This window comes from Apium graveolens, chromosome 10, assembly GCF_009905375.1.
Source record: "Apium graveolens cultivar Ventura chromosome 10, ASM990537v1, whole genome shotgun sequence".
In the NCBI taxonomy this organism is placed as follows: Eukaryota; Viridiplantae; Streptophyta; class Magnoliopsida; order Apiales; family Apiaceae; genus Apium; species Apium graveolens.
The window spans coordinates 178,115,463-178,187,551 of NC_133656.1; the positions used below are offsets into that span (position 1 = coordinate 178,115,463).

The window sequence follows — 72,089 nt, forward strand, 5'->3', positions numbered from 1 at the left end:
TTCTCACACCAGCAGTAGGATCACCAATAATTGCTTCTCTAGTATGACTTCTATCCCACTTTCTTGTGTGAGTTTGTTGACTTGTGCCTTCATCATTTTCTTCATCATTGGTATGACTTGTAGATCCTTCTTCTCTTTCTCCCCTGAGTTTGTGCTATCAAATTCAGGTGTTTGAGATGAGCTTCCATTCCCATAATTTTCATGTTCAGTAGTCTCTTCATTCATCATCTGTTGTGTAGTAGCTTCATCTTCTTCATCAGAATCACTGTTAATGTTAAGGTTTTCAAATGCAAGGGCTTCAGCTTCATTATCATGAAGACATTCCAAGTCTGGACACTTGTCATCATCAAAAGTCATATACGTGCTTTCCATAATATTCTTTTAATCACTCATATAGACCTTGTAGGCAGTTCTCTCCAATGAATATCCCAGAAAAATTGCTTCAAAAACCTTTGAGTCAAATTTTCCCACATATTCAGAGTTGTCTTTTAAAATGTAGCACTTCCTTCCAAACACATGAAGATGCTTTACAGTAGGCTTTCTCTTAGACATGACTGAGTAAGGTGATTTTCCATGGGCCTTGTTAATAAGATATCTGTTTTGAGTATAACATGCAGTGTTAACAGCTTCCTCCCAGAAACTTGTTGGCACCTTGGCATCTTGCAGCATTGTTCTAGCAGCTTCAACTAATGTTCTGTTCTTTCTTTCAACTACTCCATTTTGTTGAGGTGTTCTAGCAGCTGAGAATTCTTGAATAATGCCTTTGCTTTTGCAGAATTCACTCAATGTTGCATTCATGAATTCTGTTCCATTATCACTTCTCAATCTCTTTACACAATTATGATCTTCAGTCTATTTTTCTATCTTCTTGATGTGCTCAATTATGATGTGTGGAGTATCATCTTTAGAGTGCATGAACTCTACCCAAGTGTATCTTGAGAAATCATCCACCATCACAAGTGCATAAGTTCCTTGAAATTGATAAGACATTTATTGGCCCAAACAAGTCCATGTGAATAAGTTGCAATGGTGCACTTATAGGATTCATATTTTTTGTCTTGTGACTTGATCTTTTCATTTTTCCTTTCTGAAAGGCTTCAAAAACTCCAACTTGAGCAAACTCCAGATTAGGCATGTCCCTTACTAACTCCTTTTTGACCAAGGTGTTAATTGCCTTGAAATTCAAGTGAGATTTTTTATGCCAAAGCTGGCTTTATTCTTCTGATGTCTTGGTGTAGAAGCAATAAGTTCCATTCTTATTTGCTGAGTCCAAGTCTGCAATAAATAATCTTCCTTTTCTTGCTCCTTTGAGAGCAATTTCACCAGTTTTTTTAATGATAAAAGTGCATTCTTCTTTGTTGAATAAAACTTCAAAACCTTTGTTTGCAAATTGGCTAATACTGAGAAGATTCACTTCAAGACCAGCTACCAGTGCTACATCATCAATGATAATATTTCCAGAAACAATCTTGTCATATCCCATTGTGAATCCTTTGCTATTGTCTCTAAAGGTCACCAAAGGGCAAGCCTTCTCTTTAAACTGTGATAGCAGGGCCTTATCACCTGTCATATGTCTGGAACATCCACTATCTATGATCCATATGCTCTTCTTCATTTTTCCCTGCACACAATGAGTTTTAAGTGTGTTTAGCAACCCAAGCAGTGTTGGGCACTTTCTTCTTGTTAACTGGTTTAGCAGAAGTAAAATGAGTTGTTTCAGATAAAATAGAATTCATTGACTGTTGTGTATTTTCCCTATCTGCTGTAGACCCAAATTTTGTTTCTTTAAGGTCTACTCTCAGCTTGTGGTAACTTTTCATTACTTTTAAGTTACAAGGGATGCAATCAAACTTGTCACAGAAAGAGTAGGGATCATTTGCTTCTGCTTCATTGTATTTGCAGGCTCCTTCAATTGGCTTGCTAACAACCTTTTTACAAAGGTGAATTAGGTGATTCACAGAGCCACATTTCTCACATTTCTTTCTTGGAGCATCTGCAACATAAGAAAAATTGTTGCTTTTGTTTATCCCAATTTTCCCATTTCTATTTTTCTTCTTCTTTCTTGCATCTTCAGTTTTGGTTTCTTTGACAGGTGTCTTGTAACCTTGGTTGTCCATGAGCTTCTCTTCAGCTTTAGAAGATTGAGTTGCTTCTGCATTTTTCTTCTCATTATCTTCATCAGTAATTTCTTGTTTGATAATCAACTCTTCTTCACTGAATTTAACTTCACATGCCTTGAACATAGGTGAACCAACCTTTTTCAGCATTGCTTGAACATTTTCATTTTCTGTTGCTTTTTCTTTGTCACCTATATTTGTCTTATTGCTATTCAAGGCATCATAATCAAGACCAATATCAATATTTGCACATGGCTTATTTTTCTCATGATATTGTCCAACTAACTCATGCATTCTTGAAGGACTTCAGCTTCATTTCATTCTTTTCCAGCTTCTCCCTTAACACTGCATCAATCTCACTTACACACTTGAGCTTGTTCTTCAGATATGCATTCGCTTGTCTTACAGCTTCAAGCTCTACCCGCAACAATTCATCTTATTGTTTCTCATTTTCAAGCTTCTCATTTATCTTTGTCAGTCTGCTAATCTCTTCATTAGCAGCAACCATACTTGTATGAATATGAAACATTTATGTGCTCATCTTTTCTACAGTTTCCTTATATTGACTCACATTTAAATCAATGGTAGTGAGAGTTGGTACCTGTGATTTTGATGAGGATGACTCTCCTTGCTCCAAGGCCATTAGTGCATAATTTCCAACTTTCTCATCTTCATCGTTATCAGAGTCATCCCAACTTTTTCCCTCTACAATATAAGCTTTACTTTGTTGTTTCTTCAGAAGAGCTTCATACTTTGCTTCCAGTTCAAGATAAGCTTTGTCTTTCTTTGCTTTCTTGGGTTTCCTGCATTTTATAGCAAAATGGCCTAGTTCATCACAATTGTAGCACCTTATCTTTGATCTGTCAACAGATCCAGTTTTGTAACCATTTTTTCTATCAGATGTGTACTTCCCTTTTTCTTTCCAGCTGTTGTCTTTGTTGAATGATTGTCCTTTACCCTTAAATAATCTTGGCTTCTTTACTCTAATATTAGAGAACTTTCTTGTCAGATAGGCCATTGACAGATCAAGCTCATCATGTTCATCCAGGGTGTAGAACTCATCTTCTTCCAATTCCAGAATGACATGTTCTTATGAATCATTGGTTCTTTGCTCACTTGTTGAGGCAACTAGAGTCTGGGATCTTGGCTCATCATTAGTGGTCTAGCTTTCATTGACAATTAGAGAACTTGAACTATCTACAACATGCCCTTGACCAGCTCTTAATGATTTCCTTTAAATCATCTCTAATTTATATGTTTTTAAGATTTCATACAGAACTTCCAGAGTTATTTTGCTTAAGTCTCTCCCTTCTCTGATTGCTGAAATTTACTATTCCAAATGATCAGGAAGTGTAAGCAAAAATTTCAGGTATACTTCTTCAGCTTCATAGTATTTGTCATGGAGCTACAAGTCATTTATCAGCTTATTAAACCTTTCAAACACATCAGTGATACTTTCTTTTGGCTTAGCCATGAAACCCTCATACTGTGATACCAGTATCCTTCTTTTATTGGATCTAACTTCCTTAGTTCCTTCACAGAGTATTTCAATCTTTTCCCAGATCTGCTTAGCAGTGTCAAAGTTGACAATATTATTGTACATTACATTGTCAAGTGACTCTATCAATATCAGCTGCAAGGCACTATCTAGGGAGACTTTTTCTTTCTCAGGCTCAGTGTACTCAGAAGGATCTTTTGGAGCATAATGAGCTGGAATGACTGTTAAGGCGAAAACACGCGCTAATATTCACCCAAGTATACGCGTTCGCAAGTAATATAGAATACTTTCTAGTTCGTTCCCACAGAGACTCAGACTAATTATGTTCAATTAAACTCACTCATCAATGTATGATTACTTCTCAATGTTAAGACAACAACACTTAGATTTGATTAACTAATTATGAACTATAATTAACTACTAGAATTAAACACTTAATTAACACTTAGAATTAACAATATTAAAACACTCATGAGATCACAACTTCATTACTACTTCCTTCAGTAGTCATTGTTACTACCCTTAGCATGCAACGGCGATGATATTAATCGAATAACACGAAACTGATAAAAGCCAACTTTCATTGTACTAATACCATTCTACCAAACATCCACAATTAAGATAGAAGTTGAATAGGCATCAATTATGTTGAGTCCCTATATGTCTGTAGAAATTGACAACATAATGATTTAAGAATTAGTTATTCCTTTTGATTACACAGGGCGAATAAAACGGTTAGAGTTACCCACTAATCATGCAGACTCGTAAATGAACCTATGCTAGCATGGCAAGTTCTAAATCTCGAGATCCACCGTCGCTTCACAAGAGATTAACACCCTATCTTATATGTTCGCGACGCACATAAGACGAATACGCACAACCAATACTAGATATCATAAAAGCATCGCACACTAAGGTATTAAACAACTAACTAAAAAAGTACATAGTAAATCCGTTACGACCCCATGATCACGATTAGCCCATGTTAGCACTCATCGTCATCATGGGTTCATATGAAAACATGATAAATAAACACAAAAGAATAATAACTAAACTATTTATATTAAACCATAGTACGTCACAAGATTAAATAGGTTCAAAGCAAAGAAAACTAGCATCCAACGTTACAACGAAATAAAGAATCACAAGAAAATATGCTTCCTCTTTGTTGCGATGTGCTAAAACGGTCTTCTTCCTTATCTCCTTCGCTCCTTGATTAATACAACGATCCAAAACACCTGAAACGTCTCTGAAATCTACTTATATAGGAGTCCCATAAAACCCAGATTACTCAGAAGTTGGAAGCCAAACAGAATTCGAAGTCTAAAATATTAAATCTGAAATTATGACCCTGCGCGGCCGCTCAGCACAGCTGAGCGGGCGCTCAGCTTCCTGCGCGGCCGCTCAGCATAGCTGAGCGGGTGCTCAGACCCCTTCTAGAAAAATGGTCTGTTTGCTCCGTTTCTTCGCTGTAATCTGCTCCTCTCTTCCCACTTGCAATGCTAGACACATGCCAAGGCCTATTATTGATGAATTCTCCCCCGAAATGCAACTAATACCCTGAAATGCACAAACACTAGAAAAACGCATCAAATACACAAAATACTTGATTTCAAGATACCAATTTAAGCTATTATAAGACGTTCTAAGTGGTATAAAATGCCACTTATCACACCCCCAAACTTAAATCGATGATTGTCCTCAAGCGTCACAGACTCAAAAACAAACTAAAAACATGCATGAATGCAATCTATATGAAATGCAGCGATCCCCCTTACTACGACCAAACCAACCAACTCACGACATCTCAACAAATGCAATTAGGCGAATAAAGATCAATCGAATCATACAAACTAACATACAGCCAGAAACGTGGTGTGTTCAGATGTTTAACAAATATGCTTCGCAACTAGATTAATTATCATGACTCAACTATCATCTAGGCAATCGCATGATTATACAAAGAATAAAAATTCTAGGCACAAAGTGACTTATAACACTTCGAGAATCCTGGAGCTTATTATGGAATCATGCTTTTTATTTATAACAACAAATGCTTATTTGACCATGCAATGAGTGAGGTCCACAAAAGACTTATACAATGGTATCCATGTAGCGAGCGTTAGGTTAGTGGATCCCAGACTATAAAAGTCTTAGGTCACTAGGCACAAGTCCCCTAAGAACTTAATAACTCGAATACCAAAGAGCCCACTCGTGATCAATTATGCATTAACTCTTTATTATTATTTTTTTTCTCTTTTATATATATATATATATTTTTTTTTTTTAAATTCTGAGCAAGTGCATTTCGCTCCATCCTGCTCAACCCTAGACTACTCGCATACACATACGAGCTGGCTACTAGCCAATTGACGCCTAGCCACAATTAGCAACGAATTCCATTTTTTACTCCATATTTTTTCCTTTTCATGCCTTTTATCACTAAGAACCTATTATAAAATTCTAAGCATAATAAATAGATTAACCTCGAAAACCGTCGAACCATAACAACAATCTAGTCCTTAAGCATTCTCTAAGACTTAGTGAAATTACAAGTGTTTCTAACATGCATATCAACCTACACGATTCAACATTACTTTAATGCTATCACTACACTCGCATCAACATCACAAATTAGTCGGCAAATCAGCGCAAAAGGGATCATGGCAAATGCATGAGCTACATGACATGATAAACAAATAAAGCTATAAATAATAAAAAAACTCTATATGGCAAAAATTATGCAATTATATGAACTAACTATCATGAATATGCAACTATATGACACACACACAAAATATTCCTTAACTACCACCCCCAAACTTAAAATCTTCACTGTCCCCAGTGAAGGTAGTAGAAAGGAACACAGGGTATACCTACTCGAAGAGATCATCATCATCATCACCCTCAGTGGGTGGTATATCAGGAGGCGGATATGTAGAGTCCTCACTAAAAACTGGCCACTGGATGTCAGCTCCAAGGCCTCGAAAAGCGGTCCCTAGCGCAAGGGTGAGCTCCTGAGCAAACCTGCTCTGCGTCTCGTACATAGCATCCATCCTCCGTGACAGCCTCCTATACTGGGCATCAGCCATCCCAGCACCCTCCTGAGCTCTAGAAGAACCGGCCTCATCACGCCTTGGCCTCGCCATAGTAGCACCTCATGCTGGACGCCCTCCTGGAAGATGATAACCCTGCCCATGCTCCTCGGGCTCACCACCGGTCTACTCCTGCATCGCATTCAGAGTCCCGGAATCAATAGGAGCGGCCGGCAACTGCAACTGCTCATGATACGGCCACTGAACTCTCACCGCTCGGCAAAGCTTAGTAACCGTGGATGCATAAGGGATGTTCATATGCTTAGCTCCCTAAAAAACTTCAGAATTCCTTGGTAGATGAACTCACCAAGGTCCACATAGTACTCCTCATTCAAAATTCCTCACAACAACTATGCTCTCTCAACTGTGACCTCACGTGCATGCGAAGAAGGCAGAATATTAGCAGAAATAAACGCATTCCATGCACGGGCGTACCTGTTCATCGCGATCACTGGAAAGTGACGATACTCATTAGTTCCGGTCTTGAAAGTCCATACTGTGCCCGGCCTACAGAGAGTAGCACAAATCAAATCCAAGTCAAAATCCCCAGCAGTCTTCTCGTTTCAGCTCTCCTCCGTGGGCTTCCTCTGTCTCTGCCCAATCACATGGCGAATCGCCGCTGGGTGATAATCAACCATCATCCCCCGGACCACAGAATACCCATTCTTCTCGGCCTTCACGTTCCCATAGAACTCGCGAACCACACTCATCGGCACTGCTTCAGGCGACTCACAAAAAGCTATCCACCCCTTCTCAGCAATCATAGGCAACAACTCACCATCTCTCCCCGATGGTAAAAAGCCCCTCTCCTTCAGAATCGGCTTCCACAGAAGTCTAGTGTACTCCTCCTCAGCAGCCCTATCAATCAAACGAGACCTCGCAGCAGTACCCCTCGAAGAATCAGCAGTAGGGACAGTGCTGCTGCTATCAATAGTCCTTGCTCTCTTGGGTGCCATCGAATCTGAATAAAAGTGCTTGAGATTTATGTTTTTGTGTTGGGAGAGAGTTGAAGTGTAGAAAGAGTATGGGAGATATATGGGATAGGTGTATGTATATATAGGGTATGGATTAGGGTAGAATTTGATTAGGATTGGGTTTAAGGGTTAAAATCATGGGATAATGGGGAAATAGGTCGTGGGTTTATGGGATGTATTTTGTTTTTTTATTTTTCTGATTTTTTTTTGGATTTTTATGGAACTAAAATTTTTTCTCCCAGCCGACCCCTGAGCGATCGCTCAGCAGAGCTGAGCGGTCGCTCAGGAGGCTACTGGAAAAAAAATTTATGGCCCAATTTTTCTGATTTTTTTGTGGTTTTGGATAGGTTATTAACTTCTAAGGGTTCCTGTAATACCAAATCATGGGTTGCCTCCCACGAAGCGCTTCTTTTTTGTCATTAGCTTGACGTTGCGTACCTTCCTCAAGTTGACAATAAAACGGCACTAACCACTTCTCGGTTTGTCGTGTCCCCATAGTAGTGCTTCAAACGCTGACCATTAACCTTGAATGCTTGGTCCAGATCATTCTCAAAAATCTCCACCGCTCCATGTGGAAACACAGTTTTGACAATAAAAGGTCCAGACCATCTTGATTTTAACTTCCCAGGAAAAAGTCAGAGACGAGAGTTGAATAAGAGAACTTGTTGCCCCGGTACGAATAACTTAGGATGTAGCTTCCTATCGTGCCACTTTTTCACCTTTTCCTTGTACATTTTGTTGTTCTCGTACGCTTGCAGTCGAAATTTATCAAGTTCATTAAGCTGAAGCATTCGCTTCTTTCCAGCTGCATCTAGATCCAGGTTCAACTTTTTCAACGCCCAATAGGCCTTATTTTTAAGCTCCGCAGGTAAATGACATCCCTTACCATACACCAGTTGAAACGGGAACATACCAAGTGGAGTTTTGTATGCTGTTCTGTAAGCCCAAACAGCTTCATCGAGCTTTAAAACCAATCCTTCCTTGACGGACAAATAACCTTCTCTAGAATGCGCTTGATCTCTCTGTTAGATACTTCCGCTTGACCATTTGTTTGCGGATGATAGGCAGTAGCAACTCGATGATTCACGTTATAACGCTGCATCATAGAAGTGAACTTACGGTTGCAGAAATGCGACCCTTCATCACTTATGATTACTCGAGGCGTTCCAAACCTTGTGAAAATCTGCTTATGAAGAAAATTTAACACTGCCTTTGCATCATTTGTCGGTAGAGCTTTGACTTCTACCCATTTTGAGACATAATCGACTGCCGGCAAAATGTACTGATTGTTGGACGAGACAAAAGGCCCCATGAAATCGATTCCCCAAACAACAAAGACCTCAACTCAAGCATCACATTTAACGGCATCTCATCCTTTCTCGTCAAATTTCCCACTCTTTGGCAACGATCACACCTTAAAATAAATTGATGAGCATCCTTAAACAAGGTAGGCCAGAAAAAACCTGCTTGCAGAATACGAGCTGCCAACTTTTCACCACCATAGTGTCCTCCATAAACTGTGGAGTGGCAGTCTCGTAATATCCCCTCCGTCTCACAGAATGGGATACATCTCCTGATGATCTGGTCAGCTCCCTGTCTAAACAAATACGGTTCATCCCACATATACCACTTCACCTCATGCATAAACTTCTTCTTTTGAGTTGTGGTCAAATTAGGAGGCATTATATTGCTGACAAGATAATTCATAATATCTGCAAACTATGGCTCTTCCTCCTAAACTGCGAACAACTGCTCATCCGGAAAAGATTCGTTGATCAATATCTTATCATGTGAAGTAGACTCGGGATTCTCCAATCTAGAGAGATGGTCAGCTACTTGATTATGAGTACCTTTTCGATCCTTAATCTCTAACTCAAATTCCTGTAGTAAGGGCACCCAATGAATGAGTCTCGGCTTCGAATCCTTCTTGGAAACCAAATAGCGAATGGCCGCATGATCAGTGAATACTGTCACTTTTGTCCCAAGCAGATAAGATCAAAATTTTTCGAAACCAAAGACTATAGCCAAGAGCTCCTTCTCAGTAGTGGTGTAGTTCATTTGGGCCCTATTTAAGGTCTTGCTAGCATAGTAGACCACATGAAAGAGATTATTCTTGTGCTGCCCAAGAACTGCGCCTACCGCATAATCACTCGCATCACACATCATCTCAAAAGGCTCTGTCCAATCCGGTGCTATAATAACTGGTGCAGTGATCAAACTCTTCTTAAGAGTCTCGAATGCCATCAAACATTCATCATCAAATTTGAAAGACACATCCTTCTCAAGCAAGTTGCACAGCGACTTAGATATCTTCGAAAAGTCCTTGATGAAACGCCGATAAAAACCCGCATGACCAAGAAAACTACGAATTCCTTTCACATAAATAGGTGGTGGAAGATTTTCAATGACTCCCACCTTGGCTTTGTCCCCCTCAAGACCCTTGCTAGAGACCTTATGCCCAAGAATAATGCCTTCACGCACCATAAAATGACATTTTTCCCAATTGAGCACCAAATTAGTTTCCACACACCTTTTGAGTACGGCACGAAGATTATTCAAACATTCATCATACGAATGTCCAAAGACGGAGAAGTCGTCCATGAACACCTCGACATTATTGCCAATCATGTCAGAGAATATAGCCATCATACATCTCTGAAAAGTGGCCGATGTGCCATATAACCCAAACGAAACTCTGCGAAAAGCAAACGTGCCAAATGGACAAGTGAAGGTAGTCTTTTCTTGATCCTCTGGTGCAATACAAATCTGATTATACCCCGAGTAGCCATTCAGAAGATAATAATACTCATGACCAGCCAACCTGTCAAGCATCTGATCAATAAACGGAAGAGGGAAGTGATCCTTCCTCATGGCCTTGTTCAACTTTCGGTAGTCTATGCATACTCTCCATCCTGTGATTGTTCGAGTGGGGATGAGCTCGTTCTTCTCATTTGCTACCACAGTAATACCTCCTTTCTTAGGCACACATTGCACGGGGCTTACCCAAGAACTGTCAGAGATAGGATAAATGATTCCTGCATCCAGCCACTTCAGAATTTCTTTCTTCACCACCTCTTTCATGATAGGATTAAGTCTGCGCTGTTGCTCAACAATTGGCTTACTACCCTCCTCGAGTAGAATCTTATGCATGCAATATGAAGGGCTGATCCCCCTGATGTCTGCTATGGTCCATCCAATAGCCGATTTGAATTCTCTCAAAATCCTTAAGAGTTTTTCCTCCTCACTACCTGAAAGGTCAGATGCAATAATAACAGGTAATATAGATGCATCACCTAAAAAAGCATACCTCAAGTGGTCAGGGAATGGCTTAAGCTCCAAGGTGGGTGCTTCCTCAATTGATGGTTTGAGCTTTCCTTCAGTATTTTTGAGGTCAGAAGTACCAAGAGATTCGGCATGTCCAGCTTTCGCCTCCAGGGAGAAGCATTAAGATATTGTAATTGCTCATTGCCATCCTCATCATCACTGCCAAAATCCCCCACTAAGGCCTTTTCTAATGCATCAGACATTAGCATATGATCGAGTTCTGAAGTAACCGCAGAATCAATCAAATCCACTTTTAAGCACTCCTCATCTTCTGTAGGGAATTTCATTGCTTTGAATATATTGAAGGTCACATCCTGATCCTACACCCTCATTGTAAGTTCACCTTTCTACACATCTATCAAGGTACGGCCAGTAGCCAAGAAAGGTCTTCCCAAGATTATGGGAATCTTCTTATCTTCCTCGAAATCCAGAATAACAAAGTCTGCAGGAAAGAAGAGCTTATCCACCTTGACTAGCACATCCTCCACTATGCCTCTTGGGTAAGTAATAGAACGATTAGCCAATTGTAGAGACATGTAGGTGGGCTTTGGATAAGGCAAATCCAACTTTTTAAAGATCGACAACGGTATTAGATTAATGTTTGCTCCCAAATCGCAAAGACATTTGTCAAAAGACAACTTGCCAATGGTGCAAGGAATGGTGAAGCTACCTGGATCTTTAAGCTTTGGAGGTAACTTTTGCTGCAGCACAGCACTGCATTCTTCCGTTAGAGCAACGGTCTCAAGGTCATCCAGTTTCACCTTCCTTGAAAGAATTCTCTTCATAAACTTTGCATAACTAGGCATTTGCTCCAGAGCCTCAGCGAAAGGTATATTGATGTGAAGTTTCTTGAACACCTCCAAAAACTTACCGAACTGCTTATCCAGCTTTTGTTGTTGCAATCTCTTAGGGAAAGGTGGTGGAGGATAGAGCTGTTTCTCCCCTGTATTACCCTCAGGCAGAGTGTGTTCAACAGTAGTCTTCCTTGGTTCTGCCGCTTTCTCCTTTTGCTTAACTTCTTCATCTCCAACTTCAGCTTCTCCTTCTTTTTCCTTTTCAGCATCAGCAACTTTCCCAGACCTTAAGGTAATAGCCTTGACTTGCTCTTTAGCTTCCTTCCTGCCTGGAACTTCCATGTCACTGGGAAGTATGCCAGGTTGGCGATTGAGCACTGCATTGGCTATTTGACCGATTTGATTTTCCAAGGTCTTGATCGACACCGCCTGACTCTTGCATAACAGCTTAAGTTCCTCAAAATCAGCACTAGTGGGTGCAGCTGCACCTCCCTATTGAGGATATGATTACCTTTGAGCATACTGCTGTGGTTGCTGGAATCCAGGTGGATTGAACTGTTTACTCACACCTTGCTGATATGGTGGCTGAATAGCATTCTGATTATTACCCAGCTGAAATTTGGATGATTTCTGTTGTTAGGATGATAAGTAGCTGTCACAGGCTGCTGTTGTCGCTGATAATTGTTCACATACTGAACAGATTCGTTAACAAGATAACACTGATCCGTAGCATGAGAACCTGCACAAAGCTCACAGACCATAGCTATTTGATTGACTCCATAGGTAGCGAGAGAATCGACCTTCATAGACAACGCTTGGAGTTGCGCTGCAATAGCGGTGGCTGGAATCATCCTTTGAGTTGGGTTTTGATGCTCATTTGCAGCCATATTCTCAATAAGATTATAAGCCTCAGTATAGCTTTTGTCCCACAAGGTGCCTCCAGCTGTTGCATCGAGCATGGGCCGAGATTGGGCCCCTAAACCATTATAGAAACTAGTGATCACCATCCAATCGGGCATTCCATGATGTGGACATTTTCTCAACATTTCCTTATAGCGTTCCCAAGCTTCACACATAGATTCTGTAGGTTGCTGCACAAACTGAGTAAGAGCACTCCTCATAGCAGCAGCCTTGGCCATTGGATAAAACTTCACCAGAAACTTTTGCGCAAGATCTTGCCAAGTAGTGATGGACCCAGCTGGTTCAGAATGTAACCAGTCCTTAGCTTTATCTCTCAGTGAGAATGGGAAAAGCCTCAGCTTGATAGCATCATCAGTCACACCATTATATGTAACACCCCCAGATCCGGGGTCGGGGACCCGGGTCGTCACGAGTTCCACTTCCCTTAACAACACCCAATCTTATTAAACAATCAACTACTCTTTACTGTGACCCCACAATATACACACACACACACCACAAGTTATAGTCTCAGAGATGAATACCCAAAAATAATCACAAGTCGTTTTATTCCACAATTAAGTCAATACACCTTAAAAAGGTTTCTGAATAAATTTACATTTCTTTGCCATTATTACAATTCATAATATACATAAGTCTAGTACATTACTAGTTGAAAACTTAGCCTATTGGTAATTTCTACCTCAGCTACAGCGGCCTGAACGCTTCCGGAAAGCTGCGGAACGTTTCCTATCCGCTTGCGAATTGGGAGCTTGGTCCTGTTCATCTTATCTATCTGATGTTGTGTGATGAAAGAAGAAAGCAAGGGTGAGCAGCAAGCCCACCAAAATAATATGTATAATGATTAACAATATATGAGCTTTCTCATAGTACTCATGAAAGTCTTGGTCAAAAGAAATGAACCAAGTTTGATATCTTAATGCGATGAAGTCGCAAAATATTCAGTATATATACATATATACTTTTCAAAATATTGGAAGTCCTCTTCCATGCATAATATACACAAAGTCCCAGTGTATAACTGTATAAAAAAAATATCGTTGCAAGGTGATCTCATATATCTAACCTTGTCTCAACGTTTTTTTTTCTGAAAATCTTTGCCATGCATAAGATAATCATTTACTAGATATAAGTTTAAAAGATGAAGTTACAAGATACTCCAATATACTTATATCCTTTCCAAATACTACTTGAACTACCACCGTTCAAGTTATAATTAGTTCAAAAGTTCATCACATAGATGAGACTACAAGATAATACTTGAACAGATTCAACCTTTAAAATATCATCAAAATAAAATGAAGTTACGAGATACTTCATTTGATGCAAACATCATTTTGAAAACTTCACCCTGCCAACACTCAACAATCGCCTAACCGTAGCCTTTCTATCGAAATGCTCTGGGTAGTGTTGCAGAAATATCCAATTGGATGATGAACTCATTACGGGAGTTTGCCGCGCCAGGAAGACCACTTACGATGATCAGTCGTAGTAGTGCAACCCCACCATTTTCTACATGTAGAGGAGAACCTGTCGGATTTACTTGTCAACCGAACACTGAACTCCTAAGGAATGGACCGCCTTAGCGGAACTTCCAGGCCATTTGGGCCAATATAATAAGGCTGGGCCGGCGCTACTCGGCCACTTACGCCACTCCTAGTTCAGATGAAATCCATGACTCTGAAACGTAAAGCTCGTCCCCACTTTCCCCAAGTAGAAACTTGTTGATACGGCTCCACCAAGAAGTCGTATCTATTTGGAAAGGAGAACTCACCGATATTTCCCAGGCGATGCCTGTTAATGGATTAACTTGTTCCAAGAATTTTACTTCCCGAGTGTTGGGTAAGTAATCAATTCATTTATCAAAACAGCAACCTCGTTACGAATATAAAACACACCACAGAGCCGGATCCCTCAGGTTTTGAGCGAGTATTTAAATCCCCTTCGAAAGGAGGATCTTAAAAAAATGAGTTTTGGGATCCGCTCTAACTTTTAAAAATCATTTTGAAGACTCACAAAACATTTTTAAGAATGTTTGGAGTGAAGCTGATTTAATGAAGTAAATCAGTCCCCAGAATATTTAGAAAATGTCTGAATATTATTATTTAAATAATATTCTCATAAAGATAATCCTTATAAAAATAATCGAAGTAGAAGTATTAAAACTTATACTTGAAATGGATATTAAATAACCAAAGATATACTTATATAAAAGTACTATCTTTATTTGAATAATCGAAAATAAGTTTGATTATTTACACCTTATTCTTTAATAAAATAAAGAATATATCTCAGCAAATAATCGGAGTCATAGATCCTCAAATGAATATTCAAAAATATTCAATAAATAATATAAACTGAGTCATAAGCCCTCGAATGAATATTCAAATAATATTCAATAAATAATATAAAGAGTCATAAGCCCTCGAATGAATATTCAAATAATATTCAGATAAATAAATAAAAGGGTCATAAGCCCTCGAATGAATATTCAAATAATATTCAATAAATAAAATAAAGTTAAAGTTATCGAATAAACCTTATTCGATTAATAGTTTGGAAAACTATAACCATATATATATATATAAATATATATATATATATATATCCATATCCATATATACAAAATCTACTCGGGATCCTCGACTCCCGGTTTTAGAAAATATTTTCACCTTTGGGTCCCTATACTAAGGGTATATGCAAGTTACCGCTATCCTCTAGCATAGGTATTATCAACTGAACCAACAGATATATAACTCAAGAATATGAGACAGGCATGCATATATATATACCATATCAGCATGCTTCAATATATCGCAACATTTGCTAATTAACCAATATGCATTTATCGCAAGATCATGCATATACAAATGTATACATCACAACAACAGTAAAACGGATAGAATACTTGCCTGAGCGACTTGGGGTGATAAAAGGCTCGGGACGAGTCTGGTAACCTATAAACAACAAGTAAGTTGGAATTAAACCAAAATCACTTGTAAATCTATACTTTAACTAACTTAGACTCTAACGCTTGTTTTGCGCTCACTGATTCGCTTAAGTCACTCGGGTACCCTCGGCTCCACCATTTTTAATAATTTAACCTTTACGAATTTTAAAGAGATTCCTTCGCGAGTGTCTTACCAACTGCCTAAAACACTTACCATAAATGTTTCATACATTAATTAACCCTTTTTGGTCTTTAACCTATGTTTCAAAGTAAGGCGAGGGGAAAAGTTTCGTTCGCGAAACGCCGTTACTTGAAACGGTCGTTTCTCCTAAACCGTGCATCGGAATCGAACGAACTACATATCAAAACGAAGCTCGTAACATGAGCTATCTAAACATGGCAGTGGTCATATTCTAGCAGGGGGTTCTCGGGTCCTAATGCTATGCACAAAAACAGTCCAAAGAAAATCGGACGTTACGACGGCTATGTTTACGCGATTTCCCAATTTTTAACCATTCAAAACCAACCACAAACCAACCTCAAATCCAACATACAACCAACACCCATCCTTATCACATCATAACAATCCCAACCAATTCAATTTAATCATTCATACTTATGCCTAAACTTAACTTTAATCATACTTAAGTTCTTTTAAATCAAAACCACAACAATTACCATTCCATTTCACTACCATTCCAAATCCCAAACTCTAAATCACAACAACAAGCTACAATATCATCCTACTAATCATAATCATCTTATAATATATAGGAACCTAGGGTTTGGAGATGGTATACCTTCCTTGAAGTGGTGGGATGAGCTAGGAAGCCTTAAGAAGCTTTGAGAAGTCTTAGGAAAGCTTGGATCTTCAAGAAAAACAAGAAAACTTCAAGTTAAAAAACTTGAAAACACTATTCATAGTCTTCTTCTTTGATTAAATGAAGAAGATTGAGAAGGAATTAATGGCTTAAACTCATGATATAGTCCTAACTAAGCATGAAGATGATTAGGGAATTATCTTACCAATTTAGTAAGCTTGGATCTTGAGTTTTTGAAAATTCTTGCCTAATGAATAGTAAAAAGCCGAGAGCTTCAAGAACAAAGCCTTGGTTGCTTTTTGATTTTTGATGAAAATGATTTTTGCTTGGCTTGGTTGCTTGGTTTTTGTGCTTGCTTTAGTCAATTACCTTCTTGCCCTTGAATTTGTGTGGTTACAAAGCCACCACACCTCCTTCATTCCCATGTCATACCTATGTCATCCTCATGATGTCATCCTCCCTTCCTTGTCCTCTTTCTATTGGTTGGATGACATCATTCCCACTAATCCCTTTGATTAACTTCCTAATCGTTTGCCTAATGACCGCTGATCTGTTATACAGTTCGCTTAACTTTCGTTCTCGTTTATCGTTTGAAGGATCATACCCGGGATCTTATTACTTAGGTTCCCTTAACCTTTCTCAATACATTATATTCCTTTTTATGATCCTCTATTATAATCCTTTAATTTAAATCCTTTTTATCCTGTTACCTTATACTCAATTCTCTCCGTATCTTGTGGATTTCCGGGAAAAACCAAAGTGTTCAGAATTGGATTCTGACGATCTTTACATACACTTATATACTTCATAGAGTACTAATAATATCCCAGAATATCCATAACAGAACCCCTACATAGTGTGGCATGAAAAGTTTTCTCATTCAGCAAAAACACTATTCATAAGGGTTTCAAAAATTTCCAAAAATTGGGGTTATTACAGTCTCCCCTCCTTAAAAGGATTCCGTCCCGGAATCAGATAGAAAACAAATGGGGATACTTTCTTAGCATTACACTTTCTAACTCTCGAGTCAATTTTCCCACATTGTGGTTCTACCACCAAACTCTGCCTAGTTTGATAATCCTTCTCCTAAGCACTTGTTCCTTTTCACTCTATAACCCTTCCTGGTTGCTCCATATAGGTTACGTCGGGTTGCATATCTATGCGCTCATATGCCTCTATTTATCTGGCATCTGAATTACACCTCCTTAACATTGATACGTGAAACACGTTACGACCTGCTACATGTTCGGGGTTAGGGCTAGCTCATATGCTAACTTCCCAAACGTCTTAATATATCCAAGGGTCCAACAAATTGTAGACTTAGCTTTCCTTTCTTTCCGAACCTCATCAATCCTTTCCAAGGGATACCTATAACATTACTAGGTCCCCTATTTCATACTCTTTATCCTTTCGTGTCAAATCAACATACTTATCATGTCCATCTTGGGCTACTACCAGCCGTCCTCTGATTAGATCTATCATATCCTTGGTCCTTTGGACTACTGCGGGTCCGAGCATCTTGCGCTCTACAACTTCATCCTAACATAAGGGAGATCGACATTGTCTTCCCTCAAGGATCTCATAAGGCGACACCTCGATACTGACATATGATCTATTGTCGTAAGAAAACTCAACCCGTGTTAAGTGATCATTCCAATTTCTTTCAAGTCTATTGCACCGACTCTCATTATTGCTTTTAGCATTAGAGCTTCTGCTTCTCAATACCCATTCTTTTCCAGTTCGTAATCGCTACTACCTTCCGTTCCTAATATTATACTGGTTATACTTTTGCTCGCTAGCATTCTATAACCTTTTAATAACCACGTCAACCTTAGTATCACGAATGTGTTTCCATTCCGCATACTACCACCACTTTATTACTCCTTTTTCAGTTGTTTCTATTTTCCAAAATTTGATCAATCAAATAGAAGTAAAGGAATTTGTTGAGAGATCACTATGATCATGAATACTTGTTATATCGCATAGTTAGTACAGAAGGTGGCCAGCCTTTAGTACTTGACAAGCAATTAAACAACATGTGGTATCCTACTAGGCTTCTATCACAAAGATAGATAGTCATTCGGCAATACCTCCCCTTCTGGAAGGGTTGTTCTTCTCAGCTTACATGAAATAAAAAGAAGAGAAAAGAGCAAACTGAAGAGAATTGTATATATATGTAAAAAAAATATTGCCATAAAATATCTGGCTTGGAATCTACCTCTGAACTATAGAGGTTTATCATAGGAGAACAAAACATATATGTATTTATATCAACATCGAGTATTATTGCATCGCATTTCACATGCTTAAATATTTACTATTCCATCCATCATTCTATGGACCCATGCACTTCCTCTAGCTTGTACACAATTACCTTTGAAACTCCCTCGATATCGAAAATCAAACCTGGGATCTCATTCTAGACATCATCGTTACTAGAATTCTATGCTTGCATCGCAATCTTCCTCGTATAATAATACGGCTCTCTATTGATAAGAAAGAATAAATATTCAATAGGTAGATTACTCTACTTAATTAGTCTATCAATGATAACTTATACACTACCACGACCCGATTAGTGGTACTCAATCTCAACACCCATTCCAATACAACTCTCACGGTTGTAATCAGCTCATTACTCGCAGAATCATTGCTGTCTTACTATGGTCCACCACTGACCTACTGTAGTCATTCATTTTCCATGAAGTCTTAATAGCTAACCATACGGAGTCTATCCATGTCGTATCAAATCATTCTAAGGAGGTAACATAATCACCACTCCTGATTCATGAAGAACACTCCTGATCCTGACATACATACATGACATGAAGCAAATAAAAGTGCAGAAGAGTTTCAATCGAAGCAACGATAGCAGGTTAATACCATTCTTAATCATACGCCCTAAATAGAAGAATTAACTCAAGGGTTCATCTAGTCCTTTTTGAAACATGGTTCTGGCTTATCTCAAGATAGGACCTTATAAGATAGATAGCCCGTTCATGGCGATTACACGAATTAAACCTTTACCAACTACTATTACGGTTGGGTATTGCACAGTCATCAGAAGGAATGTCAATCTTCCAAACCATAATACAACCTTCACAGTTTTAACCATCATCACTGTATTCTTTTGGCACACGCGCCTATAATTATCCACTTACCTTTAAAGTGTCGGCCACCTCTTTGGCCTTTCCTGATAGTAAAATTTCCTTACAGTCAATGTCATTTTAACCACCTCCAAATAAATTTTCTACCTTATTTCCGATCACTGCTTGAGTGAAGATGTTTTCCTTAAAATCAGATGGGAAAAAATATCACCATTTTTCCATAAGTTATTGCCTCATTCTTTAGAGGCTAATCACTGTCAAGACTGACTCTCAATCATACTTAGAACATTTTTTTTTCTTAAGTCCTAATTGCCCTGAACAATTTCGACCATTACTGGTTCGATCCATACTTTCTCGTGGTTTAGCACGTGCCTCACTTGGCAACATTATAATTACGTCATATTTCCTTTATCAACATTTCTATTCTTGAGAATTTTGAATATTACCTTTTTCCTTGTAAAACCTCTAAGGTTATCCTTCAATCGTTCCTCCTGTATTCCCTAGATACAGGGCATATCACAATACCATTTACTAATACTAGAACCATTGTCTATATTCTTCTGAAAAATTTCTCCACTGATTCTTAAAGGTTGTTGTTACCTTAACCCTTTCCCAATCATACTGTCAAAACTCATACTGTCCCTATTAAGGGTGACATGCCAACCTTTATGCAGTCCCCTAGGATTCATTTTAAGTTACCAATGTTCTATCCTTAATTCCACCTTTAAAAGGTACCTGCGTCCTTCCATGGATAAATCAAGTCATATATCCTTGATAGATTATCTTATTCATCATTCCCACCTCGATAGTCTATACCTAACTTCATAATAGCATCCTTATTCAAATTGAGGTCAATCCATATGGCCTCCAAAAGATAACAATGGTCATCCGCTTTTCTTTCCTGATTTGGTAATGATAACATGGATGTTCTGGAAGATATTGGTCATGTTCAACGTGAACTTCTTCTTAATAATTCCTTATTTACTTTTGTTGTTTATCTCAACAGTCACCTCAATGTTGGGATACCTCCCATACCTGGCGTCTCCCTTTCTGGGTATCGAGCCACCGGTCTTACATTTCACATTATTGAAGGTCACTTCCTTCATCCAATTTTTCCTGATTTCTTACTTTCTTGTCTCCTCAGTCTATCCGTGTCTCAATATTTATCCTTCGAACTATCTCAAGGTTTCCTCGAATCCTCCCAACTTAAAGGGGGTACAATATATGTATCTCTTATGCCTTCAACCATCAATTTTAACTCATGGTGGATCATCATCCTGACGATTACATACTTTTCTATTTCTATTGCTATGAGTCTTTAGGGTTTCCTCATACCCAACTCCCTTATCATTCCTCAAACTCTATTGCCTTTATATTCCTTTCCACTTCAGTTTCTTTTTTTTATTTTCCTTTCTCTTATCATTATTTCACAAACCAATCACAATATAAGCATTGATTTCAAACATCCCGTCATTCTGGATTCGTGTCCTCAGAACGAATCTTGACAACTTTTACAACTTAGATTCATAATTTATCATACTTGTCTGCCTTTGTTCTGGCTCTAAAGCTTTTACACTATCTCCTTATCTTTGGGAATTACTTTCCCGAAAACAATTGACTGGACTTAAATCAGTTTATTCTAACCTCTGGCTCCGTGCCTTTCTTGGTCTTTCACCAACGGGTGGTCTCTCTCTTAGGAGGGTAAGTGACAAAAATGGTCTTTGGTGGTTCATCAATCATTTTGAATCTCAAATGATTCCTATATTTCCTTTAGCCAGGTTCTTGCCTCGGCTGGGTCAGCCTGTTTCTTGGAACTCTGAGAGCTTAGCGATTTAAAGGTCATGAAAGAATTTCACACCACATTGTTTCCTCAAGGTGGTGGTTGGGAATAAAATATAAGTTCTATTTAGACAGGTTCATGAATTTCTGTATAGGAGTACCGTCTCGGGTCTCCTTATCTCGCTCGACTTTTGCTTTCTTAGTCTAAATATTTCTTCCTACTCCCCATAATTGGAGTCATCTTTTAATTTAAAATCTTCATTTTCCACTTTATTATATTCCGGGTTCTTTATATCTTAATTGCAACCTCCCTGATTATCACGTTCCAGGTTTGCCCTTAATCTTTTTCCTTGTGGGGGCATATTACTTGGAAAATTTTGAGAATCTCCGGATATTTATCTTACTTACTTTGCTTAAGTCTTCCCCTTCGTTTAGTCCTTGCACAATTGCAAATCATGAATTCTTAAGTTCGATAAACTTCATGACACTCTCTTAAGTGTTAATAGAGCAATTAATAATGTGATTTATCATAAACAAACTGACCTGAACTGAAATTAACGAATATATACATAACCATTTGTTCGAGGGTACAACAACTGAACATATTACAGAGGGTTACATCATTTGAACTTATCGCTCCTATCCCAAAAGTACTACCGTAGATAGTCATCTCATCATTAAAACTAATCATTCATAACTTAGGCTAATCCTCCAAAAGCGGTGCTACATGAAACCCTTGTTTGATTGCTCTGGCTCTACACACTACCATGGATTAAGAGATGCGAGCACGCACGACATCCCTAACCTGCTCCATCACAGAGGTGATGAGGTCTAAGATAGTCGCAAGTAGAGCCGGATCGACCTGACCCTCAAGATGGCCTCTAGCTGTAACACGGGTGGTAGCCTCAATCCTTTCCATGCTATACGCTAATCCTGCCGGAAGTATCCCGCCCTCAATCCTTGGTGCAGTAAGTCGATCCAACAGATCACTCCTAACATTACGGGCCTCAGACAGGCCACCCAAAGTCATATAATAATTGGCGATAAGAGAAGCCTGAGTGGTAGCATCTAGCAGTCCATGGGGTGCGGGTGGTGCAAACCCAGGAGATCCAAATGGATAACCAAGCACGGTATCAGGTGACAATGGTTCAGGGGATAAAGGTGGCATTTCCTCAGTATGTGCTGGGCTCTGTACAGGGGATGGGACAGGAATTGGTGGAACCTCATGGATGTCTACAGGAGCCTCTGGAAGAGGGTCTGATACTGGTATAATTGGGGTCGTGAAAGGCCCCACTCCTTCTGCCCTCATTAACCTTTGTGCCCTTGGTAACTCTTCATCCTCTAGTGCCACCCTCGCGGCCATTCTTGCTCTGGTAGTCGCCCTGACTACGGTCATCAGTTCCTCAGCGGTCCTCTCTTCATTCTCATCAGGATCCTCCATGAGATCCTCCTCAGCCACAATCCTTTCCGGAATAACATCCTCAACCGCAACATTCTCTATCTGAACCTCATCCGGTCCCTCATTAGGGTACTCCATCGGATTCACAATTTGATCTCCAACTTGTAATAAAACATCCACATGTTGATGCTCCTGAACCTCAAGGTTCGGTGCTCTGCTGCCCTATACGAGAACGAACTATGTTACTATCATGATACTTATAAGGGTTCGCGTAAGGGTTTTATCTGTCAGTGCTACGTTAGGTAGCCCGACTATGAACTTGGCAAGAGTTCTTATTATCTTAGTGAACTTATTATCTTAACGTCCCATCATCTCTGAGGTTTATAACGCTTAGCTCTGATACCATTTCTGTAACACCCCCAGATCCGGGGTCGGGGACCCGGGTCGTCACGAGTTCCACTTCCCTTAACAACACCCAATCTTATTAAAAAATCAACTACTCTTTACTGTGACCCCACAATATACACACACACACCACAAGTTATAGTCTCAGAGATGAATACCCAAAAATAATCACAAGTCGTTTTATTCCACAATTAAGTCAATACACCTTAAAAAGGTTTCTGAATAAATTTACATTTCTTTGCCATTATTACAATTCATAATATACATAAGTCTAGTACATTACTAGTTGAAAACTTAGCCTATTGGTAATTTCTACCTCAGCTACAGCGGCCTGAACGCTTCCGGAAAGCTGCGGAACGTTTCCTATCCGCTTGCGAATTGGGAGCTTGGTCCTGTTCATCTTATCTATCTGATGTTGTGTGATGAAAGAAGAAAGCAAGGGTGAGCAGCAAGCCCACCAAAATAATATGTATAATGATTAACAATATATGAGCTTTCTCATAGTACTCATGAAAGTCTTGGTCAAAAGAAATGAACCAAGTTTGATATCTTAATGCGATGAAGTCGCAAAATATTCAGTATATATACATATATACTTTTCAAAATATTGGAAGTCCTCTTCCATGCATAATATACACAAAGTCCCAGTGTATAACTGTATAAAAAAAAATATCGTTGCAAGGTGATCTCATATATCTAACCTTGTCTCAACGTTTTTTTTTCTGAAAATCTTTGCCATGCATAAGATAATCATTTACTAGATATAAGTTTAAAAGATGAAGTTACAAGATACTCCAATATACTTATATCCTTTCCAAATACTACTTGAACTACCACCGTTCAAGTTATAATTAGTTCAAAAGTTCATCACATAGATGAGACTACAAGATAATACTTGAACAGATTCAACCTTTAAAATATCATCAAAATAAAATGAAGTTACGAGATACTTCATTTGATGCAAACATCATTTTGAAAACTTGACCCTGCCAACACTCAACAATCGCCCAACCGTAGCCTTTCTATCGAAATGCTCTGGGTAGTGTTGCAGAAATATCCAATTGGATGATGAACTCATTACGGGAGTTTGCCGCGCCAGGAAGACCACTTACGATGATCAGTCGTAGTAGTGCAACCCCACCATTTTCTACATGTAGAGGAGAACCTGTCGGATTTACTTGTCAACCGAACACTGAACTCCTAAGGAATGGACCGCCTTAGCGGAACTTCCAGGCCATTTGGGCCAATATAATAAGGCTGGGCCGGCGCTACTCGGCCACTTACGCCACTCCTAGTTCAGATGAAATCCATGACTCTGAAACGTAAAGCTCGTCCCCACTTTCCCCGAGTAGAAACTTGTTGATACGGCTCCACCAAGAAGTCGTATCTATTTGGAAAGGAGAACTCACCGATATTTCCCAGGCGATGCCTGTTAATGGATTAACTTGTTCCAAGAATTTTACTTCCCGAGTGTTGGGTAAGTAATCAATTCATTTATCAAAACAGCAACCTCGTTACGAATATAAAACACACCACAGAGCCGGATCCCTCAGGTTTTGAGCGAGTATTTAAATCCCCTTCGAAAGGAGGATCTTAAAAAAATGAGTTTTGGGATCCGCTCTAACTTTTAAAAATCATTTTGAAGACTCGCAAAACATTTTTAAGAATGTTTGGAGTGAAGCTGATTTAATGAAGTAAATCAGTCCCCAGAATATTTAGAAAATGTCTGAATATTATTATTTAAATAATATTCTCATAAAGATAATCCTTATAAAAATAATCGAAGTAGAAGTATTAAAACTTATACTTGAAATGGATATTAAATAACCAAAGATATACTTATATAAAAGTACTATCTTTATTTGAATAATCGAAAATAAGTTTGATTATTTACACCTTATTCTTTAATAAAATAAAGAATATATCTCAGCAAATAATCGGAGTCATAGATCCTCAAATGAATATTCAAAAATATTCAATAAATAATATAAACTGAGTCATAAGCCCTCGAATGAATATTCAAATAATATTCAATAAATAATATAAAGAGTCATAAGCCCTCGAATGAATATTCAAATAATATTCAGATAAATAAATAAAAGGGTCATAAGCCCTCGAATGAATATTCAAATAATATTCAATAAATAAAATAAAGTTAAAGTTATCGAATAAACCTTATTCGATTAATAGTTTGGAAAACTATAACCATATATATATATATAAATATATATATATATATATCCATATCCATATATACAAAATCTACTCGGGATCCTCGACTCCCGGTTTTAGAAAATATTTTCACCTTTGGGTCCCTATACTAAGGGTATATGCAAGTTACCGCTATCCTCTAGCATAGGTATTATCAACTGAACCAACAGATATATAACTCAAGAATATGAGACAGGCATGCATATATATATACCATATCAGCATGCTTCAATATATCGCAACATTTGCTAATTAACCAATATGCATTTATCGCAAGATCATGCATATACAAATGTATACATCACAACAACAGTATAACGGATAGAATACTTGCCTGAGCGACTTGGGGTGATAAAAGGCTCGGGACGAGTCTGGTAACCTATAAACAACAAGTAAGTTGGAATTAAACCAAAATCACTTGTAAATCTATACTTTAACTAACTTAGACTCTAACGCTTGTTTTGCGCTCACTGATTCGCTTAAGTCACTCGGGTACCCTCGGCTCCACCATTTTTAATAATTTAACCTTTACGAATTTTAAAGCGATTCCTTCGCGAGTGTCTTACCAACTGCCTAAAACACTTACCATAAATGTTTCATACATTAATTAACCCTTTTTGGTCTTTAACCTATGTTTCAAAGTAAGGCGAGGGGAAAAGTTTCATTCGCGAAACGCCGTTACTTGAAACGGTCGTTTCTCCTAAACCGTGCATCGGAATCGAACGAACTACATATCAAAACGAAGCTCGTAACATGAGCTATCTAAACATGGCAGTGGTCATATTCTAGCAGGGGGTTCTCGGGTCCTAATGCTATGCACAAAAACAGTCCAAAGAAAATCGGACGTTACGACGGCTATGTTTACGCGATTTCCCAATTTTTAACCATTCAAAACCAACCACAAACCAACCTCAAATCCAACATACAACCAACACCCATCCTTATCACATCATAACAATCCCAACCAATTCAATTTAATCATTCATACTTATGCCTAAACTTAACTTTAATCATACTTAAGTTCTTTTAAATCAAAACCACAACAATTACGATTCCATTTCACTACCATTCCAAATCCCAAACTCTAAATCACAACAACAAGCTACAATATCATCCTACTAATCATAATCATCTTATAATATATAGGAACCTAGGGTTTGGAGATGGTATACCTTCCTTGAAGTGGTGGGATGAGCTAGGAAGCCTTAAGAAGCTTTGAGAAGTCTTAGGAAAGCTTGGATCTTCAAGAAAAACAAGAAAACTTCAAGTTAAAAAACTTGAAAACACTATTCATAGTCTTCTTCTTTGATTAAATGAAGAAGATTGAGAAGGAATTAATGGCTTAAACTCATGATATAGTCCTAACTAAGCATGAAGATGATTAGGGAATTATCTTACCAATTTAGGAAGCTTGGATCTTGAGTTTTTGAAAATTCTTGCCTAATGAATAGTAAAAAGCCGAGAGCTTCAAGAACAAAGCCTTGGTTGCTTTTTGATTTTTGATGAAAATGATTTTTGCTTGGCTTGGTTGCTTGGTTTTTGTGCTTGCTTTAGTCAATTACCTTCTTGCCCTTGAATTTGTGTGGTTACAAAGCCACCACACCTCCTTCCTTCCCATGTCATGCCTATGTCATCCTCATGATGTCATCCTCCCTTCCTTGTCCTCTTTCTATTGGTTGGATGACATCATTCCCACTAATCCCTTTGATTAACTTCCTAATCGTTTGCCTAATGACCGCTGATCTGTTATACAGTTCGCTTAACTTTCATTCTCGTTTATCGTTTGAAGGATCATACCCGGGATCTTATTACTTAGGTTCCCTTAACCTTTCTCAATACATTATATTCCTTTTTATGATCCTCTATTATAATCCTTTAATTTAAATCCTTTTTATCCTGTTACCTTATACTCAATTCTCTCCGTATCTTGTGGATTTCCGGGAAAAACCAAAATGTTCGGAATTGGATTCTGACGATCTTTACATACACTTATATACTTCATAGAGTACTAATAATATCCCAGAATATCCATAACAGAACCCCTACATAGTGTGGCATGAAAAGTTTTCTCATTCAGCAAAAACACTATTCATAAGGGTTTCAAAAATTTCCAAAAATTGGGGTTATTACATTATATTTGAAAGTACTGCAGATCTGGACAAAATTTCTTATGTGCATGTTGGGGTCTTCAGTCGCAGCTCCTCCGAAAGAAACAGAGTTCTGCACCATCTGAATAGTGCCCGACTTGATTTCAAAGGTGTTAGCTTGGATAGCCGGATGAAGAATGCTTGACTGAATGTCATCAATTTTAGGCCGAGAAAAGTCCATAAGAGCTGGATCTGCCAGAACAATACGATCACCCATGATTACTGGCTCTTTCTGCTCACTTCCTGAATCCGAATCTTCAAATTCTATCTTCTCCGGAATATCAAGAACTTCGTCTGTCTCCTCAGTTGTATTTAAAGTCCTCTTGCGAGTACGAGAACGAGTTTGCATAAACGCTCGCTAAAGTACCTGAAACACAACCGGAAACAATAAGTAACATGTCTTAATCACTGAGTCCTAACGACCAATGATGTAAGTACATAAACTAAACAAATACGCCGAGTCCCCGGCAGTGGCGCCAAAAACTTGTTAAGGCAAAAACACGCGCTAATATTCACGCAAGTATACGCGTTCACAAGTAATATAGAATACTTTCTAGTTTGTTCCCACAGAGACTCAGACTAATTATGTTCAATTAAACTCACTCATCAATGTATGATTACTTCTCAATGTTAGGACAACAACACTTAGATTTGATTAACTAATTATGAACTATAATTAACTACTAGAATTAAACACTTAATTAACACTTAGAATTAACAATATTAAAACACTCATGAGATCACAACTTCATTACTACTTCCTTCAGTAGTCATTGTTATTACCCTTAGTATGCAACATCAATGATATTAATCGAATAACACGAAACTGATAAAAGCCAACTTTCATTGTACTAATACCATTCTACCAAACATCCACAATTAAGATAGAAGTTGAATAGGCATCAATTATGTTGAGTCCCTATATGTCTACAGAAATTGACAACATAATGATTTAAGAACAAGTTATTCCTTTTAATTACACAGGGTGAATAAAACGGTTAGAGTTACCCACTAATCATGCAGACTCGTACATGAACCTATGCTAGCATGGCAAGTTCTAAATCTCGAGATCCACCGTCGATTCACAAGAGATTAACACCCTATCTTATATGTTCGCGATGCACATAAGACGAATACGCACAACCAATACTAGATATCATACAAGCATCACACACTAAGGTATTAAACAACTAACTAAAGAAGTACTTAGTAAATCCGTTACGACCCCATGATCACGATTAGCCTATGTTAGCACTCATCGTCATCATGGGTTCATATGAAAACATGATAAATAAACACAAAAGAATAATAACTAAACTATTTATATTAAACCAGAGTACGTCACAAGAGTAAATAGGTTCAAAGCAAAGAAAACTAGCATCCAACGTTACAACGAAATAAAGAATCACAAGAAAATATGCTTCCTCTTCGTTGCGATGTGCTAAAACGGTCTTCTTCCTTATCTCCTTCGCTCCTTGATTAATACAACGATCCAACACACGTGAAACGTCTCTGAAATCTACTTATATAGGAGTCCCATAAAACCCATATTACTCAGAAATTGGAAGCCAAACAGAATTAGAAGTCTAAAATATTAAATCTGAAATTACGACCCTGCGCGGCCACTCAGCATAGCTGAGCGGGCGCTCAGCTTCCTGCGCGGCCGCTCAGCATAGCTGAGCAGGCGCTCAGACCCCTTCTGGAAAAATGGTCTGTTTGCTCCATTTCTTCGTTGTAATCTGCTCCTCTCTTCCCACTTGCAATGCTAGACACATGCCAAGGCCTATTATTGATGAATTCTCCCCCGAAATGCAACTAATACCCTGAAATGCACAAACACTAGAAAAACGCATCAAATACACAAAATACTTGATTTCAAGACACCAATTTAAGCTATTATAAGACGTTCTAAGTGGTATAAAATGCCACTTATCAATGACCACATCACCATCTGTAGATTCCTCAACTCTATCCATTGGAGTGAAGGGCCCATTTTTGAAAATCTGAATGTATAGTTGATTGGCCATCCTTATAAACAATAACATATTTTTTTCCAAAGAGTTTAGTTAGCTTTGTCAAAAGTAGGAATTTTGATGCTACTGATTTTCTGTGTATTCATTCTTCCAAGATCTTGAATCTATTTACTTTCAGATTTTGCTCTGATACCACTTGTTAGGTAATGAATTACACACAGGGGGGTGAATGTGTTTTTATGTTTTTCTGCTTTTCTTGAAATAATTATGATTGTGAACAAAGTAAATCAAATCTTGAAGTAAGATGTGTTAAGACTGAATTCAAAACTCACTTAATTTTATATTAAAATTAAAAATGTTTTGCTACAAAATTTCTAGGCTCTTTGTTGATAAAGAGCTTATCGTCAATCTTGAGAGAATACAAGAATTTCCTGATTGAATTGTTCCAGCTAACAAATGACCACTGTTAACTTTATGTATTTCTTAACTAATGGTTTACACAGTGTATAATAAGAGATGATATTCACTTTAGTAAACTGTCACTAATCATTCTATTTTAGAAAAAGTGTATCTTTCATTTCTGGCTTAGCATATCTTTGCATACCGTGTTAACTTTGATCTTCATTTGTCAGTTAATCTTCGCCCTTGATCTTGCACACTCTTCAAGCTGCTTTTTGTAGACTTATCAATCCAACTGGTTGGATTGTTTATTGATTGTTAATCTTGGTTATTGAACTGGTATGTAATTTGTACTTTGAGATTTTACCTCGAGATCTCCAGTTAGGCATATAGAGATCTTGACATCTTGATAAGTCTATTGATTTATCGAGATCTCTAATACTCATAGTTGATTTGACTTGTAGAGGTCTCTGAGTTTTTTATAAGAGAATTTGGCTTGTCGAGATCTCTCATCTTCATATCTTCACTTTGTCTTATCGATATCTCTGAGTTCTCTAGTAGCTTATTGACTTGTCGATAACTTAGAGTTCTCTAGTGAATTTTGACTTGTCGATAACTCAGAGTTCTTTAGTAAATTTTGACTTGTCGATATCTCTGAGTTCTCTAGTGAAATTTGACTTGTCGATAACTCAGAGTTCTCTAGTGAATTTGAATTGTCGATAACCCTGAGTTCTCTAGTGAAAAAATGACTTGTCGATATCTCCAATCTTCATGTCTTCAATTTGGCTTGTCGATATCTCTGAGTTCTCTAGTAGCTTTCCTAAGTTCTCTATAAGTCATTCTGGAGTTCTCGAATGACTTCTCTATAATACTAAATCTGTGACTTATAGAGATCTTGACTTACAACATTTTTCTCAAAACAGATTTATTGAACTCCAAGTTTCTTCATAATTCTTCTGAGGCATGATCTTCTTGATCTTCCGGATAGAATTCTTAGGCTTGATACTGTTTACAGAAAAAGACTCTAGTCCGCTCTTTGACTTTTTTACAGATTTTAAATGTTATAATACAATACAAACTAAGATAAAAATATAACTTACTTAGGGTTGTCAATTTGACTTAGTCTTATTATTGTACATGCATGTCTTGCACAACAGGTAGTGTTTAGCATTCAATTTACACATGTAAAGAGTATCACAGTTTGTATTATGATTATTATGAACTGGGACCCTCTTTAAATAAGACCAAAGTTATTTATGCATGTGTAAACTCTGATATTAAGAATGAGCATAAACTCTGATGTAAAGTCTTCAGCTGCAAATGTTAACAAACTTAAAAAGACCAAAGGATCTAAGCTAGTCTGGGTCCTTTAAACATACTAATTAATTATTTATCTGATTGCAGGGTTACATGAAAAATTCTCTAGTTTTGGACAGTGGATGTTCAGGACACATGACTGGAAATTAATCCCCGCTATTAGAGTTTAAGGAGAAGGTTGGTCCAAGTGTTTCTTATGGAGATGGCAACTTAGGAAAAATTCTGGGATATGGCAAAATCAAACTTGGAAATGTCATCATTGAAAATGCAGCTCTAGTTGCAGGACTCAAGAATAATGTGATCAGTGTGAGTCAAATCTATGACAGAGGTTATCATGTGGATTTTTATGAAGAACATTATGATATTATCAATAATTCAGATGGCAGTGTTGCAATGACTGGTTACAGACATGGTAACTTATATGAAGCGAGAGTCTCCATAAATATTGATGGTTCTGAAATATGTCTAGTGAGTAGAGCAACTGTGGAAGACAGCTGAAATTGGCATAAAAGACTTTCTCATCTCAACTGCAACAACATCAATGAACTTGTAAAGAAAGATCTTGTAAGAGGATTGCCCAATGCAGTGTTTACTCCAAATGGCCTATATGACTCTTGCTAGAAGGCCAAATTATGGAAATCATCTTTCAAGAGTAAAAATGAATCCTAAATTCTTGAACCATATCACTTACTTCATATTGATCTTTTTGGTCCAGTAAATTTAATATCTAATGCAAAGAAGAGGTATGCACTTGTGATTATTGATGAGTACACAAGATACACATGGGTGTATTTTCTACACACCAATGATGAGTCTCCATCCATTCTTCTTGATCATGTTGGAAAAGGGATCAACATACAAAGTGAAGATCATTAGAAATGACAATGAATCTGAATTCAAGAACAACACTATGAAAGAATTTTGTAATACAAGGGGATCAAATAAGAAATTTCTGCCCCCGGAACTCCACAACAAAATGGATTTGTTGAATGAAAGAACAGAACTCTTATAGAAGTTGTAAGGACCATACTTGAAGAAGCGAAATGGCCAAACTATTTCTAGGTTGAGGCTGTGCAAACTGCATGTTTCACATAAAATGCAACACGGATAAATAAGCATGGCAAAACACCATTTGAGATGGTGAAGGGAAATAAGCCAAATTTGAAGTACTTTCGCATCTTTGGCTGCAAGTGTTTTTTTCTCAAAATACATCATCGATATGGCTTTACTTCGATCCCATAATTTCATATCATGCACATAATTTATTGAAATTTCATGATTGTTAAATCCCGCATCTTCAGGGACTAGAATCTCTTCAGGAGATAATACCACTTCAAGGGTATTTTCTTCTTCTGGAGCATGTGCCACTTCAGGGGAAATTTTATTTATTTTTCTTTTTTATGGATTGTAATATCCGGGAAATCCCGTGCAATTATTTTTATCAATAAATAATTGTTATGTGATTTTATGTGAATTTTTGGAGAATTATTTGATAATTAGAATTGATATTTGGATGTTGATATATGATAAAATTGGGGTATGTTAATTTTTAATTGTCTAAAATAAAATATAAATAATTTTGGTATTTTTCTGGTAATTTTTAAGTTATTATATGATTTTATAAAGATTTATGGATTAATAATTATTTTCTGAGTAATTATAAAACTATTTTATATAATCGGGAATCGTCCAAATTCAACTATTTTTGCATTTTTACAACCCGAAACTCTTCAGAAAACTCCTCCCTAACCTAATCTGATTATTTTGAACATTTTCCGTGTTATGACTTTTTCAATCCGGAATACGGTTTGACCCGTACGAGTCCCGGCGCAAAATTTTCGATACGATAGTCATTTCGGTAGATCAGTAAAACCCATATTCTCGAGAGACGGGATATTTTTACATTATTTTCTCGTATGGTGCTTTATGAGAAGCCCAGTTTTGATAATTATCCAAATCTGGTATCAAATTATATAATTTTTGAAGTTACTTAGCGGCTAAGTAACCTATTTTCGAATCCAATACGATCCAACGGGTATTAATATTCCATACATATAAATAGCCTTTTTCTTATTTTATTTTATACGTATAATCATAAACAAACCATTAAAACCTATAATTTACAGGGAAAACCCCGAAAATTCGTCGCGTTCTTGAGAATCAAACCTAAAAACAAAGGAGTTACCGAACTCGGAATCAAACATGTGAATAACCAAATCAAAGCTCTCGAAAAATACTTTCAGAATCCACCATCAATTTTAGTGCAGAAATAAAGGTTATTTTTCTATTTATTTATTTTAATTCAAATTAATTTATTATTAAAATATGAAACTCTGATTTTGATGTTGTTTGTGTGATTTGATGAAAGAATCTTATAGATTATTTTGTCCTGACCATTTTTGTATATTATATGTTGAATTTGGGATTTAATAACATGTAAAAAATTGGGTTTAATTTTTGAATTATTGAAATTAGGGTTTATATAATATGTATGTTCATAATTGAATTTTAAGCATTTTTTATTCAAGGGTTATTAGCTTAAATTGATTACACCAGTGTATATATCATTGAAAAACGTATCGAATGATGTATATATGATGATCGAACGATAACTGGAAGGGCCTCGCCTAAAAATCGAACCCAGCGACGGCGGAATTTTCTGGAAAAATTTTCGGTTGATTCGTCAGTTGTTTGAGTTTTGCTGTAGATGTGTTCCTGACATCTCAGAGATTATCCCCTATTAATTTTGTGGAGTTCTGGGTTGATTACAGGCCTGCCGGAAAAGCTCCATGGCGGCGGCCATGGAGTCCGGCCGGCGTAGTCTTTAGGGACGACGACAGGGGTGACAAATTTCAGTTTGGCCCCTGAAGTTGTCCCTGATTTATTTGCAAATACATTATTCCAGTTTAAAATTTTTACAAAAATAGGATTTACGTTTTAAATTTTTATAAAAATAGGATTTTTATTTTAATTATTTTCAAAAATAGTATTTTCTTTTTATTTCATTTTTAGAAAATTGTTTTTAATTATTTTAAATTCCAAAATTTATTATTTATTATTCTGAAAATTATTTTAATTTAAAAATAAATATAAATTATGTAATTATTTAATTATTTCTTTTGATTTAAAAATTCTGAAAAATAGTTTCAAGCCTTAAAATATTATTTTAAATTATTTTCAAGACTCGATAATTATTATTAACTAATTTTAAAGTCAGAATCGGGTGTTCGAACCTTATTATTTATTTATAAAATGATTTGTTGAACCGTTTAAATTTTGAAAATTGTTCAAAAATTCGTAATAAATAGATCGTTCGTCCGTTTAATACGAAATGAATATCTCTAGACTCAGAAAAATATTATGCTTTCAATAAAAATACTTTCGAGACCTAAATTCTTTTGTATCAAAAGATCGTTTGTTTTACGAGTCCTTCTGAGTTGGTTATTGATTGATAAATACTATTTTTGACCCGATTTCAGTTCTAGAAGTTCTAAGTCCTACCTTTTAACGATTTGACTTATGTGTTACATGAATTATATGTTCACGTGTTATATGAATAACATGATTACGTGCTATGTGACCCGTATGCTATCTATTTACAATTTCCAATATCATGATTAAGTATAAACGACCGGGTAGACGTCGAGACGTAGTACGTCGATTAAGTTTGTCTTTTTAATTGAAATAGTATCTTTTATGATAGATACACCTAGTTCAAGCCATTCAAATCCAAATAGTGATAGTGAAAGTAAAGTCTGATTGTGTATGATAATGGAACGAGTAGATACAAAGTAGATGTGAGCATAGAATGGTGATTGAAGGCTAGAAAGCGAATCAATTGAGGCAAGTATTCTCAAACTTTCTTGTGACATATTGCGATTATTTCCTTCCTATTATAAATTCAGAATAGTTAAATGTTTTACATTTCGCTGCAATTACTCTTAATTGTGCAAGTACCCTTCATTATTGTTCTTTTATTATTAATCGATCTGTTGATCAAATACCTATTATTCCGAGTTATTTGCGAACCCTGAATTGGGATGTTTTGAAATTAAAATGATTTGATATCAAAATACTCTACGGACTGGATGGTTACGATAAGGGCCAGAGATGGAGGGACCCTTTGATATGAGGGCCCGTGATGGGCTGGACCCTATGGGTCGGGGATGGACCGGACCCTTATTTATCGAGCCATAGTGCTTGGGTACCTGAATGGATCTATACATGTGGGTATAGATCTGCACTATATCCTGACTGATTAGCAGTGTATGAGTGCGAAGGTTGGTTATAGTGTCCAGTCTAATTTATTGTTGATCGCTATTAACGGTATTACTTCTTAAAAAATTCTATGATTACAAAACCGGACAAAGACCTGATTCAAAAGATGAATCAGTAAATTACTCGTTGCTTTTGATTTATGATTGAGGGCTAATAAAGGCCAATGTTTTATTTGCTCAACTACTTTAAATAAATAGAATTGGTTATAAATTATTTAAAGATTGTGTCCGAAAATTTCTTTTGATATTGATTCCTGGAATTCAGATATGTTACTTGTAACGTCTGGGAAATATTATATAATTATTTTTATCAATAAATAATTATTATGTGATTTTTGTGTGAATTTTGGTGAATTGTTTGATAATTGATGTTAATATTTGGATGTGTATTTCTGATGAAGAGTTAAATATTTTAATCTTTAATTATCTAGAATTAAATCTAGATAATTTTGGTATTTTCTGGTAATTTTTGGAATATTATATGATTTTATAAGGATTTATAGAATTAGTAATGATTATTTTTACATGATTATAAAAATTACTTTTTTAGAATCAGAAATTGTCCCACTTCAATCGTTTTTACATTTTTACAACCCCGAAACTCTTCCGAAAACTCCTTCCTAACCTAATCTAATAATTCTGAACACTTTCCGTATTTTGACATTTTCGATCTGGGGTACGGTTTGACCTGTACAAGTCCCGGTGTAAAATTTTCTATATGCAAATCATTTTATATATCGATAAGAATCCATATTCTCAAAAAGCGAAACATTATTACCTTACTTTTGTATAAAGTGTTTTATAAAAGACTCTGTTTTGATAATTATCCAAATCGGGTATCAAAATTGTATCGTTATGTAGTTACTTAGCGGCTAAGTAACCTATTTTCGGATTCGATATGCAAATATAATTATCGAATTATTAATAAATAAAATGTGTGATGGGTCGGTCGGCTATGTGTTGCTGTATTATTAATTGTTTGTGATTTGTTGGACGTGAAGATTAATTTTATTACTTAATTATCGAGCTGTATGAATTTAATTCATTTTAAAGTGATTTTATTGATTATTTATTCTCGTAAATGTTAAAATTGTTTTAAAATTATTTTATGCTTTCATAATTTCAATGTTTATTTTTAATAGTTTATAAAGTTCATAAATTATTATTTAATAAATTATTTATCTTTAAATGATTTTCTGATTGCATTTAATTGTAAAATCAGTATTTAATCCCAAAATGTTCCAAAAATCATGCAAATTTTATTTTATTAAGTTTGGAATATTTAAAGAATTTCAAAATTATATCGGAAACTTTCTGGCTTTTATTAACCTACACATTTATTCGTTAAATTGTAAAATGCGGGTCTGAATGCGCGTTCCAAAAATGATTTTAAAATTATAAATTTTTTATGATAATTAAATTTTAATTATCTCGAGAATTTTAAATTTATTCCGATAAAATTCCGGATGAGTGTTCCCGTAAACTATTTATTAAAGACGCTAGTTGCGGTACGAAACACGAAATATCAGGGATAAAATGAAATAAAAAAAATGAAGAATTTTTTTATTAATTAATAGTCGGCTGCCCCCTTTCTTCCTCGTTAATCTCAAGTCTCTCTCCTTCTAATCTCTCCCCTCACGAGTCTCTCTCTCGTTTACTGTCTCTCTCTCGTTTACTGTCTCTCTATTCCTTATCTCTCTCCTCTCCCCTTTTCTCTCTTTTCTTGTTTCTTTTCCTCTCTTTCTCTTCCGGTTCTTTGTCCCGTTGCTCTGTTCCGCCGCGGTGAGTTTCCAGTCATAACTCCGGTGGTTGGCCTGAATAATCCTGATTCTTGTTTCCATAGTACGTATGCATATATATGAACCCTCGTGAATATATGTGTATGACTACGGTGTGTTGTGTCCGCTGTTTCATTTCCCCATCGCAGCCTTCCCTTGATTTTCCGGCGAGGGCGTTGCAGGAGTGCGTGTTTAGCATTTTTGTGTAGCTGTTGTGTGTGTATTAAGTGTGTGTGTGTTTGTAGCGTGTGTGTGTAACGTGTGTGTGTGTAACGTGTGTGTGTGTTGTGTGTGTGAGCGCGCAGCGGCGCGTGTATAACTGTAAAGGTGTGGTTCTGTGTTGTGATGTTTGCCAGTGACTGTGGTTCGAGTATCTGTTTAATTCCATTTTACTGATCAAACTTTTATTTTCTGTAGAAAAACAATTTGATTGGGATTCGTGAAATAAAAATAAATATTTCGTGTGGGAAATTAATAATAATTAATCGGTGGAATTCGTATGGAAACCCGAATTTATCGGGCACCGACAAATTTTACCGCCGTCGACGATGAGCCTCGGCGAGCCGACGGTGGGCAATGATGATTTTTATCTGAGTCCTACAAATAAAATGTAAAATACAAATAAAAATTATAAAATGCGAATTAAAATGAAAATGCGAGTATTAATTGATAATTGTTTTAATTGGTGTGTATAAAGTTGAGAATTAATATTGTGAACTGAAATCGGTGGTTGGGAATTGAATTGTAGTTGGTTTGAAATTAGTTGTGATTGATTTGACGTCGGGATGTTCGACGGGTAGGCCGATAAACAAAGGAAACGCTGCCCGATTTTTGGGAAATTAATTTCGAAAATACGGGAACGTAACCTATAATTATCGGAGATGTCGAATAACCATATACAATTATATTATATGAACTTGACTGCGATTGAGACCAGATAATTTATAAATAATCGATTACCCTGTTTTTTGAAATGACGAGTATACGTATTTTCTGAAAATAAATACCGAACCGAGTTTCAAAGATGTGAACCATAATTGCTATGTGTATTTTGATAATACATATAAATATGAATTCGATTATGAAATCGTATGGGTAGAATAGGATAACGATTTGATGTTAAGCTTAAGCGGTTATCTGAATTAGGGTATTTCAACCCTGTAGGTTTTAGACGGAAGACTCGAGATTTGACATCGGACTAGGAACGATCTAGTGATTAGACGTCGAGATCAACAAAGTTCCAACTGAAGGGTCTGGATGTTAGGATCATATCCAGAATAGGATAGTAGTTTGACGATAAAGCCGAACGAACAAAGTCGAACTAAAGTCGATAGCGGTTAAAGCTTATTGATGCAAGTATTCTGGATTTTTCTTTTAAAATACCGCAAGTATTCCAGAACACTCTTTTAAATACTGCAAGTATACTTGATTTTCTTTTAAATACTACAAGCATTCCTGATTTTCTTTTAAACTACTGCAATTATTTCTTCGTTCCTATTCTAAGTTCAGAATAGTTAAATGTTTTATATTTCGCTTCAATTACTCTGATTATGCATGTTCTTTTATTCTTGTTCCTGTAATTCGATTGCTCTCTTGAGCAAATATCCATTCTTTCGGGTTATTTGCGAACCCTGAATTGGGATGTTTTGAATTCAAAATGATTTGACATCAAAATACTCTATGGGCTGGATAATGATGATGTTTTGAGGATTAAGTGTATCTTAATCCTGAGGACCGGGATGACTGGTGCCTCGAGATGGGCCGTAGTGCCTGGATATCCGACTGGATCAATATATTGAGATATAGATCTGTATTATATTCTGACTGATCAGCAGAATATAGATGCGAACTAGTGTTCAGTCTAATTTGTTGTTGATCGCCATTAACGGCATTCTCTCTCGAATGGTTTTATGATTCCAAAACCGGACAAAACCCTGATTCAGGAGATGAATCGGGGAATCGCTTGTCATTTTTATATTTTAGATAAAGGCTGGTGACAGCCAACGTTTATTCGTTTAACTCACTCAAATAAATAGAATTGCTTAAAATTGTTTTAAGATTTTGTCCAGAAGTTTTCTTTTGATATTAATGCTTGAAACTCAAATTATATACTTGCTGGGCATTTTTGGCTCACTCTTGCTTTGTCAATTCTTATTTCTGCCAGAAACAGATAAGGGTAAAAGTGAATAGCTTTGATAGATAGCAAGAGTTAGAGAAATTTCCGCTGCGAGATGTTGAAGATGTAGAGGAATGTGACAAGAGCATTAGTTCAAAGGTATTTATAATTGTATTCTAGTTAGTGTAAGTTGTAGAAGATTAGATTCTTGTTTCATACCATAACCTGTAAACGATCCGAAAAAAGGGGTTAATTGAATATTCTTTTATTTTATGTAAAGATTGTTTCGTGACACCAAATCTTGACCTCGATTTGGGTTGTTACATTACTTTTTGGGCATTTTTGGCTCACTCTTATTTTATGAATTCTAATTTCTTTCAGTTTCGAATGAGGATTAAAGTGAATAGCCCTTAATAGACAACAAAATTGGAGAAATACCAGCTACGAGAAGTCAAAGATGTCAGAGTGAATAAGACGAGGAAGTTAGTGAAGAGGTAATAAAATTGTATTTAGTTGATATAGATTTTAGAAGGTTAGATTCTTGTTTCATACCATAACCTATGAACGATCCAGAATTTCAGGGGTTATTAGTATATTTGTTTTGATATACAGGTTTATATTGTTTAAAGTTATTTGGTGACACCCAATCCTGACCCCGGATTTGGGGATATTACAGTTGGTATCAGAGCAACAGGTTGTTGGTCCCTGAAATAAGAATAGGTGGAAGTAAGATAGGAGTGATGAGCCATGTAAGATAGGAAAGAACCTAAATATACTCATTTTGAGTTCAAGTTGAGTGTGAATTAAGGTTAGTAGATCCGATATGGATTAGTAAGATAAGATATTGTTAAGATAAGTGGAAGGCTAATAAAGTAACACTATAGATATATTGAGTTCCCATATCCTATAGTTGCGAAGAGTCGACAGCTCGACGGAGACTGGGTAAATTACCCTGTAGATCTTGTGGTTTTAAAAAAAATGCGATTGATTCTTGTGAGAACTTCGTATACGAAAAGATAGATGAGTTTCATTATGATCCAACATAGAATTATGTAGGAGAACAAGCTCCAGGCTGGAGATAACGAGTTGATTGAAGCTGACAAAGAGCCAACGTTGCAAGCTTCTAAGGCATCATCGTTGCGAGAAGTTTCTTATCAATTTTCAGACACCGCGCAAGGAATGACATCTACCTTATTAGGTATGCTTAAGATTAACAATAAGATACGACCTTAATTAGGGATAGAATGTGAATTGTGTTAATTGGTTGAAAATATGACATTAAGGACGATGTGAGGACATCAAAGATAATTTTAGATGTCAACATAGGAGTTAGGATCATGAATAAGATAGTATGTAACAGTAAATGAGGTTTTTGTTGACTAAGGAATGGGAAATGAACCTGAGGAGGAATAGAAGATATATGAAGGTGAATGGACCCTTATGTGGTCATTTGTTAAATTAAATATCTCATTAAGTGGATTATAAGAATAACAAACAACTCATATAGTAATGACGACCATGTGTGTGATTTTCAAAATTTTAAAACATGTTTTTTAAAAAGATTTTCATAATAAATTTCTAAAAGATCTTTATACAAAATGAGTTTAAAATTGGTTATCAAATTACTACTTGAAATTCTTGTTATTATAAGCAGTAAATTATCTAGAAGAATAATGGATCTAGACTCAGTATTGATAGTCGGAGGGCCAAGTAGAACCGCTAATATGGAGAAATTTGAAATTTTCTCAGATGAAGAGTGTAAACCTTGTTTAATAGTATCAACAATTGAATTGATGTGCGAAAACATTATTTCTTACAATTTATGAAATTAGTCTGTTGACCCAAAAGAAGCTTGAGGATTGTAGAAGGAAACGGGGGAATCTTCCAGACGATTGAAGAAGAATAGTATTCCTATCGATGGAATCGAGGTGTCGCATGATCGATAGCTATTCCACGCGGCATAGACAAACTCAGAAGCTATAATTATAAATCCTATAAGGACGCGATTATGGTCGAATTATGAAAGTATCGAAGGTGGAGGCATGACGCTAAAAATACAAGACTTAATATGTAGGAATTTATTTTAATTGATCAACTTATGAAGGCTTATCTAGAAGATCTTCTGAAGTTATTGTCTGACTTGGATTTGTAATCTGTTACTCCAGCGAGCTTGAAGGTATACATAAGTGGAAGGTGGATGGCGAGAAACGGTATCATTATTTTCTATAACATGATAGGGTATATTCATCTTAATTCTTGAATAAGTATAGATTTCTTTCAGTAATCCGTTATATGAGGCAATAGAGAAGAAGAGGTTATTGTATTCATTTTCAAATCATTCCTTGTTCAAAATACTTCCTTTGAATTGAGACAAGCAGTGTTATGGTGTGACGCTTTGTCAGAATGACGAAGAGTCTGGTGGGACGCCACCTAATCATGTGTTGTATACCATATAGTATGAAAGACTGGCCATCTTGAGCACAAATATGGTTGTCTCATTCATATCTAAGTTATCATTTATTTTTCTTTTCCACTTATGATTTATTGACTTATGTATTCTTTCACTTGTTTTGTTACACTGTTGTTCTATACACAACTTTCCAATCAAAATCATATAACAATTTCTCTTCTTGTGTAAGGTCTACCCTTGTAACGTTTTGAAAGAAGTGAAATAATCTCGTTAACAGGTGAAGTTACTTGTTGAGTATAAGAATGACTGCAAGCCAATAAATGGTGTACAATCATGGATATGCCAATAATGTGGGTGATGCGAACATTAAACCTGAAACAAATATTTGTTATACCTTATATATTTCAAGTCTAAAATTTTGACATGAAATGGATTGGTTAGAAAACCGTATTAGAAAAATTAACTATGGAAATAAAAAGGGAAAGCTGCGTACAGATGCAGAGGAAGGAAATTTTATTAATCTTAGACAAGCGATTAATACGTTGAGAAGGCGAAGCATACCCCAGTCATGTGGGAGACACCTGTCATAAGAGTTTGAAAATTGAAGAAATTTTGAGTACGAATAAATGTCGATCGTATTCTTTAAGGAACTGTTGGGCTTCTCAACTCAAGTAAGTTAGTTATGGTGAATTTGACGCTTATAACTGAGCCAGCGATGAAGGTTTCGTGTAAAAAGACATAAGTGGAGATGAGGAAATGGTGATCTAACTGTGAAATTTTTTAAGAAGTAATGTTTTAAAACTAATTGAATTTTCACGGGATTATGATAATATTTGTTAAGACCAGCTGTTGGTTATCAGAAGTTAAACAGGTTAACTAATGAGAATAAATATATGTCAAGAATAAATGAGTTGCTCTATCAATTGAAAGGTGCAGTGTAATTTCTTAAAGGTAAATATATATACATCTATATATATATAAGTGTCAACAGTAGAGAATAAGATTAAAAGATATTCTTCAAGCAAATTATGAGTAGATATAAGTAATACGAATTTTTAATTAAAAAGGTTTGGATTGAAGAATGAACTAGAAGAATTCTGGAATAAAGTTTTTGAAAAATAGCAGAATAATTTTATAGTCATTAGTTGTATTCCGAGTTATTTTGAAAGAATGGATGAAAATGTATGGGTTATATCCTTAGTCCGATAAAAAAGATGTATGCTATGTCAATTAAGAGTATATGTGGTTATTAGCATGATATATTCTGAAGTATGGTGAAATGATGAGGCTGGTGGATAGTGGTGGATTGATATGGTTGTTGATTTTTTGGTTGATTGTGGGTGTCGGTTTGAGTCTGACTGGTAGTCTATAATATAGAGGAGATGCTGCCCAAATTTTCAGAAAATACCCTACTTTTAAAGGTGGAAAGTATACCTCCGTGTGTTAATGATATTCCTGTTATTACTCCAAATGATTACGATCTCGTTTCCTGAAAGAGGTTGTTCTGACTAAACTAACTTTATATAATTGGATTTTGATTTCATTTAGCTAGTCATCACTTGGTTCAGTTGATCAATTAAAAGAGTTAATTGGTTAATTTTACCAACTTATGGTCAGTTAGATGGAAATCGGTTCCAATTAGATTAAGTCAAATTCTGACATGATTTTCAGATCCGAAATCAAAGCAATTAAAAATTTGGAGGAAGTAAGGACACTGGTAGACTTCAGAAATTTAGTGGAGTTAGCGTGATGTTACCGCAAGCGTGCGAGACCTTATCTAGATGAATATGTCCTTTTGTAATAGACAAGAGAATTAAAAAGTTATTTGTATATGCAAGTGAGAAGAATGTTTTCAAGATCTAAAGGTTTAGGATGAGAGCAAGGAGAAGGAAGAAAATAAAGAAGAGGAGTTGAAGAAAGAAGAGGTTAGTAACTATGCCAATATGGATCTTATTAGACGATTAAAGAGATTTTATCACCTTCCATATGGTTTTATTAAAGGACTTGAAGGTATACCAATATAGAACGATGATGTAATGATAATTATTATATAATACCAGAAAACTCACGAATACAAGTATCCGATGTATGTTAGGAGATGACAATGTTAGCATGTGAACTAAAGAAAAAGATGTATTCATTATGTAGGAAAGAAGGAATATAACTGGCACAAACCCCAATAATTTGAAACATACCTTCAATTCGAAGAAGCTAAATATGAGACAGAGGATAGTTGGAGTAGATTAGAAATAAAAGTTGTGCGATTAGTGATTATTTGAGTAAGGCTAAGGAAGTAGTTGTCAATGGATTTTAATAGTTCTATTAGCAAGAATTTAAATATTTATGAATAGAAAGCTTGCAGTCCAGTTTCAGCCACAGAAATGGTTTATTCAGTGATGAACAAATCAGTACTATTTAGAAGAAGAAATCACTTATGTTAAGAAGAGACAATAAGTCATGAGGATGGAAAACTTAACTAGGAAAGGAAGTGGAATCAAAAGGCTGATAAAGAAATTTTATAAGATGGTCCAGGTGTAACGCCCCCAAATCCGGGGTCAAGGGATTTGGTCGTCACTATGAAACCTCAATCCAAATTAACCTATTTAATCAATAAACAAATGCCAGCGGAAGATATTTAGCACAAATGACCCCAAACTAATCCAAGATCTTTTAAGGTTACAGTTCTAGAAACAAGATATCCAAACTCCAAAAATAAATTTTTCACTTTCTTTTGAAACTCTTTTCAATAAATTCTAACTCAAAACTAAACCCACCAGTATAACTTCGAAATGAAGTATACTAGGCCCAAATAAAATATACAACTATAATATAATATAATATAAATAACTTTACACAATAAAACTTACACTAGTCCGCAACCATGGACCAACCACCTTCCAAAACCTTCTTCTTTGCTTCCTCGAATTACGCAGTTAACTAGCGCAAGCTAATCCTCACTGGAGGTTAAATTTAAAAACAGGCAAGTATGAGCGGAAGAAATACTCAGCAAGATCATTATAGCATATATATGGTCGTTTTGATATAAAATTGACATTTAGAGCAGAACATTTTTAAAATCATAGTTGATGAATCATAAAATTTGTTAAAGAATCGGATAATTATTTCTCACTGTATTCAAAACTCTTTTTGATATTTTCGAGCGAAATACTTCAGCAATACTTTGAATCTTGACGAGAATAAAACTCGTAAAATAGTGTTTACGGAAATATCGTAAACAATTCTAACATGAAACAATGATTCTGGATTGAATCGTAAACTTTACTCAAAACCGAACTCTTGAAATTTATATTTATTTTGTTATCATATCAAATTAGATATCACTACGAACTTTGATGCTCACAACATCCCATACTGAAGTCAACACCAATCATCTGTACTAATACCACCTTTGATATTTAACAACAAACTAAGTATTCTCAAAATAAGAAACTGAATCAAAACCACATTTCATCTTTTATCCGAAAAAAAATACTTAATAAATCATTCCTTGTAAGATGTCAAAAGCAATATAATAATTTAGATTGGAATCCTCGAACGACGGTGTGTTGCCGCTGGTGATCAGCCGCGGAGTAACACCGGTATGCCGAAGCATATCCAACTAAACAAAGGGGTACCAAAGGCACATATCAGCCTAGCAAGGTGTTATATCCTGTATAACACATAGCTCACGCTGAACCGCCGCCACGGCCTCTTACACAACCATCCCATCTTAAAACATTTTATTGAAAGGGGTCATAATACTTGACACCCTTATAAATTTTATTCGCCCATTCACTTGGGCAGAAAACCAAAACAACGTCATCTTTCTCAAAATCCACAACATTTATAAATCCGATAATTGGATAAGTAAAATTATTTAGCTACTCTGAACATAGAATAGCGGAAGAATACTTGCATAAACAGAATTATTTAATTCAACGATATGTAAAACATTTATCGATTCTAAACTGAGAATAGGGAAAGCAATACTTGCATGATACGATTCAAAATAAATATCACTTGAACAATAAGTGATGATAGAAATACTAGCCTTTGGGTTTTAGCAGTTAGTCACACTCGTATAAACGCAATTATCTCATTCTGGCATTCTGTCTTAAAACATCATCGTCCTTCTTTTCAACACTTGACTGATATGCTGCTCCTGCGATTGCTAGAAGCCAGTTATCCAATTCCATTCCATCTCACTCTTTATCCAACATCTTGTGTTGATCAACTCGAATGATCCGCATCTATAATTAAAATATAGAACTTTAATTGTCTAATCGATAACCACTTGACGAACTACACGTCAAAAGCCTATCGTCTACCCATACGATAGCCCACACATAAATATAACAGACAAATACAGGACTCTTGATCCACATATGCACATAATTCACATAGCACATAAGCACATAGCACATAAGAACATAACTCATATATGACATAATTCATATCACATAAGACTCAGTTCATCAGAAGGGTCGACTCAGTACGTTTAAAACGGAAATCGGGTCAAAAATATGATTTATCGATCAAAAATCGACTCAAAATGATTCGTAAAATAAGCGACCATTCGAAACAAAAGAATTCGGGTTTCGAAAGTATTTTTATTGAAAGCGGAATATTTTTCTGAGTCTGTACGCGTTCGTTTCGTATTAAACGGACGAACGGTTTATTTATTATGAATTTTTGAACATTTTTCGGAATTAAAACGGGTCTCCGAATCATTTTATAACTAAATAATAGGGCTCGAACACCCGAAAATAATTTTATAAGAATTATCAAGCCTGGAAAATAATTTAAAATAATATTTTCTTGGAAATCGGACAGCACCTCCTCTATTTCTCGGACTGCCAGTCGATATCATATCGACACAACCAACAACAATCAACACAATAATTTATATTTACGCGTATAAACACTCCAGAAATGAATAACACGGTCAAAAATGACTTCTACAACCAATTCTAAAAATTACGAAATAAATATATAAACATTAACATGCTATAATATACACAAGTACGAAGGTGGAATTTCGGAATCGTTACCCAAAATAAATTCTGATCACCCCGAAGAGAAAATCTGATGTCCGGAAAATATCTCCAGAAAAATCCGAAATTAATAGCGATAGATATATACACGCTGAGATGCCATGTGGAGTAATCACCGCCTCCAAACTCTTTTTCTACGCCCCGAAAATAAATTAAAACGGAAATATAACGGAAATATGCCACGTAAATTTTCTTCTCAAAACCTTGCAATATATATACCTATGCGTAGGTATTGAAGCGCTGATCTTGTATATATATAAAAATTGAAATTTGGATAAACGGTTTAAGAGATATGAATTTTTGAAAATTTAAAGTAAATAAATATACGATAGAGAGGAGAGACGGAAGAGGGGAGGGAGTAATCTGTTGAACAGATAAAAGAAATGGGGGAGGGGTATACTCGAGGGGGGGTGTGCGCGTGGCAGGGGTGGGGTGGGGTGCTGGGTAGTTTTAGGATTTGACACATTTTTCTTTTTTTTTCTTTTTTTTTTAATTTGTTTTGCCCCGCATTTCTCAACTTATCGAATAAACGCGCCGGTAAATAAAATCAGAAAAATTACCAAACAAATTCTAAAATTCTCAGAATAATTAGAAAACTAGTAAAATAAAATTTTCATAATTTTTAAAATATTTTTGACTTGCGCTCTTTACCCGCATTATACGATTTAACGAACCGAGCTGCACTTAAAACAAATTCATAAAATCACGAAAATAGTCTTAAAATATTACAAATATCCCGAAGTTTATAAAAACATAAATTTCAAAATTTTAAAACAATTTTTAAAACGCAGTTTATACCCGCTTTTAGCAATTAAACGATTCAACGCGCGGGTAAAATTAATCCTAAAAATTCCCAAAATAATTTTAAAATTCTCAGAATATTCCAAACTTAAATAAATATGATTTTCGTAATTTTTGAAGAATTTTGGAATTAAATACGGATTTTACAAATAAATGAAATCAGAAAATCATACAGGGCTAAATAATTGATAAAATATTGATTTCTAAATTTTATAAAATCCCAAATATAATTATTGTAATTATAAAACCATAAAAACAATTTTAGAGACAATCCAAGTATTTATGCAAATAAATATCCGAAAATAGATTACTTAGCTGCTAAGTAACTATAAAAACGATACAATTTAATACCACATTTGGATAATCATCAAAACCGAGCTTTTTATAAAACACCATATACGAAAATAATGTAAAAATATCCCGTCTCTCGAGAATACGGATTTTGTTGATTACCGAAATAACTATCGTATCGAAAATCTTGCACCGGGCCGCGCACGGGTCAAACCGTAATCCGGATTGAAAAAGTCAAAACACGGAAAATGTCCGGAATTACCAAATTAGGTTTTGAAGGAGTTTTCGGAAGAGTTTCGGGTTGTAAAAACGCAAAAACAGTTGAGGTTGGACGATTCCCGACTTTATAAAATAATTTTGGTAATTACTCAGAAAATAATTAATAATTCATAAATCAATATAAAATCATATAACAGTCCAAAAAAATTACCAGAAAAATATCACAATTATCTATATTTTATTCTGTACATATAGAAATTCAAATACTCAAATAATATCACGTATAAACACCCAAACATCAATTCCAATTATCAGATAATTTACTAAAATTCACATAAAATCACATAAATAATTCCAAATAATTATAAAAATAATATCTGAAAATATGGGATATTACACTAGGATATAAGTAAGTTACGAACGTCAAGTGTGACAAAGCTAAAGTAAAGAACGGAGTGGAACGCCTATGACTGGAGATAGGAAATTCATTCTGAGAATGTGAATAAATAGGGAAGGTTAATTAAAGATATTGATTGGCATGGCATACGAATGAAAATGGAAGGACATGTAAGTAAATGTCATATCTATTGAAGAATCAAAGCTAGCATCAACGATTAAACATACTATTGTAACTGTTTTAAAAATAAGTATAGCTCATTAAGAAACGATAGAGTGAAATCACTTGAAAACCAAGGCCGAAAGAAGCGTTATTTGAATTATTAGGGATGGGTTAACCAAACCTAATCATTCTTTTATTAATAAATACTTTACCCAAGGAATAAGTTAGATATTGCTTCAAGGAGATTGTGGTACGTTATCAGATTCAAGTATGAATTTTAATTGATCGATATTATTACTTGATTTAATATATTGGCAGAAGTATTGAAAGCGTCGTGAACCGCTAAATCGAGAGATTCAAGTTACTCTAAGAATATGATATAAGACATAGATGAAAAAGAAAACTTTCTGATAATATGGCATAAAGACAAGAATAATCGTTGTATGTGGCAGAACATTAGAGAAAAACGTTGCCATAAATTTGATATCGGTACTCCTTAGAAACAAAAAATGATAATATGGGCTAAAATAGGCAGGTGATGTATCCATATTAGTATACTTTCCTCTAAATAGTAAAAGATTTTCGCTCAAGGAATATATTCGATTATGATTCAAAGAAATTAAGATATGATAATAAGTGGTAAGTCAATAGTACCTGTTGAAATTTCTCTTTAATTCTAAATTCTGGAATTGATTTAGGACGTGCGGAAACCAAAGGCGCCATGGTCTCAGTATATCATTCGCAGATGGAAGCAAAGAGTAAGGGCGCGATTAAAGAACCTTGAATATGACTGGTAACGATTACAATCTAGGTTGACTGAACAAAGAAATACGCGGAGAATAAAGTTAAAGGACTAGTAAGTGTTGAAAGTGTTCGTAAACACGAATCATTAAATTAAAAAGAAAATAAAATTAGTATATATTATGTTGGTTCTTTTGAGACAGTAAGATAGGCAGAAAGATTGTGAGTGAGTTGGCTTTATCGCCACGGATATTACGAGTTCATAGGATATTTATATGTGTATAACCAGGAAGAGTAATTTAGCTCCATTATGTATAAAATGGAGAATTGAGTAGGTTGTATGAACCATTGATAGAATATGATTTCAACAAGAGACCATTAAGTAATGATTGATGTTGTGAATTAAGGTTTATAAAAGAGTTGTATGGTTGAGAGGTCAACCTAAGAAATTGAAAGTGAAATACTTGAAAGGCATCATTATCTGTTCCTTAGTATGATTCTGAGGACATAATCCTTTTAAGGGGGCAAGGATGTAATATTCAGGAAATATCATGCAATTATTATTATCAATAAATAATTGTTATTATATTTTATGTGAATTTTTGGAGAATTATTTGATAATTGGAATTGATGTTTGGATGTTTATATATGATAAAATTGGGGTATGTTAATTTTTAATTATCTAGAATAAAATATAGATAATTTTGGTATTTTTCTGGTAATTTTTAGGTTATTATATGATTTTATAAAGATTTATAGATTAATAATTATTTTCTGAGTAATTATAAAACTATTTTATAAAACCGGGAAGCATCCGACTTCAACCGTTTTTGCATTTTACCAGCCCAAAACTCTTCGAAAAACTCTTTCCTAATCTAATCTGATTATTCTGAACATTTTCCGTCTTATGACTTTTTCAATCCGGAATACGGTTTGACCTATACGAGTCCCGACGTAAAATTATCGATACGATAGTCATTTCGGTAGATCAATAAAACCCGTATTCTCGAGAGACGAGATGTTTTTACATTACTTTCTCGTACGCTGTTTTATAAGAAGCCCGGTTTTGATAATTATCCAAATATGGTATCAAATGGTATTATTTTTGGAGTTACTTAGCAGTTAAGTAACCTATTTTCGGATCCAATATGATCCAACGGGTATTAATATTCCATAAGTATAAATAGCCTTTTTCTTGTTTTATTTTATTCGTATAATCATAAACAAACCGTTAAAACCTATAATTTACAGAGAAAACCCCGAAAATTCATCACATTCTTGAGAATCAAACCTAAAAATAAAGGCGTTACGGAACTCGGAATCAAACGTGTGAATAACCAAATCAAAGCTCTCGAAAAATACTTTCCACCATCAATTTCAGTGTAGAAATCAAGGTGATTTTCCTATTTATTTATTTTAATTCGAATTAATTTATGATTAAAATATGAAATTTTGATTTTGATGTTTTTTGTGTGATTTAATGACTGAATCTTGTAGATAATTTTGTACTGATCATTTTGATATATTATATGTTGAATTTGGAGTTCAATAACATGTAGAAATTGGGTTTAATTTTTGAATTATTGAAATTAGGGTTTATATAGTATGAATGTTCTTAATTGAATTTTAGGCGCTTTTGATTCAAGGGTTATTAGCTTAAATTGATTACACCAGTGTATAGATCGTTGAAAAACGAATCCAATGATGTATATATGATGATCGAACGATAACTGGAAGGGACTCGCCGTAAAATCGAACCCAGCGGCGGCGGAATTTTCAGGCGAAATTTTCGGTCGATTCTTCAGTTGTTTCAGTGATTCGCTACTGTAGATGTGTTCCTGGCATCTCAAAGATTATCCCCTGTTAATTTTGTGAAGTTCTGGGTTGATTACAGGCATGCCAGAAAAGCTCCATGGTGGCGGCCATGGAGTCCGGTCGGCGTAGTCGTCGGGGACGATGACAGGGGTGACAAACTTCAGTTTGGCCCCTGAAGTTGTCCCCGATTTTCAAATACATTATTCCGGTTTTAAAATTTTACAAAAATAGGATTTATGCTTTAAATTTTTATAAAAAACAGGATTTCTGTTTTAGTTATTTTCAAAAATAGTATTTTCTTTTTATTTTATTTTCAGAATGTTATTTTTAATTATTTTAAATTACAAAATTCATTATTTATTATTCTGAAAATAATTTTAATTCAAAAATAAATTTAAATTATGTAATTAATTAATTTTAGTTGATAATTAATTAATTAATTAGTCAATTAATTTAAATATTAATCGATTAATTATTTAATTAGTTATTAATTAATTTTAATTGATTATTTAATTGGATTTACTTATTTCTTTTGATTTAAAAATTCCGAAAAATAGTTTTGAGCCTTAAAATATTAATTTAAAATTATTTTTAAGACTCGATAATTATTATTAACTGATTTTAAAGTCAGACTCGGGTGTTCTAACCTTATTATTTATTTATAAAATAATTTTTTGAACCGTTTTAATTCTGAAAATTGTTCAAAAATTCGTAATAAATATATTGTCCGTCCATTTAATACGAAACAGACGTTTCTAGACTCAGAAAAATATTCTGCTTTTAATAAAAATACTTTCAAGACCTAAATTCTTTTGTATCAAAAGATCGTTTATTTTACGAGTCCTTCGAAGTCGGTTATTGATTGATAAATACTATTTTTTGACCCGATTTCAGTTCTACAAGTTCCAAGTCCTACCTTTTAACGATTTGACTTATGTGTTACATGAATTATATGTTCATGTGTTATATGAATAACATGATTACGTGCTATATGACCTGTATGCTATCTGTTTACAGTTTTCAATATCATGATTAAGTATAAACGTTCAGGTAGACGTCGAGACGTATAGTACGTCGATTAAGTTTGTCTTGTTAATTGAAATAGTATCTTTTGTGATAGATACACCTAGTTCAAGGCATTCAAATCCAGACAGTGATACTGAAAGTAAAGTCCGATTATGTATGGTAATGGAACGAGTGGATACAAAGTAGATGTGAGCATAAAATGGTGATTGAAGGCTAGAAAGCGAATCAATTGAGGCAAGTATTCTCAAACTTTCTTGTGATATATTGAAATTATTTCCTTCCTATTCTAAATTCAGAATAGTTAAATGTTTTACATTTCGCTGCAATTACTCTTAATCATGCAAGTAACCTTCATTATTGTTCCTTTATTATTAATTGATCTCTTGAGCAAATACCTATTATTTCGAGTTATTTGCGAACCCTGAATTGGGATATTTTGAAATTAAAATGATTTGATATCAAAATATTCTACGAACTGGATGGTTACGATAAGGGCCAGAGATGGCTGGAGCCTTTGATATGAGGGCTAGTGATGGGCTGGACCATATGGGTTGGGGATGGACCAGACCCTTAATTATTGGGCCATAGTGCCTGGGTACCCGAATGGATCTATACATGTGGGTATAGATCTGAACTATATCCTGCTTGATAACCAGGGTATGAGTGCGAAGGTTGGTTCTAGTGTCCAGTCTAATTTTTTGTTGATCGTCATTAACGACATTCCTTCTTAAAAAATTCTATGATTACAAAACCGGACAAAGACCTGATTCAAAAGACGAATCAGTAAATTACTCGTTGCTTTTGATTTATGATTAAGGGCTAATAAAGGCCAATGTTTTATTCGCTTAACTGCTTCACATAAATAGAAATGTTTATAAATTATTTAAAGATTGTGTCCATAAGTTCCTTTTGATATTGATACCTAGAATTCAGATATGTTACTTGCTAGACATTTTTGGCTCACTCTTGTTTTGTGAATTCTTAATTCTTTCAGTTTCGAATGAGGATTAAAGTGAATAGCCCTTAATAGACAGCAAAATTGGAGAAATACCAGCTACGAGAAGTCGGAGATGTTAGAGTGAATAAGACGTGGAAGTTAGTGAAGAGGTAATAAAATTGTATTTAGTTGATATATATTTTAGAAGGTTAGATTCTTGTTTCATACCATAACCTGTAATGTCACACCCCCAACTTAAATAGCAAAATAATTATAGCTATTACATCATTTTATTGAGTACTACACAACCAAAATCCAAGATCTTACAGTTTAGGGTTTGGAACAGCCCAACACTACCAACTATTACATCTGATTACAAATACCGAGTCCTCACACAACTATTATTACTTATTCTACCTGGGCTCGAACATAAGCATCCGCATCACAGGTCTTACGGGCAGTCTGCTTGAATCTAACCATGGCTGTTAGCTGTAATATCAGGGTAAAGCAAGAAGTGAGCCAAAAGCTCAACAAGTGCTAACAATACAACGCAAAGCATAAATCGAGATATACCTTTAGGAATGACAATGGAATGGCATAATCAATGATAATCGAGAGATAAAACTTATGTGAGTTGGCATCATTTTGCTTGCATCAAAACAAATTTTAAAACCATTCTTAATCAAAATCATTTTATGACGCTACGGATTACAGCCGGTGATCAGCCGCGAAGTAATCCCGAACCTCGCTGGGTTCTAAAACATTATTGGGAATCCCTAGGCAACTTTTAAGCCTAATATAAGTGTGGAAAGGACTCGCGTCTCAGTCCAGATCCACCATTCAAGAAAACATTTGTCCCCCTTTGGGACTGAAAAATCCACGTTTTAATCATTTTAAAAACTGATGCCGATTTATGACAAAATCTCTTTCGACTGTAATTATTTTTATCAAGGGATTATAGATCAACTTGAAACACTGGAAATATGACACTAAATCTCAGGGCCATGATCCACTAGACTTTACTATATTAGGGTAATTGAGAGGTTTCCATAAACAAGAACTTTGACAAGGAAATTGAGCAAGGCTATTGGATAATATGAAAGAGTAATGCCAAACTAGGCTTAAAGCAATGGTTGTAGACAAGGTATAGGTATTAGAACATCAAGAAGATAAGCATCACTGGTTCCAATAGGATAGAGGTGTTAAAATATAAAGAAAGTGATCATCAGCTCAAGATATAACAGGGTATCAAGCTTTAGGGTAAGGATAGGGTTATCAAACAATCATGAATGAATTTAAGAAATGATTGGCTTTTAGGTATCAAGATAAAGTTTCTATCGAGGTTATTTCAAGAGTTGAATCAAAGCATCAGGGTGCAACATCAAGATTTCTCAGGGATCAATAGCATGATAAACAAAAGGATCAATAAGATATTATAACGCATCTCTAATTTATCATGGCATTAAACTATCATGAAAGACTTTTGAACTACTTGCAATATGTACTCGAGGGTTCATGGCATCTCTATGTAACTCAAAGATAAACAAAAGATACGCTTGATTTAAATACATCAAAATGACTCAGGATAATTGCATCGATATATATATATGAACTGTTTACAGCAAATACGAAGGTCAAGTTGAATCACTTGCCTTGAGATAGACTGGTCTGGTCTGACTGGTAGGAGCAACAACTGGAGCTTCACTCGACTTTTAAGGCAAGTTTTCCCTCGTCTCGAGATCCTACATAAATAATAATAATCCTCATTATAATATATTCTTTCCATCTTAACCTATTTACAACCCGAAATTAAACATGGATGGCACTTAGGCCTATACACACTTAATTCATATCCAACATTTATATTTTTAAATATACACACGTAGCCACATAATCACATATCGTATATTAATACCAAATAACATCACATACACCATAACGCCACACTAGGCTTGGATGATCTCGACTCACCACTTAAATTACTTGGTCGCTAACTAAGCGAAGTCTTCGAATTTGGGCTTCCTAACTCAATGTGCCTTTCCTAAATTATCCAAAACCTATTGACCCTCACTTGTGCCTTTTGTTCTACTGACCTTATACTATCTTACAACTATGGTGGTCGACCTAATACTCACTTCTAAGTGTCCTAAAACTATGTGATAAGTGAAAGTGCTCACTGGTGTAAATTTCAGAATGGTAACTAAGGTTTCTTGAGTGCATTAGACACTCTTAAACTACAAGTTTTTCTTCAAAATTTTTACACAAGACTCTCCTGACCTAAGGGCATCTCATAAGCTTGATGTGGCTCAAAGGCCTGGCTTGGGCCTTCTTGGGCCTAAGCTAAAAGTCCAAGGTTCCCCTGTTTTTCTGGGCAGAAAATGCCCTGACTTGAATTAACTTGTGGCACATGGTTCTAGCTCATATCCTATGAACTATGGTTGGAAAAACTTCTCTGACATACCCTCTAACTAAGGCCCAATTGGGCCTAATGAGGGCCTACCCATGACATGGCCAAATCTCCCTATTTCTAAGTTGCAACAAAACTGTCCCCTGCTGGACAGATTTTGTTATTCTACTTGTGCACCTAACCAAATGACATGCAAACCTCCAACCAACTCCTAAAACCTATTATATACTCCCCATACTAACTTCTGGTGGCTTGGGCCTCAAAGTGCACATCAATGACATGGTCAAAACTCACTCTAAACCTCAGGGTACTAAACTGATTTTTCTGCAGAAACTATAACTTCTCATTTTCCAAGATTTTAACTTGACAAACCCAACTAACAACAACTAAATACTTAAACCAAGACCTATACTTGGTATTCTACTGAACTAACTCCCTTTTTTTCTTAAAATACCCTTGGTGAGATCATCCTTACCTAAGGTGCAACTATGGCAAAACAAAAGAGACTACTCTTAACAAATCGCAAATCTTCATGCCTTTGAAACAACAAGATATATATTTTTATAAAAGATAACCACAAATTATTACCATGCAACAAGAAGCATAAATCAATATTATCACATTATTCCTACTGAAATTAAGGCTCACTAACAAAATCTTTCCAAATAATCAAAATTTCACAACAAACTAAGAGAATTCCACATGCATGCATGCCTTCGGGTTTTTCAAACCAAAACAACATGATTTCCAAATAAATTTTTATCATAATTCAACATGCAAGCCTAACATGGATTACAACTAAATGATCAACTAGCATGCAAAAGGATTTTATCAAGACTTTACTACAAAATTCATGTTATCATCACAAAATACACAAAAATGTTAACAAGGCAACAAAACACCATCCATTCGGCTCCTATCAAGTCATGGCCGAATGGATTAGGGTAAAAACAGCATTCGCATAGGTGTAACACTCTTATGTCTAGCCATTCTTGACCCTATGATACTATAACTCATGGTGAAAGCCTTAGATTCACAAGAATCAAGGAGGTTCACTTTGAGTTTAACAAAAACATCACCATGCAAGGTCAAAACATAGGTTTTTCACTCTATACTTTTGAAATATATAAGAATAACATATAGGGAGTAAAATTACTTGAATATAAGATGATTGTTTGGGTGAAAGAATGAAGAAATGAAGGGGATGGAGGGCCTCGGCTATGGGATGGCCGAGAGTGAGGGTTGAGCCGAGAGGGAGGGAGGAGAAAAGGGGAGGGTGGAGTGAAAATGGAGTGATCATCACTTTAGTTTTGTTTTTATGTCTTTGACTAGACTAAATGTGAGTGGATTTAGGAAATGACAAGAGTAACCCTCTAGCTAAAGTTAGGCAAGTTTGCATGCAAGGTCAAGGAGGTAATTTGGCTAGCAAAATGTGAGTTAGTGGGGTGGAGAATGTCTTCTTTGCCCTTTGGTTAAATAGAAGAGAGTTTGCATGCAAGGTTATTCATGTAATTTGATAATTATTAAGCAACTAATTTCCAAAGATTTATTTTTATATAATAAAGTACAAGTTCAAAAATTATAAAATTTATACCATAAAATAACTTGGATTTTTAGAAACTTTATAAAAATCATTTTCAAAATTTGTGTACAAAATGTCTTTTAAAAGAAAATTTTTCCAAAGCTTAGAATATTCCTTATAAATCAAAAATAAAGAAATTAAATAAATTCTTGCTTTGAAAAATCATATACTACCCAAAGCAAATTTATAATGCAGAAATTTTCACTCACACAAACGTACAAGCATTGAATATATTTTTATTTAACTTAATATTATTCACAAATAATATTACATAAAATGCCGGTCGTAACATCCTCTCCCCCTTAAGGGATTCTGTCCCCAGAATCTAAGAGAACAGATGAGGATACCGGGAACGCATATCAGACTCTAACTCCCAAGTCGACTCTTCGACCTTAGGGTTCCTCCAAAGTACTTTCACTAACTTTACTGATTTATTTCTAAGACTCTTTACTTGCCAGTCGAGTACTTTAACCGGTTGCTCCACAAATGACAGGTCTGCCTGAATTTCTACAGGTTCATATTCTATCACATGGCTAGCGTCAGGATTGTACTTCTTAAGCAACGACACATGGAACACATTATGCACATGCTGATACTGAGGTGGTAAGGCCAACTCGTAGGCCACCTTTCCTACTTGACTCAAAATCTCAAAAGGACCTACGTATCTAGGTGCTAACTTTCCTTTCTTGCCAAATCTTATCAACCCTTTCCTAGGTGACACTTTTAGCAACACAGCTTCGCCAATTTGGAATTGAACATCCTTACGCGCTGGATCCGCATACTTCCTCTGTCTATCTTGAGCAGCAAGCAACCTTTTCTGAATTAACTTGACTGAGTCATGCAACTGTTGTACCAATTCTGAGCCGAGAATTCTTCCTTCTCCTACTTCATCCCAACTTGTTGGTGATCTACATTTTCGCCCGTACAAAGCTTCATATGGTGGCATGCCGATACTGGAATGATAGCTGTTGTTATATGAAAATTCAATTAATGGCAGGTGGTCGTCCCAACTTCCAGCAAAATCGATTGCACAACTGCGCAACATGTCTTCAATTGTTTGAATTGTTCTTTCACTCTGGCCATCAGTCTGCGGGTGATACGCCGTGCTCATATTCAACTTCGTGCCAAGACATTCCTGGAATTGCTTCCAGAATCTTGAGTTAAATCGGGGATCTCTGTCTGAAACTATTGATACAGGTACTCCATGCCTTAATACGATTTCGTGCACATACAGATGAACCAACTTGTCCAGTGACGACTTCTCATTTATTGGAAGGAAATGCGCCGACTTCGTAAGACGATCAATTATAACCCATATTGCGTCATGTCCGGACTTTGTTCGTGGTAGTCCTACTATAAAGTCCATAGCGATGTTTTCCCATTTCCATTCTGGAATCTTCAGGGGCTGAATTAATCCGCTTGGTCGTTGATGTTCTGCCTTTACTTTCTGACAGGTATAGCACTTCGCAACCCATTCTGCCACGTCTCTTTTCATATTTGGCCACCAAAAGTTCTTCTTTAAGTCTTGATACATCTTGGTGCTTCCCGGGTGGATTGAAAATTTCGAATGGTGGGCTTCATGGAGGATCTCATTCTTTAATTCAGATACATGGGGAATCCATATTCTGGATGAAAACCTTAGTATTCCTTGCTCATCCCTTTTAGTATTAATCTCTTCTCCAGATAACTGATTTTTCTCTTTTTCCATTACTTTCTCTTGATACTTCTTTATCTTTTCCAGTAGTGTTGGCTGAAAGGTCATTGCATGACAAACTTCTTTGACTTTCCCATAAGCACAAAGTTCCAATTCAAATTTTCCGATTTCTTCAGATAACTCTTTTGATGTTATCATTGCATTCAATCTTTCCTTCCGACTCAGCGCATCGGCCACTACGTTCGCCTTTCCAGGATGGTAATTTATCGAACAGTCATAGTCCTTAATCAATTCCAGCCATCTCCTCTGCCTCATATTGAGCTCTTTCTGAGTAAAAATGTACTTTAAGCTCTTGTGATCCGTGTAGATTTCACACTTTTCTCCATAGAGATAGTGTCTCCAAATCTTGAGTGCGAACACTATGGCGGCTAGTTCCAAGTCATGCGTCGGATACTTTAGCTCGTGCGGCTTCAACTGTCTTGACGCATATGCTATTACCTTACTGTGTTGCATCAACACACAACCCAAACCCTTATGTGAAGCGTCGCTGAATATTACAAAATTCCCTTGATCATCTGGAAGTACTAACACCGGAGCTGTTACCAACTTCTGTTTTAACTCTTGAAAGCTATTTTCACATTCTGCACTCCATTCAAACTTTTGATTCTTTCTGGTTAACTTGGTCAATGGTGTGGCGATCTTCGAGAAATCCTTGACGAATCTTCTATAGTATCCGGCCAATCCTAGAAAACTTCGCACTTCCGTAGGAGTCCTTGGCCTCTCCCAACTCATAACTGCCTCAATCTTCGCCGGATCCACTTTAATTCCATCATTTCCAATAACATGCCCCAAAAATTGAACTTCCTTTAACCAAAACTCACATTTGGTAAACTTGGCATACAACTTCTCTTGTCGGAGTATCTCCAATGCTATCCAGAGGTGCTGCATATGTTCTTCTTCCGATTTAGAATAAATAAGGATGTCATCAATAAATACCACGACAAATTTATCCAAATACTTCTTAAATACTCGATTCATCAGATCCATGAATGCGGCCGGAGCGTTGGTCAATCCAAACGGCATTACTAGGAATTCATAATGCCCATATCTGGTCCTAAATGCGGTCTTGGGAATATCTTCTTCCTTGATCTTTAATTGATGGTATCCCGATCTCAAGTCAATCTTCGAAAAACATTTTGCTCCCTTTAACTGATCAAAAAGGTCATCTATCCTTGGTAGCGGGTAGCGGTTCTTGATCGTTACTTTATTCAACTCCCGGTAATCTATGCATAGACGCATACTCCCATCTTTCTTCTTCACAAAGAGAACAGGTGCTCCCCATGGCGACGTACTTGGTCGTATCACTCCTTTATCCAATAATTCTTGTAGCTGGCTCGCCAACTCTTTCATTTCTGCTGGTGCCATCCTATACGGAGCCTTTGAAACTGGTTCCGTGCCTGGAGCAAGGTTGATCTCGAACTCAATTTGTCGATCTGGTGGTAAGCCTGGTAGTTCGTCGGGAAACACATCGGGGAACTCATTAACTACAGGAATATCTTCCATGCTGGGGCTGCCTCTCTCTGAATCCACTACATATGCTAGGAACGACTCACAACCTTTTCTAAGTAATTTCTTAGCCTGAATAATTGTAAGAAATAGTCGCTCTTGCCTCTGTCCCTTAAATACTACCTTCTCTCCACTCTTCGTCTTTAAATACACTCTCTTGGTCTTACAATTTATCTGAGCGCTATTCTCTCCTAACCAATCCATTCCTAAAATTATATCAAACTCTCCCAGCTTGAAGAGTATCAAGTCGGCCGAGAACTTATATCCCGAAATATCAATCTCACATTTTGGACAAAATTGATTCACAGGAATCTTCTCTTGGTTCGCAATTACCACATTTACTACCTCACTCATAACCGTTTTATCACATTGGATCTTATCAACAAAAGATTCTGATATGAAAGATCTTGTGGCTCCCGAATCAATCAATACTTTGGCTTTGACATTATTGAGTAAAAGTGTACCTGCTATCACCTCAGAATTCTGAACAGCATCTTTCATCTTTAGATCAAATGTCCTTGCTGTTGCTTGCGGGGTTGGTGCGGGTGGTGGAGGTAATGCCAATACCTCAGCTGGCACGCTTGCACTGGTACTTGCCACGTTCATCATAGCTCTGACTGGTCCTGTTGCCTTACACTCCCTAGCCATGTGTCCAGTCTTCCCACATTTGTAGCACGTAACTCCTGGCCTCGGCATCTTGCACTCATTTGCCAAATGTCCCTTCTGATTGCACCTATAACAGGTCATACTCAGCTTATTGCATACTCCGGGGTGCCTTCTTCCACAGTGCTTGCATTCTGGCCTCTGGAACCTGTTTTCTCCAACTTGCCCTTGGCTTGCCTGATTGTTCCCTTTTGATTCTTGCCTTTTGCCCAAATTTCCTTTCCTTTGAAAATTTCCGCCCTTCTGGAAACCAATCCTCTTTACATTCCGATCTTGCGAATTTCCAGCTTCAGACTTTTCTCCATAAAATGGAACCTTCCTCTTCTTGTTATCCCTCTCTTTCCTTGACTGCATCCCATTATTCTCAATCAGAGCAGCTTTCTGTACTACTCCCGCATAAGTCTCAAGTTCAAACATAGCCACCCTATCTCTGATCCAAGGCTCCAATCCTTGCTGAAATTTCTTTGCTTTTTCTTCCTCAGTGCTGGTATATTTTGTCACAAACCTTGACAACTCAGTGAACTTCTTCTCATATTCCAGTACAGTCATGTTCCCTTGTTTTAACTCAAGAAATTTTAGCTCCATCTGATTCTGCATGTACTTAGGGTAATACTTGTCCAGAAATAACTTCTTCAATCTCTCCCAAGAAATCTGCTGAGTGACTTCCATAGCTTTTACTGATTCCCACCAATAAATGACTTCTCCCTTCAAGAAGTAAGTGGCATACAGCGTCTTCTGATCGTCCCCTAACTGTACCAACTCAAAAGCCCTTTCTATCTCCTTGTTCCATGTGTTTGCTATCACTGGATCAGTGGTATCATGAAATACAGGTGGATTCACACTCTGAAAAACCTTGAAAGTGACAATTTGTCTTGGTGGTACTGGTGGTTCAGGTGGTTGATATGGCTCACGGTTATCTTGGTTTTCAATTCGTTGTTGAAGAGTTAGTTGTTGTTGAGCTATAGCATTGGTTTGCTGTTGCAAGGTTTCCAGTAGTTGAAGAATGTTTGGGTCTGTGGTGAAGGTGGTTGTTGGGTTCTTCTTTTTGGGAGGCATGATCCTGATATAAGAGTTGTGTTATAACAAATATAATTGATAAAATGATTCGAGGGTATCGCATGGCATTCTTGTTTACATATGGGGTCACGTTTCCAAATTAAGCAGATATGATGATAAAAACATAAAATAACAGTTGAGAGCAAATGGAATAATAGCACATAATTATTGAAATTTTAAAGGTCACAGTACATAGGATTGGGATATAGTCTGATTCTAGAAATAACAGGCTTATTTAAAGGAAAGACGGAAACAACTGGGGATTCCATAGAGTCTAATAGTACAACAACATGAAAGGTAAATGGAAAGAACTAAGGCTCCACTCCATCTGAACGGGGCTTGGTAGACTTTTCCTCTCGAAGTGTCTTCACAATGCTCTGGAGCTCATCCGCCACCATCTGAATGACATACTGGCTGGTACGGTCCCGGTGTGCTGGCATCTCCTCAAGCTTAGTGTTAACGTACCGAACCAAGGTCTCAAGTCTCGCAATCATCTGCTCCTTGGGCTTCCCTTCGTAGTTTCGGCTGTCCGGATACACGTTCTTCAGTCGGTCTATCAGTCGGTCGTACTTGCCCTGAAGCATGTCGAACTCGCGCCTCAACTCAGCATACACGGAGAAAGCAATAGTGTCGTCCGACCCAGAGGATGACGAGGAATGCGCCCTTTGCTGACAACCAATAAGAGGAGTATTAATAATAATTTACTTTACCTACTCTCTCGCATAATATCTATAACCTACTCACAAGTCCTATAACCTATTTGGGCTGTTCAGGGACTCCAAACCGTAGCTCTGATACCAAAACCTGTCACACCCCCAACTTAAATAGCAAAATAATTATAGCTATTACATCATTTTATTGAGTACTACACAACCAAAATCCAAGATCTTACAGTTTAGGGTTTGGAACAGCCCAACACTACCAACTATTACATCTGATTACAAATACCGAGTCCTCACACAACTATTATTACTTATTCTACCTGGGCTCGAACATAAGCATCCGCATCACAGGTCTTACGGGCAGTCTGCTTGAATCTAACCATGGCTGTTAGCTGTAATATCAGGGTAAAGCAAGAAGTGAGCCAAAAGCTCAACAAGTGCTAACAATACAACGCAAAGCATAAATCGAGATATACCTTTAGGAATGACAATGGAATGGCATAATCAATGATAATCGAGAGATAAAACTTATGTGAGTTGGCATCATTTTGCTTGCATCAAAACAAATTTTAAAACCATTCTTAATCAAAATCATTTTATGACGCTACGGATTACAGCCGGTGATCAGCCGCGAAGTAATCCCGAACCTCGCTGGGTTCTAAAACATTATTGGGAATCCCTAGGCAACTTTTAAGCCTAATATAAGTGTGGAAAGGACTCGCGTCTCAGTCCAGATCCACCATTCAAGAAAACATTTGTCCCCCTTTGGGACTGAAAAATCCACGTTTTAATCATTTTAAAAACTGATGCCGATTTATGACAAAATCTCTTTCGACTGTAATTATTTTTATCAAGGGATTATAGATCAACTTGAAACACTGGAAATATGACACTAAATCTCAGGGCCATGATCCACTAGACTTTACTATATTAGGGTAATTGAGAGGTTTCCATAAACAAGAACTTTGACAAGGAAATTGAGCAAGGCTATTGGATAATATGAAAGAGTAATGCCAAACTAGGCTTAAAGCAATGGTTGTAGACAAGGTATAGGTATTAGAACATCAAGAAGATAAGCATCACTGGTTCCAATAGGATAGAGGTGTTAAAATATAAAGAAAGTGATCATCAGCTCAAGATATAACAGGGTATCAAGCTTTAGGGTAAGGATAGGGTTATCAAACAATCATGAATGAATTTAAGAAATGATTGGCTTTTAGGTATCAAGATAAAGTTTCTATCGAGGTTATTTCAAGAGTTGAATCAAAGCATCAGGGTGCAACATCAAGATTTCTCAGGGATCAATAGCATGATAAACAAAAGGATCAATAAGATATTATAACGCATCTCTAATTTATCATGGCATTAAACTATCATGAAAGACTTTTGAACTACTTGCAATATGTACTCGAGGGTTCATGGCATCTCTATGTAACTCAAAGATAAACAAAAGATACGCTTGATTTAAATACATCAAAATGACTCAGGATAATTGCATCGATATATATATATGAACTGTTTACAGCAAATACGAAGGTCAAGTTGAATCACTTGCCTTGAGATAGACTGGTCTGGTCTGACTGGTAGGAGCAACAACTGGAGCTTCACTCGACTTTTAAGGCAAGTTTTCCCTCGTCTCGAGATCCTACATAAATAATAATAATCCTCATTATAATATATTCTTTCCATCTTAACCTATTTACAACCCGAAATTAAACATGGATGGCACTTAGGCCTATACACACTTAATTCATATCCAACATTTATATTTTTAAATATACACACGTAGCCACATAATCACATATCGTATATTAATACCAAATAACATCACATACACCATAACGCCACACTAGGCTTGGATGATCTCGACTCACCACTTAAATTACTTGGTCGCTAACTAAGCGAAGTCTTCGAATTTGGGCTTCCTAACTCAATGTGCCTTTCCTAAATTATCCAAAACCTATTGACCCTCACTTGTGCCTTTTGTTCTACTGACCTTATACTATCTTACAACTATGGTGGTCGACCTAATACTCACTTCTAAGTGTCCTAAAACTATGTGATAAGTGAAAGTGCTCACTGGTGTAAATTTCAGAATGGTAACTAAGGTTTCTTGAGTGCATTAGACACTCTTAAACTACAAGTTTTTCTTCAAAATTTTTACACAAGACTCTCCTGACCTAAGGGCATCTCATAAGCTTGATGTGGCTCAAAGGCCTGGCTTGGGCCTTCTTGGGCCTAAGCTAAAAGTCCAAGGTTCCCCTGTTTTTCTGGGCAGAAAATGCCCTGACTTGAATTAACTTGTGGCACATGGTTCTAGCTCATATCCTATGAACTATGGTTGGAAAAACTTCTCTGACATACCCTCTAACTAAGGCCCAATTGGGCCTAATGAGGGCCTACCCATGACATGGCCAAATCTCCCTATTTCTAAGTTGCAACAAAACTGTCCCCTGCTGGACAGATTTTGTTATTCTACTTGTGCACCTAACCAAATGACATGCAAACCTCCAACCAACTCATAAAACCTATTATATACTCCCCATACTAACTTCTGGTGGCTTGGGCCTCAAAGTGCACATCAATGACATGGTCAAAACTCACTCTAAACCTCAGGGTACTAAACTGATTTTTCTGCAGAAACTATAACTTCTCATTTTCCAAGATTTTAACTTGACAAACCCAACTAACAACAACTAAATACTTAAACCAAGACCTATACTTGGTATTCTACTGAACTAACTCCCTTTTTTTCTTAAAATACCCTTGGTGAGATCATCCTTACCTAAGGTGCAACTATGGCAAAACAAAAGAGACTACTCTTAACAAATCGCAAATCTTCATGCCTTTGAAACAACAAGATATATATTTTTATAAAAGATAACCACAAATTATTACCATGCAACAAGAAGCATAAATCAATATTATCACATTATTCCTACTGAAATTAAGGCTCACTAACAAAATCTTTCCAAATAATCAAAATTTCACAACAAACTAAGAGAATTCCACATGCATGCATGCCTTCGGGTTTTTCAAACCAAAACAACATGATTTCCAAATAAATTTTTATCATAATTCAACATGCAAGCCTAACATGGATTACAACTAAATGATCAACTAGCATGCAAAAGGATTTTATCAAGACTTTACTACAAAATTCATGTTATCATCACAAAATACACAAAAATGTTAACAAGGCAACAAAACACCATCCATTCGGCTCCTATCAAGTCATGGCCGAATGGATTAGGGTAAAAACAGCATTCGCATAGGTGTAACACTCTTATGTCTAGCCATTCTTGACCCTATGATACTATAACTCATGGTGAAAGCCTTAGATTCACAAGAATCAAGGAGGTTCACTTTGAGTTTAACAAAAACATCACCATGCAAGGTCAAAACATAGGTTTTTCACTCTATACTTTTGAAATATATAAGAATAACATATAGGGAGTAAAATTACTTGAATATAAGATGATTGTTTGGGTGAAAGAATGAAGAAATGAAGGGGATGGAGGGCCTCGGCTATGGGATGGCCGAGAGTGAGGGTTGAGCCGAGAGGGAGGGAGGAGAAAAGGGGAGGGTGGAGTGAAAATGGAGTGATCATCACTTTAGTTTTGTTTTTATGTCTTTGACTAGACTAAATGTGAGTGGATTTAGGAAATGACAAGAGTAACCCTCTAGCTAAAGTTAGGCAAGTTTGCATGCAAGGTCAAGGAGGTAATTTGGCTAGCAAAATGTGAGTTAGTGGGGTGGAGAATGTCTTCTTTGCCCTTTGGTTAAATAGAAGAGAGTTTGCATGCAAGGTTATTCATGTAATTTGATAATTATTAAGCAACTAATTTCCAAAGATTTATTTTTATATAATAAAGTACAAGTTCAAAAATTATAAAATTTATACCATAAAATAACTTGGATTTTTAGAAACTTTATAAAAATCATTTTCAAAATTTGTGTACAAAATGTCTTTTAAAAGAAAATTTTTCCAAAGCTTAGAATATTCCTTATAAATCAAAAATAAAGAAATTAAATAAATTCTTGCTTTGAAAAATCATATACTACCCAAAGCAAATTTATAATGCAGAAATTTTCACTCACACAAACGTACAAGCATTGAATATATTTTTATTTAACTTAATATTATTCACAAATAATATTACATAAAATGCCGGTCGTAACATGTAAACGATCCGAAATTCAGGGGTTATCTGTATATTTATTTTGATATATAGGTTTATATTGTTTAAAGTTATTTAGTGACACCCAATCCTGACCCCGGATTTGGGGATGTTATATGGTACAACATCTTTTGCAACGACCGGTCTACCGTGCTTCAGGAGCGGCTTTAATTCTGTAACCAATTCTTTTGTATCTGATTTTTGAATTGGTATATCTATTCTAGATAGAGTATTTACTGCATGCATATGTGAATCAGTTATATTTCTAAAATCGTTAAATGCGTCAGGCATTTGATTTGCGATATTTTGCATATGATTAATTCTTTTAACTTCAAGTTCGCATTGACCGGTACGTGGATCTAGAAAATATAATCCTAATACATTCCATGTTATGTCAGGATTAACTTTATTTGAATGTTTATCTCTGCCTAAGAGAGGAAACATAGACTCGTTAAAATGACGATTTGCATATCTTGCGGTAAATAAGTCTCTGGTTAGAGGCTTTAGATATCTAATTATAGTTGTGAAATCAAAACCAACGTAGATAGCTACTCTTCTTAAAGCTCCCATCTTCGATCTTTATGGTGGAGCAATTGGTACATATACACCACTTCCGAAAATTTTGAAGTGAGAAATATTAGGAACTTGACTAAGTACCAGTGTAGCGGAGAATGTTGGTTGTAGGAAGTTAGTCTAATCCTAATAATATTAGCAGCATGAAGTATTGCGTGACCCCAAATAGATGTAGGTAATGTTGCTTTCAACAATAGCGGTCTTGCAATAAGTTGGAGTCTTTGATAAAGGACTCGGCTAACCCATTTTGTGTACGCACATGAGAAACTAGGTGTGTTAGGCCCGTAATCAACTGTAGAGGACGGGGGGTGAATACAGTTTATACAATCAATTCAACAAAGCTTCAACAGAATCAACAATTTTTATATTAACAGATAAAAACTGATTACAAACATACTCTCTCAAAAGGATGAACAAATATCCTTGAGAGCTTCTAGGTTATGTGAAAGATATAACAATGTTCTCAATGCTTATAGCATGAACCTAATATGTGCTTTATATAGAGCACAACTACACAATTTACAAGAAATCGTATTCTATCAATAACAAGGAAACCTACTACAATGCTTCTGAGATAAAGTCTTTCACCGCCTTGAATTCCTGCTTTCCTTTTTCTCCTCGAATATCTACTGAGGTGACAAATCCTGATGACATCATCTGCTGATCATCAAGTACTGATATAAGTACTGATGATGTCACTCTTCAGTAAATGTTGATATAAGTTCTGATATGAATTTCTGATAGTTTCTGCTGATATCATCAATTATATCTAACAATCTCCCCCAACTTGTGCATTATGGAAATATATACAAGTTCCAATTGATGATGTCAAAACTATCTAAATGCAGAAATCAAGTAATCATATTCATTCTTACTTCAATGAATATCAAACTTTACTCTTCATTCTGAACTCTAACACAGTCTGGAAAATCTTCAAGAAACTTCCTCAGCAGATTCTCTTCCATTACATCCAAATACCATTGCATCCTCTGTTTATGTTCCCTCAGTTCATCTGTAGATTCATCATTCTGATAGATGGCAGCCCTGAGATTATGTAACTTTGAATTTCCAAGAGATAGATCATCCAGGTTCAGAAACCCAATTTTCTTTCCATCAAAATTAAAGATTAAAACTTTAGTCCCTGGACTCATTTCTATCTTGGCTCCTCCAATAGGCATATCAACAACATATTCAGATTGATCAATGTATTTGGAATGTAGTTTGATTTATAAGGCATTCCTCTCTGCTTTAACTGTATCGGGTTCTTTATGAATTGAGACCATCTGGCAGTTACAGAATTAATTACCTTGAGAATTATAACAATAAGTTCCAATTCCTTCCATGGTTTGTCTCTTAACTATTCTTGATACAACCTTAAGCTTCTTCCAGACTCCAAAAAATAGATTATTTTATCTTCAACATGATCAATAACAATTTGCACTGATATGATCTTCTGTAAGTCTTCAAGCATTACTTTGTCTCCAGTTTCTGTCAAATAAGAATGCTTTCTTAGAATCAAAGCATCTCCTAAAAATAGATCATCAGCATTTAATCTTCCAAGACCACTTGTAATTCCAGGTTGTCTAGATCGAGAACTTCCACTATAAATCTTCTTTAATATTTCAAAAGAATCTCTTCTAGGTGCTGGTTTCTTGTTTCCCCATAGTAGCTTCTTATTTTATTCAAAAGTAAGTTCTGTCTTATTAGAGACTATGTCTTCAAAATCAGGATTTGAAAAATCTGCTTGAATTTGATTTGAGAAATCAATAAAATGAGTAGAATCAGAGGTTGTGATTGGTTGAATAACAGCTTCTTCTTTAACTTGAGCAATGTCAGAGGTTAAATTCAATTTATCAGCCCATTAAGCTCCATAAATCTTCCTTCTTTGGTGAGCTTGGATAACTTCTTTTTCTTCAAATATTTCTTCAGTATCATATGCTTGAACTACTATATAGATTGGATCTATCAATATTTGAGATTTAGTTGCCTTAAATATTGATTTCTTCTTTGCAATAACTTTGGCTTTAGGCTTTGAAATCTTTGACTTCTCTCCTATCTTCTCTTTTCCTTTAAGCTTCATGTGAGCAGTTAAGATATCTTGAGATCTAAAAGATCTTTCATCCTCTGTTTGACTCACTTCCCTTATAACTACACCTCTGGTTGGTCTGTTAGAAGGATCATATTCATAAAGTACTTAAGAGATAATAGCAATATCAGCATTTGCTGTCTTCATGAAATTTTTGAAGTCTTCCTCCATTTCTCTTTCAAAAATTCTTCTACTCACCTCGGAGTCAAATGCTTGAATCTTTGGATCCTTGTAGAATAGAATTATTTTCCTTCCTTTTACTTTCATAGTTTGAAGATATTGACTTACTTCAGAACCAGCTTCTATCTCCAGAATACATTGGTCTTCATTAGCAGCAGTTGTGACTTGTAAAGATTGTTGCATTGTTATAGTCACAGTCAATTCTTTAACTCTTCTTTAATTTCTCTTACTCTCTCCTTCTTGTCTAGATCGAGATCTAGTGATTTCTTTTGATGAACCACTAACTCCAACTAGCTCTTCACCTCTTCTCCTTTCACTAACCTTCTGTCCCCCCTTATTACCTCCATCAAGATTTTCATCATCAGTATTTGTCAATGTCAGCTGTTTGTATTTAGATTTAATAATTTTCTCCCCCTTTTTGGCATCATCACCAAGCAGTAGAGAAAGAATCAGCTCCATTGAATACTGTACTTCTGTAAGTTAATAAGATATTTGAACATGTTTAGCGTTCAATCTAGCTTGACTGGCTTCAGTTGCAGTTTGTCTGGCAACTATTGGTGCAATTTGTTTCTAAAGTTCCTAATGTGTAGTCAACCTTAAAGCAATCAATGATTATTTGATTTGATTGATTTATGAAGTTGTTGCTTCTTGAGTTGTATGTAAGGATCTGACAACTAAAGTTGATGTTTTCAAATGATTCAGCATATCAGGATTCTTAATCTTCTGTTCTGCTGTTTCCAGATATGCAAAATCTTTTGTTCTGGAAATAGGATATGTATCATCTTTCCATTTAGCATTCCAGAGATTATAAAAATAATCATGTTCCTTCTTAGCATCTAACTCTTTCATTTTCTGTTATCTTAAATGTAAAGGCATATCTTCAAGGAAGAAAAGATCATCCTCAGGATATATAAGAGCATTTAAAACATTAGCTTCTTAACCATCATTAGATTCTTCAACAGCAACGGGATTTTTCCCTATTTGCTGAACTTCATCACCAGCTTCAACATATAGGATAGAATTAGAAATTGGTGCAGTATGTGATCCAGTAGCTTCAGAAGCTTCCACACCATTAACAGTTAACTCCGCATCTTCAAGAATTATAGATAAATGAACTAGAGCTTCGAAATTTACTTCAAGAACCTTAGTTCCTGTAGAATGCTGTGGTGATCTTAAAATGGATGAAACTTTATGAATTGACTGTTGTGCTACTTCATCTTCAGCAACAACATGGATTTTTACAGGTGATGGAATAGTAGTGTAAATGGATTGTTTCTCAATAAAAACAGGGATTGTCTCATGTGGTGGAATAGTAGAACGTATGGACTGCAAGAAAGTATCAGTACTTAGACTTGCAGAGAGATTAACAGCACTTGGTGCATCAGAGTTTATTTGAGGTTTAACAGACTGTTTTTCAACATTTGTTTCTTTAGTACTCTGTGCACCTACAAACATATAACAAGTAATACTTAATCTTTCTATTCTTTTAAAGTAGTCTCACCACTCCTCACACCACACATCTCATGACTTTTAATAGTCAGAACTTCCTCACAAGGATTACTAAATCTTATCTCTCGTTTACTACTACTTTTGCCAGGAAGGATCCTGCCTCTCTTTATTTCTGTTTTCTCTCAATCTTCTCACACATCTCACAGAAAATGCTCAGAAAGATTGTGCTACATAAATAAGAGGTGGCTAAAGAAGGGAGATATGTGGTCATACAACTAGAGGTAGTCCTTAAATAAGGTCTAGAAATAATCATACCAACAGGGTTTATATCATGAAAAATAAATACTGAAAAGACCAAATCAGTATTTAGAATAAATGTTGATAAAGTAATAATAATATTGATACCTTGTGAATTTGAAGACACAACTAAACTAACAGTTAATATTGTGGTAATGACAGTTATTGTTCACCAATTATGGGAACCTCCATTTGAATTGGAGAGGATTTGATCAGGTTACTGTCATGTACCATGATCTCAAACCTTGTTCTTCTTGCAAAGAGCTAAAACTTGAATGTCTTTATTGATAGCTGTCACAGAGTCTTCAGCAAAAAATGATAAAACCTCCGTGTCTCTGTTAGTATCATTAAGATCTACCTCATCAAGTAGTCTCTAACCAACTTAATGTTGTTTCTGAGTGGTGAGCATAATTCAAGAATTATGTCACTTAATTTTTGGCAACATTTTAGAAATTGATTTAAGTGTTTCAGTTGTAAG

General features: G+C 35.9%; 1 non-coding gene across 1 annotated transcript; it reads left to right on the plus strand.

Moving 5' to 3' along the window:
• The first annotated feature begins 12,819 nt into the window (after positions 1-12,819).
• LOC141694864 (small nucleolar RNA R71) lies at positions 12,820-12,926 on the plus strand. Its single transcript, XR_012564145.1, has one exon. It is a non-coding gene; the product is annotated as a small nucleolar RNA R71 (small nucleolar RNA).
• Positions 12,927-72,089: the final 59,163 nt, after the last annotated feature.